Source organism: Meleagris gallopavo, chromosome 23 (assembly GCF_905368555.1).
Source record: "Meleagris gallopavo chromosome 23, MGAL_WU_HG_1.1, whole genome shotgun sequence".
NCBI lineage: Eukaryota > Metazoa > Chordata > Aves > Galliformes > Phasianidae > Meleagris > Meleagris gallopavo.
The window spans coordinates 27,015-98,437 of record NC_139426.1 but is presented as its reverse complement, the minus strand read 5'-3'; the positions used below and the strand labels follow the sequence as shown (position 1 = coordinate 98,437).

At 46.7% G+C, this 71,423-nt stretch overlaps 2 protein-coding genes across 2 annotated transcripts; both read left to right on the top strand.

Annotated features, from left to right (window-relative positions):
• The first annotated feature begins 14,074 nt into the window (after nucleotides 1-14,074).
• On the top strand, nucleotides 14,075-61,314 carry IGSF21 (immunoglobin superfamily member 21). The gene is made up of 11 exons (XM_031556617.2): nucleotides 14,075-14,354; nucleotides 33,413-33,525; nucleotides 39,204-39,325; nucleotides 43,065-43,183; nucleotides 43,625-43,740; nucleotides 44,350-44,791; nucleotides 45,809-45,894; nucleotides 46,052-46,244; nucleotides 46,327-46,365; nucleotides 46,583-47,660; nucleotides 58,584-61,314. Exons 1-10 carry the CDS (start codon nucleotides 14,288-14,290, stop codon nucleotides 46,654-46,656), a joined length of 1,371 nt encoding a protein of 456 aa, XP_031412477.1. The 5' UTR covers nucleotides 14,075-14,287; the 3' UTR covers nucleotides 46,657-47,660; nucleotides 58,584-61,314.
• On the top strand, nucleotides 50,311-53,536 carry KLHDC7A (kelch domain containing 7A). Its single transcript, XM_019622408.3, has one exon. The coding sequence runs from the start codon at nucleotides 50,465-50,467 to the stop codon at nucleotides 52,850-52,852; it is 2,388 nt and encodes a 795-aa protein (XP_019477953.1). The 5' UTR covers nucleotides 50,311-50,464; the 3' UTR covers nucleotides 52,853-53,536.
• Nucleotides 61,315-71,423: the final 10,109 nt, after the last annotated feature.

The window sequence follows — 71,423 nt, the reverse complement described above, 5'->3', positions numbered from 1 at the left end:
AGGATATGACTCTGGAGTCACTGTCCCTGGAGGTATTCAGTAAATGTGGAGATGTGGCACTGAGTGACATGGTTGGTGGGCATAGTGGGGATGGGTTGATAGTTGGACTGGATGATTGTTGCGGTCTAATAAAATACCTTTATGATCTATGGTAGATTGGATCAATGTGCCAAGGTAAACTGTGTGAGTTTCAGTAAGGCCAAATGTTGGGTCCTGCATTTTGGTCACAGCAATGGCAGGCAACCTGACAAGGGTTGGGGAGGAGAGGCTGGAAGCTGCCTGATGGAAAGGGACGTTGGTGTACTGGTGGACAGTTGGCTGAATATGAGCCAGCAGTGTGCCTGGGTGGCCAAGAAGGCCAATGGCATCCTGGCTTGTATCAGGAATGGTGTGGTGAGCAGGATTAGGGAAGTGATCCTGCCTCTGTACTTGCACTGGTGAGGCCTCACCTAGAGTACTGTGTTCAGTTTTGGCACCGCAATACAGAAAGGACATAGAGGTGTTGGAGCAGGTCCAAAGAAGGACAAACAAGGCTGGGGAAGGGCTTGGAGAATATTCCCTATGAGCAGAGACTGAAGGATCTGGGGTTGTTTGGTCTGGGGAAGAGGAGGCTGAGGGGAGAGTTGCTCTCTTCCAATATCTGAAAGGTGATTGCAGCAAGAGTGGGATTGGTCTCTTCTCACTAGTGACAGGACGAGGGGAAATGGCCTCAGGTTGCACCAGGGGAAGTTTAGGTTGGATATCAGGGAAAACTTCTTTACGGAAGGGGTTGTTAAGCACTGGAATAGGCTGCCCAGGGAGGCGGTTGAGTCACCATCCCTGAATGTGTTTAAAAACCGTTTGGATGTGGTGCTCAGAGACGTGATTTAGCAGTGGGTTGTTAGAGTTAGGGCAATATGGTTAGGTTGCGGTTGGACTTGGTGATCTTTAAAATCCTTTCCAAACTGAGCAGTTCTATGACTCTGTGATGTGCCTACATACTGACATTCTCATGGCACTGCTATGTTAAGCAATGCTGGCATGCTCATTACTCCTTTTGACCAAGTAGGAGTGGAGAATGCCAGAGGTGTGTCCCTCAGCTTGCCATTTCTTGACGCTGCGTGGTGTTGATGGGCTGCAGCCAAAATTTGATCCAGCTTGTTGAGAGGAGCTGGATTCACTACTCTCCCATCCAATGTTCTGTTTCCAAGGGCTCTCAAGATACTACCCCTCTACTTTCCTTGCCATAATTAAATTTTGCTTTGCAACTACAAAATAAAGCCTCCTGACAACCAGTGGAAAAATAATTAGTGGCACATTGTGTCATTAAACACTAGACTTTAATTAAATTGCATAGAGATAACTGCCTCTAACGACTGGAAGTCTGGAGCCTCGAGACAGCTGAGCACTCATCAGTATGGAGTAAAAGACAGAAGTCAGGTCCTTTCCTCTGGCTGATTAAGCACCTGTCTAAATAGGACATCACGTTGTGTCTTCCACATGAAAATAGCTTACTATCCCTTTTTCTCCCCTGCTTGTCATCTGGAGCTAAAGGACATTTGTCAGGGTTAAGCTCTTCCCTAGGAGGAGGTCCTGCTTCTCTCATGTCGGTGTCTCTATGGTGACTTTTTCACATCCCTGCTGAGAGGTTTCCCCCTGGCTATGTGCGGTTAGACCTGGACCTCCATGACTGGAGGTCACCCTTGAAATATCACCTCTGTCAACATGTGACGTGGACATGATCTTGATGAACTGGTTTCTTGGAGTGTGTAGGTCACTACATCTAGTTGCTTGCCTATGTACTCAGTAGTCTTGAGTTTCTCTCCTTAAGACTTCCAATCACTCCTGACCCATTTTCAAGACTGTTTTTGGTCACCCACATCTCAAAACCCTTTTCTGGCCATGCACCAGCTGCTTGTATCTGCTCAGGAGATGCTGGGATGAGCTGGCACCACCCTGCTCACAACATTTTTTGGGTTGTTTGTGCATGTTTAGTGCAGGGGGGAAAAGGGGAGAAATTGATTTTACATGGGGTAAGGAAGTTGCTCCCAGGCTTGAAATTGCTTTTTGGGCCAGAAAATATTACATTTTTCTAGGATTTCTGCCTTGCCTTGGATACAATTTAGATCCCCCTCCATTGCTGGCCCACCCCAGTGTTTTGTGCTGACTTCTCCAAATGCAGGCAAAAAGCACGAGCCTTCTTCTGTTGTGAAAATTTAATTACTGCTTTCTCGCATGTCGCTGCCAGACCTATAAAAAGAGGCTTATCAGGAGTGATAAGCTCGGCATCCTTGGGAACTGCACCGTAACTCATCCACAGAGCAGAAATGCAAAGGGGCAGCTCTTTTTGTGGCCTTTTTCCAATTGCCTTCCACTGGCAGTGTTACAGCAAGTCACTTTGTCAGGGTATAAAAGCTCTAGGTTTTCTTTTTCCTCTTAAATAGAATTAAAATTCAACTGCTTCTCCATGGGTTTTTGCTCCATTTTCCATCCTCTTCCCACTTAGGGGTGTAGTTCAGTGGACAGTATTGGTGATAGGTGGATGGTTGGACTAGATGATCTTAGAAATCTATTCCAACTTAATGATTCTATGATTTTTCTCCTTATTACTTCAGTTGTGAATCCAAAATTCCTTGAGAAAAGCTTTGTTTTTAAATGATCCTATTGCTGGTGCAAAAGAGCTGGAAGAGTCCAAGAGGGACATTGTTGGTATCTCCCTCACTCACCATCGTGTTGCAGCATCCCTGAAAGTTGACCCTTGACTTCACCAGAAAACAGATGTCTGTCCTAATCTCCAGAGAGCAAAAGTTGGCTAGGGCAGGTGACAGGGAAAGAGAGAGAGCTCTAAGACTTCATTTTCTGCATATTTCTCAGTGTTTTTCTTCCTTGTAAAACTGCATTATGGACTAAGGTTGTGTCTCTGAAGCAAACAGCCGTGTTCTGGGCAGGGCTTTCAGATGTGCCTGGAAGAAGGATGTCTGACAGCCCAGAGATGGATGTAAAGCAGCTTGAGGAGGGCAAGGTCTCCTCTGAAGGACTTGAAAACCCTTTGAGAAGCAGAAATCCCTCCTGGATATCGCTTTGCACTCAAGGCAAGGGGTCATGTGAAGCAGCTTGCTCATGACCACTCTTGGCTTTCTCTCCAGGTAGTCTGAATCTCTCCCTTTTGCCTGCACATTGCTTTGCAGTGGGTTTCACAGGCTCACTTTGATTTATCATTGCTGGTTTTTCTCAAATATGGTGCTCCTTTCTCAACTCCTGTTTGTCCTGTTGGGATCAGCAGCAGAGTGCAAATGTGAAGCAGTGCAATGCTTGCTGTTTATTGTTTTTCATTTGCAACTCTTTTAACGAAAAACATCATTTTCCTGTGGCTCTGAAAAAAAAACATCAAAACACATATGTATGCTGCTTGTTCTTCTGCTTGAAGTAGGGATGTGTACATGTTGGGGTACAAGCTGGACTTGGTGGTACTTGGCTGCCTTCCTACAGTGTTTAAGGTCAGCTCTGTATGAGTTTCCTTGCATAATTTGGCTGCTGGAACTGAAGCTGAGTTGTGCATCCAATTGGCCAAACACCTCCTGTCTCATTGTTTCTCTCTTGTATGATTTGGCTCTTTTTCAAGGTCGATTTTGGGTTCCTCAATGCAATGCTTGGCTGCACAACCTTTATCTCGTGTGGATTCTCCCAAAATTACTGCGAATCACATGTTGTGGCTCTGATGCATGGACAAATTTCCATCCCTGAGCAATGTAGGCTCATGCTAAGTGGTGTTTTTTGGAGGGATTTGCTCCCGTAGGAATGATCTGGCATGAATGTGGCTATTTCGGTGCTGGGATGCAGCACTGAGCCATCTGGCAGCCTTTTCACAAGCAGGTAGCTGACAAGGTCAGTGATTGGTGCTTTGAGAAAAAGGCACAATAAAAGACACTTGGACCAGGCTTACAAAGTTTGTGCTGCATGCTGGAAAGTCCTTTTTGACTGGTGTTGGTGCAAGTGCCTTCTTGCAACCTACAATCTTCTGCAGTGGGGACACAGGGCAAGAATGCCACATGTAGGAGCTGCTTTCAGCATTGCATAGGGATCAATGTGGAATCAAAACATCATGGAATGGTTGGAGTGGAATGGACCTTAAAGCCCATTCAGATCCAACCTCTTACCAAGAGCTGAGTGACACCACCAGATCAGGCTATCCAAAAGCTATCCAACCTGGCCTTGAGCACTTCTAGGATGGATGGAGGCATTCAGGTTGGAATTCCAGAAACTAGGGGTCTGGCTTCAAATCTGAGCTACGTGCCTATTCCTGCCCTCCATCTAGACATCACTGCGGAAGACAATTTTCCTTGATTTCATCAGTTTTTTGTGAAAACAGTATGTTTGTGAGAGAAATGTCACACTGGCTTGCCTGTCTGTATCTGTTAGCTTGGTGTTTTATACACTTCAGCTAACCCAGGGGGAAAAGGTGATTTGTTCCTTGGGGGAAACATTTATAAAGTCTTGCCTGCCTTGGAAAAACTAGTCTCTAAAGGGCGATTGCAAAGATTGGACTTATTTATCCAAGTCAAGAGCCTGGTAGAAAGGGCATGAGGAGCCTGTGAAATACAAAAAGAAGAGAAATCAGTTGCTGGCAGTCCTGGAAGATGAGAGGAGTCAGTGACTGAGAAACACTACAAAAACCCACTGGGAAAATGTGCATTGATAAATGTTCCTTTTTTCACATCTGGTCTATAATGAGACAGCATACTGCCCTGATGTGGTTCCCAATTCCCTCTTTCAGCTCCCTCAAATCCAGGCCAGTGCATGCTATGGTGCTGCACTGGTTGCAACAAAGGGGCTGCTCCCTGCTTTGAAATGAGAAAAGCATCTCCACCCCCCCCCCCCACCCCCCCCCCCCCGAGCTGCCAAAAGCATTTTGTTATCCTGTTTGCATCCAAACTTCAGCCAGAGTTTTTCTCTTTGCCAGGTACTCAGTGGTGAATGGATGTAGCACTTAACCACAGTCCATTCTCCACCTCACCTGCCTGAGGAGATGTGGGTAGTAATTTGCATATTTATTAAATATCTTTTCACAGGATATACAAACAGTGGCTCTGTGTCTTGCTCACAGTGCTGGCAGGGAAAGGTTGGAAAATGTGCTTAACAAACTACACTGAAGGCAACACAAGGCAGTGCTTGAGCAGACAGAATTTGGCTTTTTCTGTCCATTAAGGTACAGAGGTGTAAGTTCTTATCTCTCCTAGGTTTGATCACAGTTTTTATATTTTGGTGTAGTGGTGACAAAATGTGCAGTCCTCTTGGGTTTGGCCCAAACTCTTTATTTTTTGCAAGCAACGAGTTGTCCCATAAGGTGTTTAGCAGGGTTGATGGGTAACTTTCTTTTAGCGATTTCCCTTTAGGAAAACCTATTCTCTGCCATTGCTGATTGCCCCAAACCTGAAATTTGGGTTGGTTGTCTCAAAGACAGCACTTTGAGGCTCTTATGTCCAAAAGCATCCCATCTCTTTCCTTTGCCTATTTCTTAGTACTCACGTTAGGGAAGGCTCACGTTAAAAAGATCATGGAATCATTAAGGTTGGAAAAGACCTCTGTGATCCTCTTGTCCAACCACTGATCCATCCCCACTGTGCTCACTAACCATGTGCCTAAACAGTCATAGAATCATTAAAGTTGGAAAAGATCTCTAAGATTCCCAAATTCAACCACAACCCACCCCACAGATGTGACATAAATCCCATTTCCATGAGCTTGTGACATGCAAAAGTCATGTAAGATGCCGATGACAGCATTGACACAACAGTAGCAACCTCAGTTTCAAACAGATTGCTCCATCTCATAGCTGCTTTATCTTTGGTAGTCAGAACCAGGATGCTACAAACCCCATGTGTGGGCTTGCCTTGCTCACCTGGCTGTCAAACAGTTGACCTACATGTCCTCAATTTGGGTTTAAAAACAAGAGCTTTTTGCTCTCCTGCTAGCAGGAGAAATCACTAACCTAGCTGCTGGGAGAACTTGCATAATTCACCTTCCTTCCAAGGCATGCTGAGCAGAAAGCAAATAAGTTACTGCTGAGGATAAAGGAGAGTACACAAACAAGCAGCTCCCATTTGCAGCTTTGGGAAGGAGCCTTGGACGTGAGGAAATAAATGGAAAATGCATTTACAAACTTTACCTCAGACTGAATTTTGCCTGTTTGCATCAGCACGCATTGTAGTTAGTTGTGATTTCTTGCTGGGTGACGGACAGGGCTTGAAGTCAGCATCTAGAGCAGAAAACAAATGCTCTGAGATGGTTGCACGCCCCCTGCTCTATGAAACATATTACGTGCCCAAGGTGATACAGACATTGTAAGAGCTCCCCTGACAATATGTAAAAATTTATTGTTGCTTCAGACCTGCTCTTTGTATGCCACAGATTTATGGGCTGAGAGGTGAGGTTGTATGGAAGCGAAGTGGGTAATGGGAAGGTGTAAAGAGGAGACACAGTGATGGTGACTTGGAGCAGAAATATATATAAATTGTAGCAAAACAAACAAAATTTAATAAAATTATAAAATTCATTTTTTTTCTCTCTATTGAAGGCCAAGGGCAATCCTTGAGGCTGAGGAGTGATGCAGATGGAAGCAAACTTTGTAGAATGGAATGAGGAAGGAATTGAGGTGGTATGGCTGAGATGTGAAACAAGATGATAGAACAAGTCATGGTGAGATTGCTTTGCAGGAGGGTAAATACTGGGCTGTCTATGACAGCATCTCTGTTTGAAATCTCTGTTTGAACAGACCACAGCAGCTGTTTGCTCCTGTGATGAGAAGTACCGCAGTGCTCCCCAAAAGCTGCATGCCTCAGTGCTACCCAGGATTTCACCGGATGAGCTCTGGGCAATGCAAACCCTTTTGTGCTTTTCAGGGGGTATGCATTTACAAAAACACATGTTAACAGCATGCAACCTATGCTGAATAAGCTACAGATCGTGCGTGAAGCATACATGGGTGAAATGTGCAACTTATGGTAGGTGCACCCTAAATCAGGACCTGAAATTCAAGCTAACCCACAAAAGTTGGGCACAGCAGACCAGGATGTAAAAAAGACCTGACAGCCTTTTCACTTTGTGCAGCACAAGTGAGGAACAGTAGTGAGCACTGGTAAATAAATAACAGAGGTCTCTGCGCTGCCGACAGCAGCAGGGCCAGGTTCTGCTGACCCTGGCATTGTCACTACCTGAAGGGAAAAAGGCTCTATAAAATATTGAAGAAAAAAAAAAAGTAATAGAAAGTCAGGCAGCATGACTAATGGCGTGGGGAGGGAGGAAACCGCACTCTCCCAACGTTGTTTTGCAAAGGTTCAACTCTCAGCTGCAAAAGAACCATGAGAATGGATGTGATGGTCCCAAAATGTGTTTCAGCCAAATCCAAGTGGTTTGCCATCACTGTGGGAGTGAGTAGGGGGGAGCACCTTCAATGGGGACAGTCTCCAGGAGTGCACAAACAGCTCCCCAAAACCCCTTGCAAGACTGCAGGTTGCCATGACCCAGTGCCAGCTCCCTTCTTTACTCACTCAATTACACGATATTGCATGTTAAAACTACAAATTTCTTTATAGTCTCTATTTTTTTCCCCCTCAGCTTCACAATTTGTCTTACAGCTCATCAGCCGTAACAAATTCGGCTTCATGAAGTGAAGGCACGGGTTATTATTATGTTATGGAAATAAAATGGAAGCACCAGATCTTTATTCCTAGGCCTGGCATTTGTCTCCTTGAATGCTTAATGTGGTTTCGGCCGGCACTTCAAATTTGTTTCATTCTCTAAAGACAATGACAGGCTCAGCCTGGGGGGCTTAGGTCATACTTCCCCCCTCTGTTCACTCCTTGCAGTGGATATTGCTCCCAAACCCCATGTTATTTACTTACAAGGGATGCTCCATTGCAAACCCAATGTTATTTGCTTGCTGGAGAGATGCTTCATTGCAAACTCAACATTATTTGTTTTTTGGAGGGATGCTCCATTGCAAACCCAACGTTATTTGTTCACTAGAGTGATGTTCTGTTGCAAACCCTACACTATTTCTGTTGGAGGGATTCTTTGGGGATGTAAACTGCCTTTTTTTGCAAACCTCTGTAGTTCTGATATTGTTGATTTTGCAACTCTTTGTTGAGCTGAGGGTGCTGTTCTGGTTTTGCTTGGTGCAAGGGCAATTCAGCCTGCAGAGTCTGAGCTGGGAGAGAACTCGCCCCAAATCTGCATATGTTGGAAGGAGGAAAAGTCAGTGGGATGGCGTATGCGAACTGTTGCTATGGCCTGAGCCACTGATGGAGCACCTGGGGAAAGGAGCCAGTCAGCCCTGTGAATTGCCTTTACCTGTGCTCCCCTGCATGACCAGAAGGGATGGAGCCTGGCTGCACCTCACTTGGACCTCATTTAAGGGCTGACTGCCACTGGGGAAGGATATCTTTCGGAGATCCCTCCTTGGTGAAGCTTTCCTCTGTGAACCTAGAGTCTCCTGATATGGGTGAGCAATCTTCTTCCCATCCTCTCTATCATGCTGGTCCTTCTGTCGTCACACCTTTGTTGTAATGCCTTTCCCATTGTATTGATCTGTCCAACTGCTACAGATGGCCATGGTGGAGTTGAGATGACCAAGAAGTCAGCAGGGCTTTGGGCATAATCCCATGGCATGGTGTGGGGGTGAGCTGATATCTGCTGCCTGTGAACCTATTCTCACTTAGAACCCTGCTTTCCCCCTCCCATAGTGTTTTTCTTGTTTTCTACCCAAAACAAAAACTCAAAGTGAAAAGCTGAAGCAAGCATTTAGCATGGCTGCCAGCATTGCCAAGATCAGAGAAAGATCCTGAAGTTTTAAATCATTTTTAAGGTTGAGGAATGTATGAGAGGCCCTAATTTGGTACTACTGGGGTTTTATTTTGAATTGAAAGTATTGGAGGAAAAGGGAAAAACACAGCATTTTCACTTGCATCTAGCATAGATGATGATGATTCTTTTTGTGAGCCAAAAAGAGTTGGAAAGAGAGTGGAAAAGGAGTTTAAAATTAAGCCACGTGTCATCCTGAGTGTCAGGATGGAGGAGGGAGACAAGCCAGGGAAAATGATGTCTGCAACTTTTAATCTTATTTATATCAACCCCATGGCTGTCATCAATCTATTTATGCAGCTGCGAAGATGTTCTTCAGAACGCCTTCCGTGTATATATATCTGTGCATGTGCACTTGTGTATTTATACAGCTCCAGGGGGGACTCGTTTAGTAAATGATGGGAGATGTTTCACCAGCTGAGGCTGGGCTCCTTCCACAGTGTGCAAACTGCTTCTCCCTTTTGTGTGCTTTTAGGATTTTAAGGCTGCCCGGAGGGTTTTAACATTAGAGACTGGGCAAGGTGTGCTTGGGATGGACATGACATCAGGGTGCCCATCGCATTGGAAAAACAAAATGCTTTTGTTTATGTTAAATCAATTTGTTGTCCCCTTCCAGGCTGGACCTTGGTTTTCCTGTGAGCCTCAGATTAATGCCATGGGATAGATGCTCCTGGAGCCATGTAGCAGAAAGCATTGCCCTTGCTAAGTTTTAGAACTGATGGTAAATGGAAAGAAAATGTTAAGGGTTCCTGGCACAGCCTGGGCTTGGGGGAAAAATCTGAACACCTGGCAATGATTCATCTCCAAGGTGGCTGAAATGTTTTAATTTTGTTATGGGATTTTTATTTTTTTTAAGACAGAAGTGAGGGGATTTCTAAAATAGAATATTCTTTCCAGCTGAAAAACTGAAACTTGCCATTTGTGAGGAGGGGGGGAGAGGCCAAGCTTATCCTTCCAAAATACTCACCGTTTTTCTAAAAATGTGACTTTCAACTTAGAAAACCTCCCCAGGTGACTTATAGTCATGAAATACTGCAGTGTTTAAGAAGTCAGGAATTTTTTTTGCACTCCCCCAGATCTTTATTTTGGTGGAAAACAGCAAATCTGGCCTTAACATTGATTCATGGGCTCGGGGGAAGAGAAGGGGCTGAACAGATGGGGACATACATGCTGGATTTCATCTTATCAAATGGACATTTCTTCCTCTCCTATGAACATATAATGAGTGATAGGATTCGTTTTTGTTGCTTGTATGTAAGAAATTGCAATATAGCTGCAACCAGCATCCCAAACTGGTTTGCACTGGTGACTACTGGGAGGAACTCCTCCAAACAGATGGCCGCAGTGGGTTTTCTGTCCTTTAATTGGAGCAGGATCAGCCTCACTGAACACATCCCAATTGCCTTATTTATTTTTATTTTTTAGTATATTTTTTTCATGCAGTGTGTGTGCAAAACACATACGGCAAAAGAGCACATTGGGGAGAGAGATGTATATCAGAGCATTACCAAGAGCGATAATTTAATGAAAGCAAATACCTGTGCTTGTGATTACACCGGAGTGGGGAAATAAGGACTTCTTAACAGCATTAGCCGCAGGAACAGATTTATATGAATAATTACAGCCCAGACACCAATCTTGGGAATTATCCATAGTGCTGGAACCTGAATATTTTGGGGTCTGTAATATTGTAATATTTTGGGAATAATACCTGAATATTTTGGGTTATGAAATATATATCCCCTTAAAGATTTAGGGGTAAGAGCACTTTGATGTAATGTCTCCAAAATGTGCAAGAGCAGCTGTGGGTGTGGGTGCTTGGTGCTTTGCTCCTGCCCTTTTGCATCAACAGTGGAGTGTGTTAATTATAGCGTATTAATTATATGTAACAATTAAAACATGCATGCTGTGAAAAGCCCCTTGCTAACGTGATGCAGCCCTTTTGCTCTCGTTGTCAAGGGAAGAGAAAGGCATTGAGGAAATCGCTTTAATTCTCTTTTGGGACTTGGTGCTACCTGGCCAGAGCAGGATCAGTTGAGGGCATTTGGTGCTGCTAAATAAAATGCTAAAAATGAATGCAGTGGGAGGGCAGAGCTCCTTGAAACAGAAATAGCTGCTTGCAGGGTCAAGCTGAGCCCAAGGTGGGTTTGAACAAAGGAAACTTGAGGCTGGATGAGCTGTGATTTGGGAATGCTACTGTTTCATTTTACAGTGGTTTTTTATCGTTAAAAAAGGATGAAAATAGTGAGACCTTTTGCTATCGCAGCAAAGCAAAATATTTGGGGTTAAACGCAGTGTGTTGGTTATCCCTTGGTGATGTTTCTTTGCTTTTTGACTGCCTGAGTTTCTATTTTTGATGGAGAAATGCCAGCAAGGGTCATGAGCAAAGCAGCAGTTGGGACTGGAAAGAATGGGTGGATTCTCCTGCTGAGATATTTCTATTGAAAACAAGTTCCAGGTCCATAAATTGAGATAAATCTTCCTTTCTATGGAGCAAATTGGATTATTTGAAGATGGGTAAAGTCTGAGAAATTGGTGCCATGCTGCAACAACATCTGCAGCATTCCAATGCCTAAATCCTCTCCAATACATTTCTTCCCAATCGAAGCATCTCTTCCCACTGTCCTAACCTGAAATATAAGAAATCCCAATTCTTTCTCTCAGGGCAGGATTTCACCAGGACTTTTTCCCCCACTACACCCAAGTTTAAGGAAAATCATAGAACCACAGATTCATTAAGGTTGGAAAAGACCTCTAAGCTCCCCAAATCCAACCCCAACCCATCTGTTAAAATAGGAAAGATTAACACAGTGGAAGGGTGATAAAGGAGTGTAACAGCAAAGGGACCAGCATTCGTAGGATGGTATTTCAAAGGAAAAGTAAAGGTGCTCATCCATATCCGAACATCTTGGCTCACAGAAAGACTCTACAAGGGAGGGATCTCCAACCAGAGAGATCCTTCCCCAGCGGCAGTCAACCCTTAAATGGGATCTAAGAGAGATGCAGCCGGGCTCCAACCCTTCCTGTCCCACAGCTGAATTGTCTTCTCCTGTGCTCCCAGGGCTTGACTGGTCCTTTCCCCAGGTACTCAGTGGTTCAGGCTGTGACTCAGCAGTTACCGTAAACCATCCCACCGTGCCCACGATGTCCATCAGTGCTACATCTCCACACTGAACACCTGCAGCGATGGTGACCCCACCACCTCTCTGGGCAGCCTGTACCAATGCTTTGCTACTCTTTTGGAGAATAATTTTTTTCTAATACCCAACTGGAAAATCCATAGGGATTGAGAAGGGACTTGTAAGGAACAGGGATGCCTACAGCTTGAATAGGTGTTCAGAGCCTCTATCCAGCCTCACCAGAATTCCTTTATTTCACCTGCACAGGGGCATTTTCCATCAAGAGGGATGGTGCAAGATGGGAACCTGCTGAAGATCTTCAATGCACTTCATTGAGTTTTTCAGCCAACAGGGAAAAATCAGATCTTGTATAGACTCAATGAGGACTTGTTTTGGCAAGGAATATCCTCCCTAAAAAAGCCCGTTTTGGCGTCACCTGACTCCTGACAAAGGGTTGGGGAGGACGGGCAGTGCGGAGAGCTAGAGACACGTGCTGCTCTTTGCCAGTTTCCTCATTAATCTTGATTATGAAGCCCTCGTGCTGAAGTTAATTTTCTTGTAGATGCATATCAGTCATGTAGCTGGGAATTTTGTGTGCACTAATGAGGAATTGCAGCCTCGTCACATTATTGCTCTGCTAATTAGTACACAGACTTCTTCTGGAAAGGTCAGGAGAGAGGAGCTGAGAAACTTCACTCTTTTTTTTTTTTTTTTTTGTACCGAATTGGGGTCGCTTGGTGCAGACGGAGATCTGCCTATAGCTCTCTGCCCTGGATTTCTGCTGTTCCTAAAGGTGTTGAGGACAGTGCTTTGGATCTTGTTTCTGCATTGTCTCCATCCATCAAGGATGGGAAGGATGTTGACTTCATTCTCAAATAGGGATTTTCTGTTGCAATGGGATAAAGCAATGGGAAAGTCCTTATTTCAGAAAAGAAAAGAAAAAAAGAAACAGCTAAATCAGCTCATTTTGTGCTTTTCCAGCCTCCGGGGTTGTCAGCAGAGTACCTTAACCAGCCTTTAAATTCACAGGAAATTAAAACCCAGGCAAAACCCAATGAAGCCAGACACCCAATACAAACGGCAATATCTTCATCCAACAATTTACATCACTTACTGTCTCCTCCAATGTCCTGGGATTCAGTTGACAGCCTGCATGCTTCTCTTGTGTTCCACTACTAAATCTGGAGGCTGTCAAAGGTGTTTTGCTGGGGAAAGATGATGACTACTTCTCCAAGCACTTTGAGATGCTCCTCCCAGCTCACTCGGGGGTGGTTGTGCATGCAAAAGGCAGTTGCAGAATGAAAAAAAAAAAATGGACAAAATTGAGGTTGGAAAGGCTTTGCAAGGAGAGATTACCCAGGGAAGCAGTCACTGACCCTGGAGGTGTTTAAGGAAAAGGTAGATGTAGTACTTAGGGACACTGGTTAGTAAGCAACACTGGTGGTGGTGGGTGGTTGGACTGGATGATCTTAGACGTCTTTTCCAAACTTACTGATTCTATGATATCTTCCTGCTAAACATCCCTCTTCTCTACACTGCTTTGAGCTGGGTGACCCTTTTGAACTTTGAGCCTCATCTTTTTGCCCCATAAGTGTTTCTCCTATGAGTTGCATCATCCAATGGATGGAAAAAAATCACTGTCTCTCTCTCCCTTGGGCATGGTTAAGCTAGCAACGCTATTTCTGCTGCTCAGGCATTGAGAGAGCAGAGAGAAAACCCAGCCCTGTGCAGAGGAATTTCAGCAATTAATTGATTTTGATTTGATTTGATTTTGCAGTGACCTATGCAGAGCCTGATTTCTTTCATTGGGGGCTGGCTGGTGAAGAAGCAAGCCACAAGCCAGCAGATTCCCTCAGTCTGGTGCTGCTGGTTGTATTGGTTTGGAAGCTGTAACCCCAAGGACAATGCTGGGGAGCGTTTGCACGAGGCTGGCTTAAAATGAGGGGAGATCCTGCAATTTTGGGGAATGGCAGAGTGAAGCTGGGATTCAGGGCACAGCCTCCCCTCATAAACCACGCCAACCCACACACTCATACAAATCACAGCCCCGCCCCGCACCCCTCGTCCCATCCATCCCCACCCCCTCCCTGCAGCCCCGCCCTGGGGCCGGACCGGGGCGGGTTTAGCCGGGAGGTGGGTGCCGAGTGTTGAGCGGTGACATCGCGTGCCGGAGCTGCGAGCGGTTGGCTCAGCTCGTTGGGACCGGCAAAGGGGGGCATTGAGCCCAGCCCGGCACCGCCGCGATGCCTTCCGGACCCCCCCATACTACAGCCACTGGTTCGGGGCACCGGTGAGCCCTATGGGGCTCCCCTTCCCCCCCCGCGGACGCTATGCGGACCATGAGCCCCCTGCCCCTCTTTTTACTGCTGCTTTGGGATCTCCTGGACCTGGCGCTGGGTGAGTTCCATCACTCCCTCACGACGGGATCAGCCCTATGCCCTGACCCCAAATAACGGGAAAATGCTGTGCTGCGAGTGTGCGGGGGCTCTAGGCGCTGTGCCCCCCCCCTCGCGGCTTGGGAAGGGCACTCTGTAATGGAAAGTGGTTCTGGACCCGGTAATAGGATGGTGGTTTTGGATGTGGAAATAGGGCACCCTTGATAGTGCAGTGTCTTGCACTCTATAATAGGGTGCTCAGGAATAGGGGACCTGATAATAGGGCAATGGTTTTGGAACCGGTAATAAGGCACCGTGTAATAGGGCAGTGGTTTTGGACCTGGTGATAGGGAGCCTGGTCATAGAGCATCAATTTTGGACCTGAGATTAGAGCACCTGTTAATAGGTCTTTAATTTTGGATCTGATAATAGGGTACTAGTTTTGGATCTGGGCATGGGGTACCCAGTAACAGAGTAGTGGTTTTGGACCACTGGTAATAGGAGAAACCACTAATAGGATGACTAGTTTGGATTTGATAATGGTGTATCAGACACTGACCTGTTAATAGGATGTCTGCTAATAGGATGCTGGATTTGAACCTGTTAATAGGGCACTTGTTAACTGAATGCTAGGTTTGCATCTCTTGATAAGGTGTTTGCATGCAGAGCGCCTGGTTTGGACTTGATAATAGGGTAATTCAGTAATAAGGCAACCCATTTGGACCCAGTAACAGGGCATCTGTTAACAGGGTACTAGTTTTGGACCTGGTATTAGGTCACCCGTTAGTAGGATACTTGGCTTGGACCTGGTAATAAATGAACCGGCTGATACGGCAATAGGTTTAGCCCCTTTAATAGTGTACCAAATTTGGACCTGCTAATAAGGCAGGCATTAATAGGACACCAGTTTTAGACCCATTAGTAGGGCACTTGCAAATAGAACACCCAGTTTTTACCTTTTAATAGGGTTCCCCCCAACAGGACATTGTTTTTGAACCCATTAACAGGGTGTTAACATTGTCCTCATTAAGAGGGACCTGCTAATAGGGTACGCAGGGATACCCCATAGCCCATTTCCTGTATAGTGCATCAAAGCCCTGCCTGCTCTACACAGCTCTGAGCACTGGGAGGTGAGTGGCACTGATTGGGCAACTGTTGGGATTTTGCTATTTCTAACACACATTTTCTTGCACAGAATGCAGCCATCAGCTGCTGCAGGGCACAGGGAGGGGGGAGCGGTGGACGCGCTCTGTAGGATTGGCATGAAGGGGCCAATTCTTCCCCAGTTTGAGGTGGAGTACACAATATTATCCTTTGGGGATTGCACAGATCCATCTGCTAAGTTCCTCTTTTAATGTGCTCTTCTGCTGATGAGAGAGTGGGGATGGGTAAGGCTGTGTTTGTGGTGTGTATTTCGGGGGGAGAAAGAGGTCAAAGCATTTGTTCTGCGGGTCAGTGTGGGGCTGTGGGGTGAGAAGCGATATGATAGGATCTGATCATGGCTCATGGATCTGGATTAGTGCTGCCATGAGCTCAGTGTTCAGCTCCTAAAACCCCACTGGAACTTCTCAGTGTTGCCATATCTTGAGGTTGAGCTGCCTGAAGCATTTCCTTAGCGCTGTCCCAAAACCCAGCACTTCCCAAGCAAAAAAGAAATATATCATTGCAAAAAGCTCATCCTGATGCTCTGGTGGTGGATGGCAGTTCCCGAGGTTCAGCGTTGGGCAGATGGCTTTTCCTTGGCTGAGAACATTCTTGGCTGGGGATGCTGCACCCAGGGATCTCCAGCCTTGTTCTTGCCAGGGATGCAGCAGGATCCATCCCTACGAAAGGGATGCTAAGTCCCGTTACTTTTTCCCCCACAATGCCTCTCTGAAGTGGTAAATTTTGTTCTTTTTTTCTTTATATGCACTGTCTATAATGCATGGTGCGTGCTCTATGTTCTCCCTGTGATTTCCCCTATTGCTGCCCCATTTCTGGGGGTGTGATTGAACATCCTATCAGCAGTGCGCACATTCAAGCAAAGCATTCATAGGAGCATCTGTGAGTGCATTTTGGGGCTTTCCACCCATCACTACCGAATGAAAAGCCCTTTTATTCCCTAAATGATGCTCCCTGCTTTCTGGATGTGTGTTAGGCCAGCTGTGCCCTTCCCAATACAGCTTTTCCCATTAAAACAAGTTCAATCTCTCCCCTTGGCTGGGAAAAGCAACCTGGGCATGGCTAAGTGGGTTGAGAGAGCATCAAAATGGAAAAATGAGGGCATATGCGGGAGGTGAGTGGTCAGACGGTGGCTGGCAGTGGCCCTATAGCCTTGCGGTGGTGGTTTTTGGAAAGGCACAAAGTCTCATCTGCAGGCAGGGTGATGGCTCCTTGGCAGCCCCAAGCTGTTTGCTGGCACTCCACTCGTTGCCTGAAATATGTTCCCATCACATGCTCATCAGGTTTCTTTTAATGGGCGGGGAAAATCAGAGCTGTGTTTTGCAAACATGAAAGGAGAGTTAAATATGTCCAAGTCTGATCTCTGTGAGGTATTGATATTGCTGTCATCTGAGAAGGTTTGGGGTAGAAAGGGAGAAAATTCAGTGTTCAGGTGTCTGGGAGTTTGCACGATGCAGAGAGAGGAGGAGCATCCTTGTACCACGTGCAGCACAACCTGCTCTAATTCACCTACGAGCACGCAGCATTGACCTGGAAAAGCAGAACGTGTTCCATCAGCCTTCCTGCTCCTGCTTTCCCATCTCGTATTCAGCTCAGGGCCACCTTCTTTTTATCCTTTCCTCCCCATTTCCATGAATTTCTGCTTCCTGCAAAGCCTCACGCTGCCTGAGTAAATCCATAAAGTCCTTCTGACAATCCTCCTCACCCTGCTAATTGCCCTTCCCCTCTCCCAATTAGGCCAATTTTGCTATTCCTTTCTCTTTCTCTCCCAGCTGCATTTTGCAACCCTTTAGAGCTGCCAGCTTCAATCTAGAGTGTTCTTACAAAGCAAGCTTCCTCCCCTCACCCTGCACCTTCCCAAGTTAATAGGCAGCTTTGGGGCACAGAGTTATCCCATGCTTCATTTTCCTGCAAAACCCCCCAGTATTATAAATTCTATTTCTGTGTTCCTCCAGGTGCTGGAGCTCAGTTTTGGGGCAAATCCTTCAAATTCCCCATTCCTTGTTGCAACGAGCAAGTTCTTAGTGTTGATGGTGCTGCAGCATTTAACTTTAGGTCTGGCTGATTTCCTCTTTTTTTTTTTACCAAATTTTGGCTTCTCTAGACTCACAAAGGTCACAGAGCCAGGGGGGAATGTGTGTTGCATGTCCTGGTTTTGCTTTCGAGACCCATGAGCTAAGCAGCCCTTGCTATATGCAAGGTGCTAAATCCTATCTGCAAGGTGGTAAATGATCTTATATGCAACATGCTAAACATTATATATATGATCATAGGATCATTAAGGTTGGATAAGACCACTAAGGTCATCTAGTCCAACCGTCAACCCATCTCCACTAATAATGTCCCTCAACGCACAAAATTCTCTATTCTGTATGCAACATGCAAATGCTATATGCAATACACTATCTGCAGAGTGCAAATGTTATATGCAGAGCACTGCATACTGTATCCATCACAGCCCTCTTGTGTGCACTATGGGCTATCTCTGGTACCTTCACACCCTTGCAGAGGTCTACCCTCAGGTTGCATCCAGGTTTCAGCAGCATACAGGTGCAATTCAGTTCCAGCATTGATTGATGCAGTGGGTTTTTATGGAGCATCTGATATGCACAGGGAGGATGGGCATCGCTTGGCGCCTACTGTTGTTTTAGTTACTGCTTTCATTCGCTGCCCCATTTGCTTGATTTCATTGACTGCAAGTCAGACATTGGGGAAAAGTCCATTGAAAGAGCCCCCAAACCTTGTTGTTTTTTGTTGTTGTTGTTGGTTTTTTTTTGGAAAACTTCCCAGCATGGAAATCAGCCTGCATCGAGCTGAGCAGGGAGGATGCAGCTGATGTGCTGTGTTTGCTCCGTGCCAAGCTGTTCTCTTTGCCCTTTTGTTTGCTTGCTGCTGAGGCACTTGGTGTACTGATGGGCTTGTTTGTAACTAATGGCTGGTGCTCACATTATCTCTCTGGCATTATCTCCTTCCCTCTTTTCCCCATCTCCTTCCTAAAATAAACAGTCAATCACAGCTTGTTTTCAGTGCAGGGCTCCTACCGACTTTGGGACAGATTCATGCTGCAAGTGCCAAAGGCAGGCAGGCTCTTAGCGAAGTGCAGGACCGTGACCCACATCACACTGTGCAGTCACCATCACTGCCAGCTCTATATTTTCCATGGCACGAAGTCTATAATAAACAGAAGATTGGGTACCAAGCAAAACCAAATGCTGGAGAAAAGCAGTAGAAATGGGTGAATGAATAATCCTTGTTAATAGGGTCCTGACAACCCCTTGACTCTCCATCCATCCATAGAATCATAGAATGGATTGTTGGAAGAGACCTCAAGGATCATCATGTTCCTACCCCTCTGTCACAGGCAGGGCCACCAACCTACGTATCTGGTACTAGACCAGGTTGCCCTGGGTCCCATCCATCCTGGTCTTGAGCACCTCCAGGGACAGAGCATCCACAACCTCTCTGGGCAGCCTGTTCCAGCACCTCACCTCTCTCTTTGTAAAGAATTGCTCCCTGACATCCAATCTAAACCTTCCCTCCTTGAGCTTAAAACCTTTCCCCCTTGTCCTATCACTGTCTACCCTTGTAAAAAGTTGATTCCCCTCCTGTTTATAAGCCCCTTTTAAATCCTGGAAAGCCACAGTGAGGCCTCATCACAACCTTCTCTTATCCAAACCTAACAAGTTCAGCTACCTCAGCCCCTCTTCATAGCGGAGGTGCACCCATCCATTCCCGTGTCCAGTCATCCCTATGTCCATCCATGCTCACATCTGCCCGTCCCCAAGCCCATACCTCCCCATGTCTGTCCATCCCTTCTCACAGCCATCATTCCCTATATTTGTCCATCCCCACCCATCCCTACATCCAAGCAAGGGAGGTTAGGAGTGGGGAAGGAGGCTTTGCAGCTCTTGGCTGGATCCACAGCAAAGCCAAGGGACTTCTGGCTACCCTTGGCTCCCAGGAGGTTTGGGGAATATCAGGATAAAGATAAATTTCCCATCTGAAGGATGCTGTGAGCAAGAGGCCCTTCCCAGCCTCTGGACCACACATTTTGTCTGTTCTGCTGCCGGGAGCAAATCTCCAACTGCAAAACCCTTTTTAGTTGAAAGACAGGATCCCGGAGGGCTGGAGCAGGGATTTTGCTCCTCTCTGCCCAAACCTCTGTATAATTTCCTTTTATGTAATGCCTTCAACAATATACAGAGAGGAGGGTGAAGGGATTAGCAGCTGTTATTCCAGCCCTGCTCCACCTCTCTGTGCTTGCAGATAAATCCTGTGGCTACATCCTGTCTGCTCAGGCTGGGGAAATAGGAGCTGGAGCTTCATCTGCTGGGATGCACCCACTTTTCATATACACTGATACATTTCTTTGCAAAATGACTGGAGTAACTTCAGCGGCAGGGATGGACAGGAGTGATCTGGGAATGCCTCTTGATGGGAGTTTGCTTTTTCCTGTAGGACCAAAGCAATAGTTGAGATGTGGGACCAAAGAGATGGGAGGGATGCAGGGTGATTGGAGATATGGAGGGGTACTCCTTTTGGCTCCTGGGTGTGCTGTCATCAATGGAAATGCTTTTGGGGGGGATGGATTGCATGGATAACATGGGATTTGCTGGTGGCAGTGTAGCTTTCTGTAGTACACAGACTGATCCCCAAAAGGAGGTTGGATCTTGATGTTGTCAATACTTGAAAAGAGGAAAATTATGGAAAGGGCAGTGGCTCAGGAGCTGCTGGCTCTCTGCAGGGAGGGCAAGATGGGCTAAAAAAGCAGGAGTGGGGGGAAAAGGCTCCAGCTTATCAGGTATTGAAATTGCTCTGATGTGGGGGTGCGTTGAGGGGGGTGTTTTGCTCCATGCTGGATAACCAACAGCCTGGATCTGATCGAGCCGATACGACTGTTCGACTGTTCTAGTTACAACTTACATGCACGTAGAGATGAAATATTTTCATGAGTGCCAGCGGAGGTGGCTCTTTTAAAGCTATATTTACATCTCACTGCACTGTTATTGCTGGGATTGGCTTTTTTTTTTTTTTTTTTTTCCTGTCTTTTTAAGGAAATCTTAGGAAAGATATGATATATGCAAGCTGGCTGGAGATGGTTGGGTTTCCTTCTGACGGAGAGAGAATTTACTCTGCTGTAATTATAGCAGCAGCGTGGGAACACAGAGGCGCTGAAGGAAGCCTGGTTGCCAAATTTAAGCCCTTTGCTTGCAAAAATGTGTCTTGTTAATTTTTTCTTGCAGCAGGAAAACACATCTGGGTGACTTTGGAGTAGGAGATGTCTTTGCAGGGGCAGGATTTGATCACTGGGATGGTATTCTGGGATTTCTCTTTGCAGTGGGGCTGCATTTGTCATTTGTTTGCCCAGATCTCCCCTCTTCTCCTATCTTCTGATCCGCTAAAAGCTTCCTACTTTGTGAGAAAACAACCCAACTCTTTAAAATTTAAAAGGCTTATTTAAACAATGCTATCTCTCTTGGAAGGGAGAGAGTATTCTGAATGGTTATATTTAGTGCTTGGTGTAGGACAAAGCAGATGCAGAGAGATTTTTAACATGAAGATGTTAATCACTTATACCACCTTGCCTGGGAGGTGTGGATATACGGATTTGTGTATGGATATGTGCAGCACATCCATGAGCATGAGGATGAGAGAAGCAGGGGCAAGAAGCAGCCAGGCAAGAGCTGAGCATCCCTTCTTGATCACTTATTTCCACCCTAAATGCTGGCTGGCTGTAGCCCGGAAAGGTGCAGGAGCATGGGGATGCCCTGGCTAGATAGGACATACATGGGATATAGCATAGATGGCTATTTGATGCTATATTTCACCTTTTTCTACCCAACAGTTGACTGGATGGTACCCCAAAAGGTGTGACAGGATGGGGATGCTCTAGTTGTATGGGATATATGGGAGATATAGCATAGATGGCTAGATAGGGCTGACTTGCAGCATGAATAGCCGAGCTCCTCTGCCCCAAAATAAGGCTGGGATGGGAAGGAGAGCATTTACAGCTTGTAAATGGCCTGTTTCACAAATCCTGCTTTCCTCTCCCTGCTGGCAAACTGTGAGGAAATCCTACCGCATTACCGAGCCTCTTTACCCACCCTCGTGGGAGCACTGAATTAAAGGAAATATTTTATGATCCTACGCTTCGTTATGTTTTATTAAAAGCAGAGCATTGGCCTCCCCTGCCACATTCATCAGATCAGAGACTCTGTTTTTATTATTATTATTTTTTTTCCACCTCCTGTCCCGAGGTCTTGCTGCTGTTGCTGTTGTTTCTGATGTCACTGGTTTGTGCTCTCCTGGTAGACGAAGTGGGGAGGAAAATGGGGTAATTTAGGTTTTTTAGGATGCCCCAAACAGGCTTCGGGATATGGAGTCGTGATGCAGAAACAAAACAGTTGGTTTTTTTGGGGGGTGTCTAATTTCCAGACTGCCTTGGGGGTGCAAAGTCATGATGCAGAAATAGGGATGGATGTGGGAAAGTGGAGAAAAATGAATGAATATGGTGGAGGCCTATGGATGGGGGCCAGTACATCCTCGTGAGCCTTTAGGATACCCCATGGAAAAGGAGCTTGGAAAACCCAGCTCTGCTCTATCTCAGTGCAGTCAAGCTTGTGCTAGGAGGACCAATGGGATGTCACAAATTTGGGGGGAAAAAAACCCCAAAATAAACAGAGTTGCTTAGCAGAGCTGAAGGAAATAGGATGCCCTATCAGTCCTGCAGATTGATGGCAAAAAGCTGTCCAAATAATGGTAGTCAGGCATATCTGGAAGCAGTCAGGAGACAGAAAGGTATTAATTAGCAGTTATTTCTCAATGGAGCAGAGATGGATAGGGATTAAGGTAACAGCCATGTGCATCCTCTCCACAGCAGTGGCAACATAACGGTAAATCAGTGTTATGAATCGGTGCTGTAAGAGGGTGATATGTTTTAATCTTATTAGCAGTACGGCATTACTGGGAGAGCAAAGGGATTATTAATCACGGAGTGTAAATTGGGGAGAAGAGGGTGGCTTCGAATTAGCAATCTGGCTTTGTGTGGCAGGCGTCGGAGATGGAGAAGAAAAGAGGCAGATAGAGGATGGGAGAATGGGAGGATGCCAGGGGATGAGTGTGATGCTTAGGCTGTCGGAATTGAAGAAATAAAGCAGCCCAGCTCAAGGCTTGGAAGGGTTGGAGCATTGCTGTTCCTTGTACTGGTGTTGGGTCTGGGATATCGAGATCGGCCCCTGAGCAGGAAGGCAGTAGGAAAAGGGCTTGGTTGTGTGGGGCTGGGCAGGTGGTGAAGGGATTCCATGGGGTTGTGTATGTAATAATCTAGAATATGCAGGTATCTGTCCTGCCCAGTCCCATCCACTCTACCTTTCTCTGTCCTGTCCAAACCTCCACTCCTTCCTCCCTTTCTATGCTCCTCCATATTCACATTCTTCTCTCCATCCTTCCCTTCATTCCTCCCTCCCTCCATTCCTCTCTCCTTCAATCCCTCCCACTACTTCTTCCTCCCTTACTCTGCCCCTCTGTCCTTTGATCCATCCATCTGTCTCTCCGTGCCTCTCTCCATCCCTCCCTGTTGCTCCCTTCTTTCTTCCATCCATTCATCCCTACATTCCTCTCTCCCTCTCTCCTTTCCTCCCTCCCCCTACTGCAGTGGCTTTGCCTTGCTTTTGGGCTTTTGAAGCACTTCTGCCTGCTACCAGGTTTTATTTCCCTCGTTTCTCTGCTCGAGGTCATGCCCTTGGTGTATAAATTCAGAACATGGAAAAAAGAGAATAATAATAATCCCGTCCTGTTTAGAGTGCGCAGAACCAATGGCAAAAGCAGAGATTACAGGCAGTTGGGGAGAACAGTGGGAGCAGACAGCTCCCATTTATCACCAATCACTAGTCTGGGCTAGTTGCATTTGCCTGCAAATAAAGAAAGAAAGAAGCGAATTCTTCATCATAGCTTGTGGTCACCTCCTCCTGCTCAGTGCTAACAGCCCCTCGCTGGGACTTTTAACATGGTGGGAAACCCATGAGCAGCACCCAGACCTAAATCCTCATCCTTGCTCTTCAGGAAAATTAATTTTTATTTTCCTCTTCTGTCCACCCCATGCTTGTATTTCTCTCAGCTAGAGCTGGAGGAGTAGAAGGTTTTACAAGGGATTGTGGTGTTTTTGATGTTAACATTCAATATTGCACTTATTTTTGAGGAATAGTGCTTGTATCTAATGATCCTTTGCTGGTGCTCATGTTTCGCTCTTCTTTTGCTAGATCTCAGGTGTTTTTGTAAAATGGTAGATCTTGCTGTCCCCCTTGCAAACAGGGAAACTGAGGCACGGGTTGGACTTCCTGCAAACACACTCTTCACACTGCTTCCGTCTCCACTAATTAACACAGGCTGGGATTATGCTCAAGCCTAGATTAATGAAGTGAGCTATGGTTTCAAATAATTAGCTCCTGGTGTGGTAATCCTCACCCCGGTGCAGGGCAGAGACCTTCCGCTTTAGCAAGAGCAACCCTAATTTGCACCCAGAAAAGAGGTAAGGTCCACAGGGGATGCAGCAACTTTATTCCTAAGTTTCAGCATCTTCATGTAGTATATCAGCTTCAGAGTGAGGCTCTAACAAATGGAGCTGCTTGCAAATAATTTGCTTTTTTTTTTTTTTTTTTTCCTATAATGTTGATGGTGTTTCTCAATGCATTGCATTCAGAATTTGGTTGGGGGATTTTGGTAGCAGGATCCTGATCCCTGTCCAGCCCTGGGGGATGCTTGGAGCAGTGACTGCATCCAGGTGCTGCATTTTTCTGCTCCAAAATGAGGGAGATACAGAAGTGCAAGAGGTTGGCTGATGGAATCTTGTATTGATACATAAAGTAGAGCTTTTTGCTCTACTTTAACGGAAAAAAAGGTAAAAAACAAAAAAACTTTTCAGTCCTTTGCAGAGGACTCCAGGATCTCAATACAGTTTCTCCTGCTCTAGTTACAGTTAATATCGAATTAAACCCCACATCTGCGCTGAGGAGGGGTTTGCTCTACAGTAAATGGGGGTTAGCAGATTCTACCAGCCTCAGTGCAATATTGAATAACTAAAAAGCAAAAGGGGTGTAAAGTTTTAGCAAGCACAACGGGAAGGATGCTTATGTTTGCAGGGCGTCCTGCTCCTGAGCATCAGCCAACATCGTGCCCAGGGTGTTGAGGAGGCACCATGCGTTACTGCAAAGGGATTTGGTTGGGGTTTTGGGGTGCTTTCAACATGTGGTACTCCATCAGCGGTTGGTCAGGGTGATGCCCTGTTCTCTCAAGGGGTTAGACTGGAAATGCTGCATGGAAATAAATGCATTCACAACTGGTGCAGTGTGCCCAGAAAGCCAACATCAAGGCAGGTGACATCTCTCACCCATTGCATCCCCTCCAATTTTGCAAAAATTGAGTATCTTTAGCTCGCGTTGGAAAAAAGTTGGGGTGCAAGCAAGCTGGCTTTGGTTTGAAGGAATGTACCCTAAATTGCTCATTTGTGGTTTTTCAAACAGTATGAATGGCAGGTTGCTCCACAAGTAATCAGCCCCAATTTGCATATATACATACATGCAAATGAAGAGCGTGATCTCCATTTAAAAATCAGGGCATCTGGGGTCCTGGCTGACCCATGAGTGCTTTAGGTTTCGGTTTTGGCAATGAAGGCATGCATCGTTTGCTGGTGGCTTTAGGGCAATGTACTGAGCACGCAGGGGGAGAAACGATAAATAAACTTTTAGTGTGCTGGAGTAAATGCTGCTAAATATACTTCACATCTGCGCAGTTGTAAGAGATAAATATTCTATCTATAATTTATGGGCATGGCTTCCTAGATTGTGCAGAGGGGTCTAGTAGTAGCTAATAAAATACATCGAGAGGACTTACCAATGCAGCAAACACAGCCCTGCTTCTATTTTGCATGGGGTGGAAAGACCCATCTACTCCATACTGTTTGATCTCTTTTTATATGATTCATGGGTTTTGGGGCTTGGTGGGTATTTCCAAGTGATTTTGGTTGATTATCTGTCTTTCTCTATGGGTGTGCGTGTGCAGGAAAAACTGCTCACTTATGAGTAACGTCAGGTTGTATCATCACAGCTAGTTCTCGTCTTCAACTTTGAGGATATTGAAATATTTCCTATATGGTTGATATTTCCCATTCGTTTGAGTATGATAACCTCAAAGTCTTGCTGCTCCCACTTATCCCCTGCCTATTTCTCTTTTCCAAGCCTTATTTTTTTCGTGTTTTCACTCCCAACATCGGAAGTTTTCCACTATCTGGAGTTTCTCTCATTTTGTAATGGGTGCATTTATCTTTGCTGTGATTTTCTTCTTTCCAAGTATGCTGTTGGGTTGAGGTGGGCAGGAGGTGGCCCTTGGTTTTGTGACTGCAGGATTTCCACCATCAATGTCATGTTTTGGAGTTTCTCTCCCACAGAGTGCCTAATTTTATCTAGGGATCTACGAAGCACCCAAATGAAGCATGTAAGGTTATCCTGGATGTTGTAGCAAGGCATGGGCTTGCTCCAGAAAAATGCCACAGCCGTTTTACAAACTTACTCAAAACTTTCATTTTCTTTTTTTCCTCTTTGTTTTGTTGCTGTCACACTGTGGGTTGCGTTGCACAAGCTGACCATGCATTCCACTGTCTACGGAGTAAAAAAAAAAACCCATAACCTACTCCCAGAAGCGACCAATTTCCCGAGGCTTTCACACAAACATTTTGCTTGACGGACATGTGCTACAAGCACTAACTCAATGCCAGCAGTGAAAGGAGCTTTCTCATATTGTGCTCCGGTGAGTTGGAACAGCACTGCTGTCATGCCTTGGCTGGAAAAGGCATGACAAAAGACGCTAAAACAGGTTTTGTTTCCCGTGCATGGGGTGTGTAGCCACTTGGATGGCTCTGTGCGTTGCAAAGTTGTCTGTTGATGACGCACTGGAGGTGACAATAGGCTTGTGCAAAGCAGGGCTTTGCATTTGTTTTATTAACTCATGCTTGGTGATGGATAGATGAGTGGAGAGAGTCACTAGGATGGGAAAGGGGAGAAAAAACTGAAAATGCTGGAAGGAGTTGGAGAAGGCAGGAGATGGGCACTGGGAAGGGAGAAGGTGGCTCTGCATCTTCCTGAGCTTCCCAAGTCCTGATTTGCTCATTGTATTTGTGTGATCCATTGCCAAATGGCACAACCCAAAGGCTCCAGGGTAGTGCTGAAGTAGATGGGATGACATTGAGTCCTCGTTTATAACTTCACACTGAGAAAGATAGGGGGTCTAGCATTGCTTTGTGGCTGCTACAAGTTGTTTTTCTGGCAGTAAGGTTGCAGTAGAGAGGCTGCTCCATGTTTGCAATGGGAGAAGCACTCTGGCTATGTCTGGAGCTGTCTGCAGAAATCCAAACCCTTGAGAGACAAGTGGCTTTTTGTTCAGACCCTTCCTCAAATGTCCTTGCCTATACCAAGGTTGTGCTGATGTGGATAAAAATCCACCCAAAGCATTTGCAATGTATTTTGGGTATTTTTTTGAAGAACATAATCCATTTTAAGCCTCAATCTTCATTTTTCTGCAGCCTGTGCTATTGTCACACCGCACTGGAGCATGGCTATGGGCACTGGTTGGATCCAGTAAGAATGTAAGGCGTAAAAATTTAAAAATGGTCTAGTATTCATGATGATGACAAAACTAAAGTCTAAAAATATGGTGGTGGTGTAGTTTTTTGAGAAGCCCTTGTGTGATGTGTAGTGCTGGAAATGCACTGCAGTGATGTTTGGGTACCAAGGCACATGACATTAGGCTTTACTCGGTGGGGGATTTTAGTTGGCTGGGATATTATGGGGGGAAAGAAGCCCAGGATTTAAGAAAGAAAGAAAGAAAGAAGAAAAAAAAAAAAAAAAAAAAAGAAGCTGTGGGTGGTATTTAGAAATCCTGTCTCAGTTGGGTTTTAGAAATTGTTGGAAGTTAGTGTTGTAGTTTGGCCTTACACACCAGTTGGACTATGACACTGTTTTAAAATCTGACTGGCAAGGCTTAAAAAGAGGACACTGGTTTGAAGAGTTTGTAAAGATTTTTATCACAAAATTCAAATTGAAACAGACCCCTTAGGGCCCGCCTGTCTCTATTAAAGGACCCTATTGAAGGGTCCCTCTATAACTGTTGATGCCAGTGCCCTGCTTTTAGTGGTTTTCTCAGTTAATCTTGATTTAAAAGGGTCAAAAGGCCAAGCCAACCACGCTCAATCAATGTATTGATTAAAATTATTGATTAAAATGGCAAAGAGCTAGCAAGATATGAGACACATCCATAGGTGTATGGTTCGTTGTGCCTATTGCAACCTATTTCATTTGAGAAAAATACTCTATACTATGGATTCTATATGTCTTTTCCCTACAGTGCCATAGGATTTAGGTGCTGGTGAGGTCCAGCAGCCCCCATATAATATATGATATAATATAATCAGAGATACAGCTGCACATTGCTTCCTCCCTCTTATGCAAATGGATGAGGTAAGAGGCATCTAATTAAATGTTTGTACTTTAATTTGCCATGGTGTGTAGGAAGATGAATTTTAATTACTGGCTCTTTAATTGTTTGGTTGGCCTGTTAATATCCTATTTACACAGCATTAATACAATTTGCTCTCTGTCAGCAGGGCTCTTCCTCGCAGCGGGAGCGAGATTCTCCTTCTGCTCCAGGTGGCCTGGCGACGCCGGGTCTTATGGCTTTATTACGTGAATAGAAAAAGAAATATAGCATGAAGAATGAACAAAAAATCACAAAACCCAGCACAAATTTTGGGTGGGTTTTGGAGGCATTCTGCCCTATTGATACTCAGCTTTTGTTTTTCTTTAAGGAAAAAGTGGGAAGCCAGGCAAAACTCATGCACCTTCGTGCCTTTAAGAACACAAAGGCACTCCCCCACACTTTTTTCATTTGCAGAAGGACCATCTCCTTTGGATGCCTGACGCTGCCTCTGTCCGTCACATTCGATTTCACTTGTGAATGCTAAACCTGTATTAAAATACTTTTTTCCTCCATTTTGGAGGGAGGAAAAAAAAAAAAAATCAGTGCAGCAGCTTGCCACGGGAAAAAGCTCCAGATTCAGCAAAATATGGCCACTCTGTGTTGGGACAGATGGGAGTCCTTTGCTGCTTCTTGCCCCTTGTAGCCCTCCTGGATTAGTAGGAGAGGCAGCAGCCCATTATAATTGTAAATTGCCTGGGAAGATCATAAATAAGGCATTGCTGGAGCCGGGAATATAGCCGGGGAGAGAGGGAAAAAGTATTTAGCTGTGCTCACAGGAATGGGAGCAACTGCTGGTATTTAATCTTTAATGAACAAAATGTTGCCAAGTGCTACAAGTCAGAGCACGTTTGCTTAATGCTCCTCAGCCTTGGAGTTTGACATCTGTGGCCACAGAGAATGCAGCCTCACCTTGTGCCCTGATGACCTCCTGTATACCTCTCATCATCTTCCTCCGTTCTTTCGGGGAATGCAATTTTTTAGAATCATTAAGGTTGGATAAGACTGCTAAGTTCATCAAGTCCAACCATCAACCTATCCCCCCTATGTCCACTAACCGTATCCCTCATAGCTTTAGCATCCCAAGTGGCTCTTCTGCAAGGGGCAGAGTGCCTCCTCCATCAGTAAAATCCTGAAGTCCTTTCAAACCCTTTGCAAAGAACGGCTGTGCACTTGGAGGATTTCCCTGTGCTTGCTGCTGTGTGCCAGCAGAAGGAACCCAGGAGGGCAAAATTGCAGAGAAAAATGAAAAGGCAGAGAGAGACAGCAGGAGCCAGCTGGGCTGGCCTCATGTTAAAAGTCAGCAAGAGGAGAGGTGGGGGGGGACAAAAGACTGGAAGACACAGGAAAGGCCAAGCCTTGAATGGAGGAAGGGAGACATCAGAGCCAAAGGAAAGGAAGAAAGAGCAGGAGGAAGGAAAAGGGGGGAAAATGATGCAAAGCACCCATTAAGTTGCTTTTCCTGAGTGCTTCTGGAGGACCTAGGGACAGGAGGTGGTGAAGGAAATGGTGTGAATAATGTATAAGCTCTGCTAATCACGGGCTGATTAAAGTGGGGATGTGTTCGTATCACCCATGTTGGCACCTGGAGGGTGTTCCTGCTTGGCTGCCCGTCCCAACAAAGCACCAGAAACAGCACTGCCACCCCAAAGTGACCATCCCATCCCAAGGGGCAGGTGAAATGTGGGGACATGTCCCAGAGACTTATCTCAACCCATTGTTGGTTTGGCATTGGCTTCTTGGGGAACACTGAGATTTGAGGAATCGGTGAGCATACAGGGAAGGCAAGCACCAACTAGCGTCAGTAAATTCACATTTTCCTTGGATGTAGTTTAAAAGTAATTGTACACGCGATGAAGGGTTTTCTCGACGGGGGGGAGCACCGTGGGACACACCAGAATGCAACAACTTCTGCACGCATTGGTGTTTGCACCTCCTCCTTTGCAGCCGTTCTGTAATTGAAAGCGCAGAGCATGTTACAATGTGCTGCTTTTATTAATGTGTCACTCCTGATTTAAAAGGACATTTCACTTATCTCTCCCTTCCCCCTTCCTTTCATAATTTTTTTAAGCGAATGTTGCAAGAATTCCCACCGCTCGCTATCAAAAATACCTTTTTTTCTTTTTTTTTCCCCAGGGATGAAATCTAATCAGAGGACTGCATTTCTATAGGTCAGAATCTAATCAGAAGGTGGCATGGCACATCTTTGGCTATGAAATATGTTTTATTTTATAAGAGTGGAGGGGAAGGAGAGGAGCATAGGGCTAGGAGCTGTTTTGGGGCTATGGAGGTGCTGGCTGGCCAGACATAAATCCAGTGCTCAGCCCTTTGTAAAACGGTTACAAAAGACTTTCAGGTTGAGCAGTATCTGACATTACTGTTTTCTTCTCCCATATAAATAAAAAAAGGTCCCAAAGAACAACCAGACCAGGACTTTCTGCGCCATTTCCATAGGGGGTGAGTTATGCTCTGCTTCTGAGGAGGAAAGGGAAAGATGCAGGTTCTGTGTTGAAGCCTGGCAACCTTGTGAGTATGGAAAATGCACAATGCTTCCTTTTTCAGGAAAAAAAGGCAAATTTTGGACTTAAAATGGTTTAGACCATACACTTATTTTAGCCCATTTGTTTTTTCGGTGCACCCCTTTCTGCCCTGCTCTTCCAACTGATTTAAAAGAAAAAATGAAGTAGAGGCTTGAAAGTGAGGCCAAACCTTGGAATTTGCTTAAAAGCATTCAAGTCGGGGAGAGTATTCCCTGCATTGCAAATTTACCTTGGATTTAGCCTGGGGGAGTCCCTGTGAACCCAAGCAGGAGGCTGCTGCCTTGGAAGCCCTCCTGTTGTAGAATATCGAGATGCCTTCGTCAGAGAGGCGTTCATCAGACCTGCATAAAGAAGACTCAATTTGCTTTAATTAAAGCAAAAATGTTTGGGTGGGAGCTTGCTGCAAGACTTGGGGGATGGCGCAGCAGGATGAGAACATCACCCTCCCCACAATCACATTCTGGGGAGCAGAAATGCGGAGCAGAGCCCCTCTAGCAAATGGTTGGGCTGAGCATGGGAAGCAAGCAAATGACCACAATTTTGACTGCAAAAGACCCTTTTCCAGCATTTCTCTGCTCTGACAAAACATTGGCTGTGACATCTTAGAAAGCTGAATTGTGGCTTGGAGGGATTTTATTGACACAGTCCCAAAATCCTACAGACCTGCACTCAGCTCTTTTCTGCATCTCCTGCACACTCATCCTTCTGGGAAATCAGAAGTAGGTTTGGGGGTGTGCGTCTTGGAGGATGGTGACGCATGGCAGTTCTCCACACTTGGAAGGAAAGAAGGAGAGATGAGTGCTGAGATTCATAAGCATCACCGCCAATGACGATTGCACCACTAAGAAACCCAATTAGCAGCTAACAGGGATATGCCAGCATGGCAGAAGCCCATATCAAGAGCTTATTTCTCTGTCAGCAACAGGTGCAAGAGAGGGAATGAGCAAGTCCAAATCCAAGCTGGCAGCAGCATCACAGCATTGCTCTCTCACCAAGAAGTGGCTGGGATGTTGCATAAGAGATTTCTGTGGGGATGTGCTCCAGACCAGCAAGTTTTGGATGAGTCCATCTGGATTTCTGCCTTTTTTTTTTTTTTTTTTTCTTCTTATCAGTGACTGGCTTTATTTTCCCTGCACATGTACCTGGCATTTTGGTGGCTGGCTCCTCTAGGGGACCAAGCTGCTTCTCCTTGCTTCATGCCCTTTCCCTCTTTCACCATTTTCCTTCTGGTGAGATTTCACTCTGAAATGGGCATCTGATGCTGGTTAGCATGGGGGATTCTGGCCCCTATAGCACAGATATAAGAAATTGAGAGGTTGCAACGAAATAAGACCATTGGTTTTGCAAAGCACAGAATATCTCATAGCTATGCTTTGTTGTTTGTAAGAAGTAGATATCCTCTTAGCACTGCCAAACCTGAATTATCTGCTTTGATGCTTGGATGCTGTTGGTCCAACCCGGAAGGAGCAACTCTGCAGTGGCCCAGTTTGGATTTGAGGCTTGGTTTTGAGCAAGGATTGAGGTGGGAGCTGGGTGGCTGAAGCCTGTAGCTATTGGACTTTTGCAACATATAGAGGGAAACAGCAAAAGAATAATAATTTTGGATTTTTGAAGCCATTTGGGAGATGGAGTTCAGAGATGTGTGTACAGGGATTTGGATGTGGATGCTCTGGCTTTGCACTACCCCATGCAAGAATGGGGCTGAAGCCAGTGCAGAGCACTTGGCAATGCATTTTCACCCTCTGTGCCTCAGTTTACCCACTGAAAAAAAAAACAACTACAGGGGCTGCCTTCAAGCCAGGCTGGGGCTGATGCAGTTTAATAACTTGCAGGTGCAAGAGAGAATGCAATCTCAACTCTGTCACTTGTCACTTGTGCTGCTGCTGCCAGCCTTATTTAATTGGATGCTTGATCCACGCTGGGGACAGGAGAGAGATGAGATCTTGCCTGGGGGCTGCCCACTTCTACTGGCAAGCAGAGCTCTGCCATGCGCAAAGCATTGCTTTGGTGTTTGTTGCTTTTTGTGCCTGATCTTTTGCAAATGTCAAAGGTGAAGCAGCAAAAATGGGGATACGCTCACAAAGAACTTGTGTGACCCCTGCATCCTTCCTCTTCTCCCATCTCTGCCAACCCCAACTGCCTTCTCTGCAAAGGAATCTCAGTTCCTCCACCACTCCAGGCTATTTGCAAACCTACTCCTATTTATTCTGCACTGCTTTTCCATCCAATGCAAGCAGCTGTTAAAACAAAATGGATTTTTGCAGTGGAATTTGGGGTGTGCTGTTTGGAAACAGTGCCAAATGGTACTCAGTAAGAGCTCAGATCTGCCGGGCTGTCAATCCACAGCTGGAGGAGGTACAGCAAACCAAACATGAAATGCAGTCGCCTGCCCTCTTGACCCCAGCTCTGTGCTCCTGCAATGGGTTTGCAGCAAACCAAGGGAGAGAGATGGGGAAAGGAAATGAGGAGAACGAGGCTGCAAGTTTCAACTGCGATCTCAAATTGGTCTTTCGGTTTGGGGTTTGTGCACAGGTCAGTTTTGAGCCTCCAGAGACACGTGAGATTTGGGTACCTGCGGGCAAGTTGGGTGATTTTGCAAAGTAAAAGAGAGAGAGAAAAGCAGCAAAAGGGTTTTTCCTTGCATTTTAGTGCTGGTAAATATATGCTAAATAATATTAGAAGAGTTTTCCCTGGTACTTTTTTTATGCGTTTGGTACATACGATGATGATATCCACATATGTAGGGTGTAATCAACTTCTAGTCTTTGAACAGAGCCACTGAACGCCCCCAAAACCACTTCAACAAATTTTCGGCATCCTATCCAGCTCTTACGTCCTTTTTTCCCCTCTGTTGCAGCCTACCTGACAGTCAGCATCGAGCCACTGCCGCCTGTGGTGGTGGGCGACGCTGTGACGCTGAAATGCAACTTCAAGACGGATGGAAAGATGCGGGAGATCGTCTGGTACCGGGTGAGCTGGCACCCAGCCTCTGTCCTTGGGGATGGGGACATGGAGGCAGCCATGACATGAGGTCAGGGATGATGGGGAGGAATGTGGCCATCCGGTGCGACGGTGGAAATATCATTTGTGCTGCTGTCCTTGCACAAAGCCAACAAGGAGGGAGCTGGGCTCTTAAAGCAGGGAGGAGAGGGGGGGAAATGGGTTGTCAGTCATCTTAAGGTTTTTTCTTTTTTGTATGTTTTACTGTTTGGGTTTTTTGGGGGGTGTTTTTTAGGCTGGTTTTGGTGGTGAGGGCTGTGGGTGCAAGGGGTTGGTTGGCACCATCCAAGAATTTGGGGTTGGCACCATTTGGGATTTTGAAGTTGCAGGTGGCACCATACGGATTTCTGAGTTGGGACAGGGTGCCATTTGGAATTTCTGAGTTAGGATCAGCGCCGCTGATTTTTTTAATTTTTTTTTTTTCATGTTGGATGGGAAATGGTGCAAAACTGGGGGGTGTTTTGTGCTTTCCTGGGCTTTTCTGCGCTCTGCCTTGCCCCAGAGAAACAACTGCAGAGAAAAAAAAAAAAAAGTAACTTATACAGAAAAAAAAGTAAAAAGTTGCAGGAGGTGAAGATTCAGCTCTTTGGTTTGCTTGCAGAGCAGGAGCTAATAGAGCTGGTGGCTTCAGATGAAAGGGCTGTCCTTTGCTGTAGGAGGTTTTTTCTTGTTCCTGCTGTGTTGTTTTTGCCCCTCAAATGATGAACTGCTGTGCCTTAAAGCTATTCTGCACAGCTGGCAGGGTTTATAAATACAGAATAGTGTTCATGGTGCCGATGGATATTCTCTTGCATGAGTGTGCTGTGTGCATTCCCATTGCATCCTGCTGTAAATATCTGTGGTTAGGTGTATCAACAGAAATATATTGAATTACAAAACAAAAATTGTTCCAGACTCCTTTTTAATGACTTGCTCTGGGGCTTTGCCCCCCTTCCAGTTTGGGAAGGAGGAGGCTTTTTTGCACGTGCAATCTTCACCAGGTTTTTGCTTTCCTTTTCCACTCAGTAATATTGGATTAACCCACTTTCCTGCAAGCTGGGTCTGGATTTGCCTAATCCCCCTGCGTGGAGGCATGCTCGAGCCCTTGCTGAGGGGATAGCACATGGGGTGGCTGAGCAAACCACATTGTGGGATGCCATGGAGAGAGTGGGAGGGGAAAAAATAACCCAGCTTTTATTTTTATCTCCCCAAATCCTCCTATCTTCCAGTTGTTTGGTTTTGTTTTGTTTTTGCCTTCCTTTTTTTCTTCCTTTCGCAGTGTGCTTCCTGCATTTGTAAATCATTCTGGCAGTGCTTTTGTGCTCTGTGCACTGGAGCAGCCCAGTGGAGCAGTGCAGATAATCGTGGGGCTTTGTTTTAGAGGACGCAAAGAGCTCATTGGCTTTAAGGCGCAATACATCTGTGGAGGTGCAAGTGGGGTGCATAGGAAGGAGTCAAAAGAGGTGGACTGTGGTGGCAAACTCAATGGCAGCAGTTGGATGTAAGGCGTTGGAGTGTGTGCGGAATGCATACAGAGCGCGTGTAGAGACCGTGAGATGCATACGTAGACCATGGGATGCATGCCTATGTCAACAGGGTGTGTTTGTGTAGACCATCAGATGCATGTGTGGTTCATGAGGAGCATGATAACCCATCAGGGCATATGTGTAGCCCATGAGGTTTGTACATAACCCATTGTTTGCGTGTGCAAGCCATGGGGAGCATGCATAGTTCATGGGATGCACACATGGACTGTGAGGTGTGTGCATAATCTATCCTGTGTGTCTGTGGTTTATCAGAAGCATGCATAACCAATCAGAGTATGTGCATAGCCCATGAAACACGCACGTGGATCAGAGGGTGTGTACATAACCCATTGTGTGTATGCATAAGCCACAGGGAGGGTGCATAGCCCATGGGGTGCATGCTTAGACATGGTATGCGTGCACAACACATTGTGTGTATGCATAGCCCATGGGGTGTGTGCGTGACCCATAGGGAGCGTGCATAACCCATGGGATGTGCAAACCAGATGGTTGGTGGCACCTGGGACAAGCAAAGGACATGATGCATAGGGGAAGGAGTGTGGAGCCAGGCATCTTCTCTGTGGAAAACCAGCAATGTGTGCTGTCTGCAGAGGTGTTAATTAACATCCAAACACCCCCACGAATCCTCCACAGTAAATCCATCTCCAGCGGGTGTAATTTGCCTGAGAACATGTGCAAACATGGGTTGGAACCTCTGGCTGCTGTCTCGAATGCCCTAAGACCTTTCAGGAGGCGAGGATGGTGGCGTCCTTGCAAATGAGCTTGTAATGAGCACTGGAAGACACGGAGCTGTTAAACTGTTGGCTGCCTCTGATCGCAGCGTCTCGGGGGTCGCACTGGAGACTTGATTAGTGTGGCCACTGCCATGCTGCAGCGAGTGATGGGGAGGGAGAAAATTACTTTTTGCAGCAGTGCAGAGCTCTTAAAGAAAAAAAAAAAAGACACAGCAAAGAGAGGGAAGAAAATCCTCTTGGTTGTGTGTTGGCTCTGGGCAGGTTGCACACAGCCAGGGGCTCAGATGAGGAGAGGCCAATGGCATGGGATATTTTCGTGATTTTGGCATGGTTTTGGTGGTGGATGAGTCGTGGGCATGCTGCTTTGATGGAGCAGTGCAGCTCCTGACTGGTGTTTGTCCTGGGGACATGCAGCACTCAGCACCGGGGTGTCCCTGGGTCCAGTGCAGGTGGCTTTCCCCCATTTCATTTCCCCCATTAATTTGGTGCTCAGGGTAATTAGCAAGAAAGAAAACAGCAGGAAGACAGGGATTGGTATTGTAGTGTCCCTACTCAGGCATTGTTCTCCATAGCACACGTGGTGCATGGGCATTGCTTCCCATGGCATCCATGGTGCATGAACACTGCTTTCCATAGCACTCACAGTGCGTGGGCATTGCTTTCTATGGCAGGCAGAGGCCGATGTATTCCAGATATTGGCAGCACCTGATCAACGGTGACACTGCGTGGTCCCCGTAGGGGCTACCACTGCCGCTGACCATTACAAGCAATGTGATGCCATGGCCCTACCCCAGCGTCTCCCAGTGACAGCAATACAACCACCATGGACTCTAGGAGAAGGTGGATGGCGAGATGCTAAAAACACCGCAAATTTTTGGGGTGTTGCACTCCAAATTTTTCAGCTGAAGCAAATTTATTGCAATTTATAAGCCTGCTCCTGTTCTGGGACAAGCCACTGGTTTTATAGCTGCAGAGAAATGCTCTGAATTACGAGCACAGTGCTGATGGAGAGATCTTGGGACAGTAAGTGAGCATGGGCTGACTCGTGCCATTCATCTCCATGCCGGCTGGGTTGGTTCTGCCTCTCGGAGATGATAATTTAAATGTCAGCATGGGTAACAATTTTAATTCCTCAAACTCAGGCAGGGAGACAAGGTCACACGCAGCAGCATGCCAGATTGAGAGCCAGCAGCATGCTCTCTATTATGGCTCCGGCTTCAAAGAGCATCCCAAAACTGCACGTGATCCTTCTGCAATGTGTGTGATGCTCATCTGTCTGTATATGTGTATGGAGCATCCCAATATCATTGCTTTCCTTTGGGGTGCATGGGGGATGGAGATGTTCTTTTGGGAATCAACCCAAAAAAAGAACTCAAAGATGCAAAGAACTCAACCACTCAATTTATTTTCCTCCAGTAGTGCTTTTGGGTAGTCTTGAGCAAAAAGCAAGGCAAGGACCAAAGGGTGAGAGCTTGGGATGTATAGCAACTCCCATCCTTTTGTAATCCAGCTTTTCCTCCAAAGTGCCTCCCTCCATTCCTTAGTCCCCATCCATCACAGTGGGATGCTTATCGAGCATCCCGACGAGCAGCTCCAGCAATATTAATGGGGTGGCTGTGTTTTGGGGGCAGTAAGCAGCTGGGTCACCACAGAGGTGAGAGCAAACGAGGGAGAAGCAGGAGGGAGCAGAAGGTTAATGTCTCTCAGCACAGTGGCAATTGTTGAGTTTTTGTCAGGAATAAGATCTTTGCTGGGGTTTATAAATAATGCAGCAGGCAGCCTGCAGCCTCAGGCTGAGCTCTATGCCGGTGCTGTAAATGCACTTTTTCCTCTCCCTGCACCCCTTTTCCTTCTGCAGGGGGGGGCTTCTTGCAGCCGGGGCTTGCAATTTAGGGTGATCACCACTCAATGCTGCCAAATCCCCCTCACCCTATCCTAAATCTACTGCTTTTACCCCCTGTAGATTCTCCAGCGATTTTTCTTCTGTAGCTCCTCTCAGAAAAAGCAAACCTGACCCTAGGGTGCAGATAAAAGGCTGTAAGTAGGTCTAATCCCCGGAGAGAGACTGTTTTGTGTGCGCCTTTTCAGAGGAGCCTGTTAGCTGCCTGTAATCCTCAGGGACCCACAGGGCTGCAGTGCCATCCATCTTCAGGGAACGTGGGGGCTCCCAAGGGCAGCGATGCCTCTGCCTCCCTGGTACACTGCTCTGCTCCATTCGCTTTACGCGCATCTGGCCAGATGTGGAATCCATCCCTCTTGCAATGCAGCTTGGCCATAGCATGGGGGTAGCATCAGAACCCAGAAGGCCTTTGCAAAGCCAGTATTAAAAAAAAAAAACACCTTGACTCAGAGTATCCTTCATTTGGCAGTGACCAGGCTCAGAAGCAACGTAAAATAGGGGAAAAAAGTGCAGCTTAGACATCTGGAGTGCAGCATTTCAGCTGGTCTAGCACCATGCAACGATTGCATCTTGCGATTGCAGCTGCGGGATTGGTGCAGCAAATGGAGGATAGCACATTTATGGCATGGCAGCTGTTTCAAAAAATAGAATGGATTTTGCTAAATCCTTTATTTATTCATTTGATTTCTTCTTTCATTCATTTATTTTCTGAGATGCTTTTTTATCTCCAAAATAATGCCTGGAAAACCCCCGCAGACATTACACTAACAGCTATGGTACACTGAGATCCAAGTGTGGTGCTGAGATTTTTTCTAGTCCAGGGCATAAATAAGATTTGGGGCAAATGGGATCTCTCCTTGAAAACTACCCCTTGCTCCGAAGTGGTCAGAGATTTATGACTCCAGTAATTCTTTGTGTTGCTCTTTATCCCACGTCCATAGGATAGTGTGTTTTCTTTGTAATAAAAGCCTCAGCAAATAAATCTATGGAGACAGTTTTACTGACAGCATTTTTTCCCTCCTATATATGATAAAAAGGGGGGAGAGATAAAATCTGGAACGAAAGTTGTTTTTTTTTCCCAAGCAGGGAGGAAAGCACAGGGCAGGAGAGCATGAAGATGCTGCTCTGGGGTTTGTCACTACACTTCTGTGCTTGATGCCTATTTTATTTCAAAAAGGACTATTTTTTTTAACTTTCTAATGTCTTGATCTGAGCTGCTACAGCCCTCCAAATCTCCATGGCCAAGATGCATTGCTTTCTTCTGCTTTTCTTGCTTTTTCTTTTGTACTAAAACATTACAAGTGGCAGCGGAGGGTAATATACCTCCTCTGGTCCCCTCAAAAAGCTTTTTTCCAATTAGAAATGCCAATCCTAGAGAGCAGCGGGGGAGATGGGTGATGCCATAGCCTTCCAACTGCTGCAGTGATAACCAGACAGAAACCAGAGGATTTTGCTTAATGAGATTTATAGCTGGGGTTTTGTTTGTAGGTTACTGATGGCGGCACAATCAAGCAGAAGATCTTCACCTTTGATGCCATGTTCTCCACCAATTTCTCACACATGGAGAACTACAGGAAGAGGGAGGACCTGGTCTACCAGTCCACAGTGCGGTAAGTTGTTCTGATGCTGCTGTCCAGCTCCAGTATCACATCCTCCAACATGCTGGCTGCTTTTTAATACCTTTTTTAGGAATTTTTCCCATATTGGGGTGCTTGAGGGTATTAAGTGAGGTGCTGGGACAGTCTGTCCAGAGAGGTGGTGGAGTCACCATCCCTGGAGGTTTTCAAGATGTGTGGAGATGGGACATGGGTAGTGGGCATGATAGAGGTGGGTTGGAGTTGGGCTGGATGATCTTAGAAGTCTTTTTCAACATTAGTGATTCAGTGATTCTGTAAGTCAGTACTTTTCTTCATTCATCCGTGGGGATTTGGTGACCCCAGGAATCTTGCTAATGAGATAATTGCACGTGCTGGGAAATCACCTCTTTTTTTTGCTGCCTTTCCTGTGTTGCAACTACTCCAAGGAAATGGTCATGTTGCAAAGCATTGTCACCAAAGAGCCAAAAGGGTTTGTCCTCAAGTTCTTGCGTGTCCCTGGGGGAATGGGTATTGTTGGTGGAGATTTCAAAGTTTGAAATAAGCTGGAGAAAAAAACAATTATATATATATAATTATATATAAAAATAATTTATATATATATATATATATAATTATATATACAAATTTTTTATAAAAATATATATTTTTTATATTTTTTATATTTTTTATTTTTTATATTTATATATATATAAAACAGTCAGCGTAAGAGCTCATCTTTGTGTTTCTTCCAAGTAAAAATCACTTCCAAGAGTGTCAGCTTTATTACTAATTACACACTTGTTTTATTGCTGATGTTGTAAAAACAAAACTGAAGCCCAAAAAAAACATCAGGGGGAGACTTAATTTAAGCCAAAAATGCTGAAGCAAAGTATTTATTTTCATGAGGTTTTTTTACTTTGTTTTCCTTTTAAATTAGAATTTCCTAATCGTATTTCAAAGCTTCTTTTTCTAAGTGCCAGATAATAAAGTTCCTATGTGTGGCAAGGAAAATACAGTCAATTTCTTGAGGCAGCACAGTGCTTCATGCCTGCAAATGTCCAGAATACAGAAAGGGCTTGGCATGGTTTATCCCTTAGATAAGCATCCATGCCTAGCTGTATGCAAGCACGATATTCTAATCAATTTTTTGGTATGAATTTTGTTGGGGTTTTGGATGTTTTTTTCTATTGTATTTGGCTTTGTGTTTTGTTATAAGCGAGAACAAGTGCATGGCTTGAACTCATGGCATAACATGGTTTGAATTTTGGTTAGTCTTGTGTGGAGTCCATTGTTGGCCTGGGTAATCATTATGGATCCCCTGCAACTTGGTATATTCTATGATTTTGTGATGGATAAATGTGAATATAGAGTGGACAGTAAATAGGAAAATGGGTCTGGAGGGGAGATGCTCAGACGGTGATTAGGAGGCCTAGAGGATAATACTTGGGGATTGCTCATGAGGATGTTCAGAAGATGCAAATGAATTGCTCAGGATGCTTGGATGTTTGCTTAGGGGATGCTCAGGAGATGCTCCGTGGATGTTCAGGAGATGCCCAGAGGATGCTCAGTTGTTACACAGGGGATGCCCTTAGAGGATGCTCAGGAGTTGCTCAGAGGATGCCCAGGGAATGTCAGGAGGATAATTCCCTCTTTGAGTTTTGCTGCTCTGTGTAGCTCAGGCTCCGCTGAGCCACTCACTTTGGTTGTCTTGCAAATTTCTGACATGACTAATTACTGTTTGGAGGATGTTTTGGAGGCTTTGCTAATGGATTACACGTTCCTTAACTTGACAACCTTGTTTTCCTGCCGTAACACCAGTGTTTCTGCTCAGCGTGGATTTAACCATTGGTCTTCAGCAGGCAGCACCAGCAATTTTAATCAGAATAAAACATTCCTCATGCCCAGAGCAAGACCGCAATCATGGGCAATCCTTGAGCCATCCGATGGGGATGAAGATGTACCAAACCCACCCTCTTCAAGGCACAGTGACCCTAACAGTATTTTGTCTCAGAAACCTCCTTTTTTTTTTTTTTTTTTGTGGATTTTTTTTCTTTCTTTTTATGCGTGTTGTAGAACTAATACAATTTGAGAGCAGAAAATTCTGCTGCCCTAGAATTGAGCACTTAAAAGCATCAGTAATTGTCAGTGCATCGCCTACAAATCATCTGAATTACCATGCAGTCCAGGATGTTTGCGCTAGAAATATTTGTACGCAGTTGCCTTTTTGCAGCGGAAAGCAGCAACATGCCTTGAACTCTGAGAAAGGAGCTGTTTCTCAAAGGGTATGAAAAGAACCCATTTTCTGAATCACTGGCTTGATACTTTTTGGGGGGTGGGGAGGTCTATCCTTGCGTCTTTCTGTTTTGGTGGCTGCTTCAGTAGCTCGTAAAGTTGCTTTTTGAATCTATTGAGTGGTATTTCAGTGGATTTTGGCCAAAGAAAAAATAAAAAAAATCAGCTCAAGGAGGAGAGAGGTGTGTTATAGGGCATCCTGCTCACCCTACATTGAGCATTTGCATGGGATCCCAGCCTGGATGCAAGGTACAAAGGGTGCAATGGGGCATCACTGGGGCTTGACAGTTCTATCCTGTCCTGTCTTCCATCCTGTCCTCTCTGTTCTAGCCTATCTTATATTCAGTGATCTTTGTAGGTCCCTTCCAACCATCCCATCCCTCTGTCTAGCAGGGCTGGATCCTTGTCCAGCTGCAGAAACCTCAACGTGGTCCAGTTGGGACCATTTTTCCCCCCAAATCTAGATCTCCAAGCAAGCTTAAAGAGCTCAAGCCACTGCAATAGGACAGGCTGAAATGGAGCAGAGACCAAAATCATTCCAACTGCTTCTCCCTTCCCTCTTCTCTGCTAACAAAGCATGCGTGCATGGGTAATTAGAGGCTGCAACAGATGGCGGAGGCCCAGTTGAGAGCAACACGGCCGTTAAAAGGCACTGCCAAGCGACTGCTCACGTCAGCGGGGGCTTGTTTACGCTAGCAGGGCTTTTGCATGGTAGTAGACATGGGAAGGCAGCCAGGGGCTTCCAGCGAGGAGCCGCTGAGTCCTGCTTGCCACTCTGTTTCCCCCATAAGCTGAGGAAACCCTGCAAGGTGCGTGCCTGAGTGCTGCAGAAAATCCATTTTGGAGGCTGGAAATTTTCTTTTGTTCAGACTAGCCAGATGATACTCTTGCTTGGATGTCCCAATGGGAGGCTGTGTGGTGGCCCCATCCCAATTTTTGCAGTGGGATGCTGCACTGGTAGGTGGCTCTTTGCAGCTGGTTGGGGTATTTCCTCCTGCATTGCATTCCTCTACTGTTTCTAAATATATATAAAAATCTAGATGGCATGTAGATCAAAGCATGCCCAGCATAGGGAATATGCTTTCTCTGAATTTGTGCTTTTGATGCTTCTATCCATTGCACTTTTCCATAGCTGTGGCACTGCCCAGCTGGAAACGGGTCCATAGCATCTGAGCCTTTCCCATAAGCATTTTGTAGACATTTAATGTCTGCGGTTTGCAGTTTTTTGCTCTCAGCAGTGCCTTTACTTCCTGTGAGGAGCTTCTTTCATTAATGCCATTACTTACCTTCCTGAGGAGCTGCCAGTGCCGGTAAACTCCAGCTGCTAAACCGCATTACACAGCTCACTCCTGAAGCCTTTGCAGTTATTAATAGTTATTGATCCATGGCTCATTTCCATCACTGTTAGCGGGATGTTCCTTGCTATGGATGAGGGAAGCTGGAGTGGGGGCTGGCAGTGAGTTCCCTCTGTCCTTTCCAGCCTCCCTGAGGTTCGCATTTCGGACAATGGCCCCTATGAGTGTCACGTCGGGATTTATGACCGAGCCACACGGGAGAAGGTGGTCCTGGCGTCCAGTAATATATTCCTCAATGTGATGGGTGAGTGCAGCAATGATGTGATGGTGACAGTGGTGTGATGGTGGGGATGATGAGTTGGTGACAACGTGGTGGTGGAAATGGTGTTGAGGTGGTGGGGATGATGAGGTAGTGATGACAGGGTGGTGGGGACAATGAAGTAGTGACAACATGGTGGTGGTGATGATGTGGTGGCAGTCATGACTAAATAATGATGTGATGGTGACGATGGGGAGTGATGGGTGAGCGAGCAGTTGGGTGGGGATAGAGGGGGAACCATTAGGAGGGTCAGACCCCATGCTCAAACCACCACCAAGACATTATGGTGTGATGGTTCAGGAAGTGACCTCCAGCTCATATCTTCCCAGTTTGCAACCCCAGTAAATTGCAGGAAGTCAGAGGGATGATGCTGGGGATGGGATGGGGACACCGTACTCACTCCCCAGCTCTTCATCCCCAATGCAGCTCCGCCAACATCTATCTCAGTGATCGCTGCTGACACACCAGCGCCCTTCAGCCGCTACCAGGCACAGAACTTCACCTTGGTGTGTGTAGTGTCCGGTGGCAAGCCTGCCCCACTGGTGAGAATTTGTTTCTGAAAAGATCTATAGGTTGGGTCCCTGCAATCCTTTGGCAGAGAACAGGGGATTGGAGAGAGAGTTGCTTTGTGTATGTACTCTCACTATGACCTGGCAGTTAGACTCAAAGATCTTTGTAAGTCCCTTCCAGTTGAAATTATTCTATTCCATTCTAGCCTATCCTGCCCTATTCTCTGTTCAGTGATCTTTGTAGATCTCTTCCAACTATCGTATCCTCTATTCTATCCTACTCTCTATTCAGTTGTCTTTGTAGATCCCTCCCAGTCATTCGATCCTCTACTCTTTTCTGTTCTGTTTTCTCCTATCCTGTGACCAAAATGATCTCTGACCTATCTTAAATTGTACTTGTGTTATTACACACATGTTGTCCCTAGATGTCCAACAGGAAATTCTGCTATTTAACTTTTAATATATGGATTTTTACATGTATTTGAATAGATTCAGTGTCAAAGCAAAGTAAATTCCTGCCCATTAGCACCATAGCATGTTTCTGCAGAGCTCTGGGGACTCACAGCTGTCCAAAGGAATGGCCCAGCAGGTAGCCAAGTGCCACGGCCATGTGCTCCCTATCCCTTCTGCCCCCCTCCACAGGTGTACTTCAAGCGTGATGGGGAGCCCATTGAGGCCACCCCGCTGCCAGAGCCACCAGCTGCCACCAGGAACTGGGCACCTCGCAACCTCCTACACCGTGACCTGGATGACACCAAGGTGCCCCAATCGCTGGCCGAGGGAGAAATGGGGGGCGGGCCCCCCAACACCGCAGAACCCCCACGGGGGCTGACAGCTGAGCGGGGTCCCACCGCTGAAGCCATCCCCGAAACTGTGGTGAGCCGGGAGTTCCCACGCTGGGTGCATGTGGCGGAGCCCATTTACTATTTCCGCCACACACACGTGCCCATCAGTGATGGCACAGTGGAGGCACGGGCCACCCTCACCTGGACACTCAACCCCCAAATCGACAACGAGGCACTTTTCAGCTGTGAGGTGAAGCATCCAGCGCTCTCCATGCCCATGCAGTCAGAGGTGACTCTCGGTAAGGACAGGAGTTGTGGGTGGGTGAACTTCTTGGTTTTCTTCACAAATGTATTGCAATTTGATGGGGGGGGGAAGGTATATTTTTGCTTTTTCTCCAGTTATTGCATAAACTGCATGTTTTTTCCTTTCTTTCTTTCTTTTTTGCATTTATTTGCCTTTATTGCCTGTTTTTGCATCTCTCTTTTTTTTTTTTTTTTTTTTTTTTGTTTATTGCAACGGTACCTGTGTCACTTTTTTGGTCTTTGCTGCAATGTTGTATTTATTGCCTTTTTTTTTTCTTCAATTTTGCATTTATCACTTTTTTTTTGCCTTATTGCTTTTTTTTCATTTATTGCAATTTTGTATTTTTTTTTAATTTTTTTTTTTTGCTTTTCTGCATGCATTCAATTTTGCACTTGCTGCTCATTTTTGCTTTTTCACATTTATTACATTTTTGTATTTGTTACTTGTTTTGCTTTAGCTTTTTTTTTGGGGGGGAGAAGTTTTTTGTTGTTTGTTTTTTGCATTTCTTGCTTTCCCCCCTCCCTCTCCCATTTATTCCATTTTTTTAAATTTCTTGCCTTTTTATCTCTTTACACCTTTTTGCTTTTCTTTTCCAGAGGGTGGGGGGTGGGTTCTTCATACATCCAAGAATCAAAACAGGTGATGTATAGAGCTGCATGATTACATGAGGAGGTGATACCAGGGCTCCCTAGAAGCAGAGGCACCTTAAGGGAAGGACTGCAGTTTTTCTGGGGAAGTCTGTCAACTGCAGAGATATTTTGTTGTGTGCCATAGAGGAAACAGAGAATGGGGTAAGATGCATTTTGGCTAGGAAATGACCTGGGCTGTGAATGCATCCCATAGCAGCTGTCTATCAATCTCATCAACCCACTACCTGTCCATTTGGCCGTCTATCATCTGTCCATCAATTACCCAAGAGTTTGCCTCCCCAGCTGGCCAGCACCACATCAAACCCTCGTTCAGCCCAACCGAGGGCTGATGACCCTTTTCTCCCCATCCTTCTTTGTTGCAGTTGCTCCCAAGGGCCCTAAAATCATCATGACCCCAGTGAGAGCCCGGGTTGGAGACACTGTTCGGATCTTGGTGCAGGGCTTTCAGGTCAGTGTCCCCATGTGGTGTTGTCCATGTTGCCATGCGGTGATGCTGTCCCTGCATCCATCCCAGCACTTCAAGGTTGCCATGTCGCCATAAAGCCGGGACAGTGGAGGCCAGGCTTGAGGGTCACGAAACCTATCCTGCTGTCCTCTCCATGCAGAATGAAGTCTTCCCTGAGCCCCTCTTCACATGGACCCGTGTGGGAAGCCGGCTCCTGGATGGCAGTGCCGAGCACGCTGGGAAGGAGCTGGTGCTGGAGCGAGTGCCAGCTGAGCTCAATGGCTCCATGTACCGCTGCACTGCGCAGAACCCACTGGGTTCCACTGACACCCACACCCGCCTCATTGTCTTTGGTACGGCATCGCCCCTCCCCCACATGTCCCCTTTCCTTTTTCCTCCCTCTTAACCCATTTCTCTGCTGGTTCTTTTCCTTAGAAAATCCAAATATTCCCCGAGGAACAGAGGACTCCAATGGTAAGTGGTGGCTGGAGGTGAGGTGAGTCTAAAAGGTGGGGGCCCATGAGGCTGGAAGGGGCTCTGGGCACCGGATCGAGCTGTAGGTGGTCCTGTTAATTGCAATAGAGTTGGACAAGATGGCCTTCAAGTGTCCCTTCCAACTCAACTGATAGTATGATTCTGTGATCAAGATGGAAATTCCTGAACACTCCATCCCTTTTCTCCTCCTGCCTAGGTTCAATTACCAGCCACCGCAACTTCAGACTAGTTTTGGCACTCACCCTAACAGTGATCCTGGAGCTAACGTGAAGCTTCACTTGCCTCTTCCTCTGTACAGCTCTACCTATCGTTTACACTTCTGCCAATCGGTTCTCTTTTTTTCTTTTTTTCTATGCTATTTACAGTCTCAGTCTCTTTCTGTCTGTGTCTTGGCTTCCTTGGACAATTTAATTAAAAGAAAAAAATCCTGCCTCTGTAGAAGGCTGCACTGAATGTTTTGTCCTCCTGTGTGGAGAGGGCTTGGGTTGGGAACTGAAGGAAAATCTGGGGACTGGCCTGGGGTACTTAAGACCGCCATGGGGAACCCAGTGGCTTTCCAAGGTCTGGGAGAGGGGCACAGTTATGCTGTGATGCCAGGGCCCGATGTCCATTGGAAAGGAAGCAGTAGGGACCATGTCCCTCCATTTATACCAACCCTGCACGCCCAGGCTGGTAGAAGGGATGATCCCAACCCCAGTGCACTACTGTATCAGGACTCAGCTCCATGGCATAAGCCGCACGCATGACCAGCATGAGTGCCATTGGGGATGTAGACCCTAAAATCACTGTGCCCCACACCACTCTTCTGGTGCTAAGCCAGCTCTATGCAGGCATTCACTCCCCTACCTTTTCCTCCAGGAACTTAATTCTGAAGGATTAGCCAGCAGCCATGCAGTGCTTCAGCTTCCCAAAGCCCTGTACTAGTACTAAGTATTATTACTGTTATTACTATTATGATTAATTATTATTAAGCAGATTCACTTCCTACCACTCACCATTGCCAGCAATTTTCAGACCTCAAAGGAACTGAATAAACACACAGTGGCTCAGGAGTTGCTACTGATGTACAAAACCATTCAGCACTGTAATTTCGGCTGGAAGCTATGCAGGGACAAGTTTGCTCCAGAGGCCCCGGATGGATGGGAATTAGGAGGATTAGCAGCTCTGCTTTCATCCTGAAGCAAAAAGAACCAAGCATCCGAATCCCTGCCGGCAAGAAAGGATGCCAGCTGCTCAATCCCCAGCGCTACAAACCGGCTGCCCTCTGCTCCAAAGTAGGTTACAAACACTTTCTGTATCTGTTTAAGATGAGAACCTTTCTTTTCAGGGAAATCCATGCTATTTGGATTACCCGCCTGCTATAGATCACGCAGCACAGTTCCCGATGGCACAGATATTTCTTGCTAGGTCAGAAATGCAGCAACCCCAGGTTGCACTCTGGGGCTGTCACCCAAATGCAATTAAACAACCATTATGCCTGCTCACGGTGAAAATGGGGATTTACAGACCCCCAGATCTCTGTTTAAATGCAATGTTATCACCTAGAAACAAAGAAGCATAAGGAAGGCAGTGCCAGCACCCCCTTTATTGCACCAGCTTCAGAGCAATGCCACCACTAGGAGAGGATCGATGAGCTGATGGGCTCAGCATCCCAAATCTGCTATCCATATGGGACACTTGGATCTTTCTTGTTGATTATGATTATAGAATCATAGAATCGTTAAGATTGGAAAGGACTTCTAAGATCATCAGTTCCAACTGTAGATCATCTAGTTAAATCATCAACCCACAACCCCCCCATTATGGCAGTATATCTATCAATGTGCAGAGAGAATGAAGATTGAGACCACCTTGTTACTAGTACAGCCCAAATGATGACACAAGGTACGCATAAAGCTCTCACTTTGGGCAGAGATGCCCGAGTTCATTTTGTCTCACCAAGTGTTAGAGCAGCTGTATCACTTGATCTACCATATGAGCAGTCATGATGGAATTATAGAATTATTAAGGATGGAAAAGATCACTATGATCATCAAGTCCAAACATCAATGTGTTAGAGGGTGACACAGAATGGTATCGCCTCACCAAAAGCTCCACACATAACCTGGGCCCAGCCATCACCTCCTGCACCCTTATCCTTCACCTGTTGCAATTCTACATGGAATTATGAAGGACATCGATTAAATCCCATCTCTCTCCCCACCACACTCCTGTTGTTGAGGATCTGACAGTGAATAATGCAGGAGAGTGCGAGGTTACGGAGCTGCTCTGCTTGGTACATTATTGATGAGAGCTGACAGATCCTCCACTGACAGTCTGCCTAAGAGATACGATTAGCTTGTGAAAAATTAATCACACTTCTTAGGGATGACGCAAGCTGAAAACCCCAAGGAGTGGCATTATCAATGTTCCCTAATTTCGGTGGACTTTGAAAAGGTTTTAGCAAAATTTGGAGGCAGCAATTACATTCAATTAGGGTGACAATTGCTAAGACATCACCTCAGTTTGCAATGGCTGTTCCCTGTTCTGGCACAATCCCTGCAAGGTTCTTAGTCCTTCTAAGCCCTACAGAAGCACGTGTTGATGAGAGAAACCACACGCTGCAGTATGCCCCAGGCTGAGGCTTTGGCAGCCTTTGTGTCAAGGATGCAGCACATCCAACACTGGGAAGCCCCCAGGTTTGGGGGATACGGGATGGGGACACAGAGGCAGGGATGTGTCGTGTGGGAGCGATAACAGGTTTTACTCAGTGCCCTCCTGCCTCTGTTCTGTCATTACTGGACACAGCTCCTTGGCTGGGTTCATAGGGCTGCTTACAAAGGCATACGTAATTCATGTTCCCTGCATAAGGAGCCCTCTATGCAGATCTTAGTGCTGATTAACAGCCACAGCAGCAAGAGATGAGAAACCCCAGGGTCACATCTGTATACAGGTGGATGGACTCTGAATGACACATAGAGCCAATTAGCCAATCCCCAAAATGCACCTGGCCTCAATGCACACACAAATACAGAACAGCCCTGAAAAACAGAGTACTGCACAAAGCGGAGCGGTACTGCAGCCTTGAGCTCATGAGCAATGAAACCTGGTTCCACCAGACTCCAATGGTGCCTCGGTTTCCCCATCTCTCTGGTAAGAAGTGCCCCTGGGGGAAAAGGAAGTTCATGATTTCCCTTTGAATTCAGCCCACTCAGCAAAGGCTGCAGGGGGATGCCATGCCTAGGATGGCCCAATAGCCCTTCTTTCCTCTCCATGGGGATGCACAATTCCCCAGATTTTTCAGAATTCAGATGGGAACTGCTCACACTCATGACATTTTGCATGAGGAGTAGGAAAATATGTGATGTCTGTGCCTCAGTTCCACCTCCAGCAACTCCCATCCTCGTGTGCATCCTGATAAGCCCTGATGCAGCACTCATCCCTTCAAAATGATGGCTCATACCTCTCTAGTTTCTCCCTATACCATTTTTCTTCTCTTAGCCCAATGATTTTGCTTTCTGGAGCACATCCTCCTGCCATGCACCATAACTTCAGTCTGCAGTTCCCTTTCCATCTCCACCCCAGCTTTATTTGCAGCAGTTTGCCCTCCCCAAGATCCCAGCCCCTCTCCCCATGGCTCGTTATCCCTCACTTTCAGGCTCACCACCAAATGAGTTCACACAGTGGCTGTTGGGATACTTCCTGTCACCCTTTGTTAGTGAGTGTGCTGCCACATTATTCATCTGGTAGCACAGAGCAGCTGCTCTGCGTTGGACCAAAGGTCTGCCCAGCTGCAGGCTGTCTCCTCCCTTCTTTTCCTGTGCTCAGCTTTCACCTGACTTCGCCCCTCAGGGAGATAGAACAGGGAAATAAAACCTTTCTTGGGTCAAACAAGTTATTTTCCCCTTCCAGCACTATTACATAGTAAAAAGCAATGGAGCGAAGCAGAATTGGCAGGATGCATGGAGGATATACATTCCCTCCCATCAGGTCTGTGCTTCCTTAAGTTCTCCCAGAGTCTCTTTGTTTGCCAAGCTCTGTGTCACTGTTCCCTGCTAGTGACACTTGAGCCCTCCCTGTCCCGCCTTGCTCAAATACGATGAGCTCCCATGCAAAACTCCTGTGTGCTCAAAGTCACCTTGCCCAAAACTCCTGGCCGGTTCCGCTGGGGGCTCAGCAATCATTAATCGGATTCTTCACATTCTCAAGTGCTTGGCACAGAAAAATGAACCAGTGGGTAACTGTGCTCTGGCAGTCCGACATGCAGCTGACTGGCAAGCTGGTCCTTTCTGCCGCCTCTCTGCTCCTGCTGACTTTGGCATACAGATTTTACAAGTCCCGCTCAGCACCTGGAGGCAACAACCCAACATCTGATGCTTGCAAAGAGAAGGGGAGAAGGGAAAATGCAGTCCCGGATGGACAGAATGTGGAGGGTCTGCGGCACAGGTGGGTGTTTGGTGCACGGAGTGGTGGTGATGCCCAAGCGAGCGTCCCAGATCCATGGCGAAAGAGAGAGAACATTCTGCCAGCGAGTGAGGAGGAAGACGGAGGGGAGGCAGAATCTCATGACATCAGGGATCTGAATGAAATGCTGAACGGGAATGAGGGTGGTGGGAATGGACACAGTGTGCTTGTCCCACACATCGTACTTCCTAACCAGGTGGCAGGGGATGGAGGTGCACAAAGCACCGAACAGGATTTGGCCAGAGGAATCACCAGCCAGGAGGGGGGCAGTGGGACAATCCAGACCCTTAGTGTCACCTCGGAGCTGGGGGTAAAGATAACAGCAAGCCACAGGGAAGCAGATACCTCCTACTCTTTCTCCTCGATTGCAAAGATCCAGGTGGAGGAGAGCTACATTGCTGAGAAGACAAAGGATGGAGATGGGCGGCTGTCTCCTGGCCTCAAAGGTAAAGTCTATGACTACTATGTCCAGTCCATCTCCCATTCAGTATCAACAAAAAAGTCTCTCCCATCTGCCTCTGTGGGGACAGCCTTGAGCTCTAGCTCAGAGTGTGTCAGGGAAGAACTGCAGTGCTTGGAGTGGGTCAGCACAGAGCAACAAAGATTGGAGCGGGTCAGCGAAGAGCTGCAGAGATCAGAGGGGGTCAACAAAAAGCTGCAGAGCTTTGCCACTCCGCTCGCTGAGACTCACTCCCAAGAAACAACCGTGGCATTGCAGGACTCTACCATCTCTCTTACTGTCCCATCGAATGCGGAGAGCTTAGAGAAGGACCCCAAGCCCCCAGCTCCCACTCGCAGCATCAGCCGTAAGAACAGTGTCCTCCAGATTGCAGAGAACTCTCACCTCCAGATGCCCATGGATGGGTTCTGTGTCACACCAGCCAGCGTGCCACCAGCAAGCCCTCAGCCAGATCTGGTGGGCAAAGCCAACTTCTTCCAAACATCACCCTCCTCCCTAGACACCCATTTGGACCTGGGCAACTGCTTTGATGTCCTCTGTAGGGCCAAGGCAGAGAAGCTAGGCTTCCTCCAGGAGGCTGCCTACAAGGTCATGAGTGACAACTACCTACAGGTGCTGAAGACGCCCTCTATATATTGCCGCCTCAACGCCAGTGAGCGGGACCTCATCCTTCGGCGCAGAATGAAGGGGAAGATGTGTGTTGTTGTGGCAGACATCAGCACACATGAGCTTGGCCTCTATGCTAGCCGACTCTGCAGCTATGATGACAAAGGGGACCGCTGGCATCACCTTTGCCACATGCCACCAGAGGTGGTCTCCCAGGGGTGTGCCATGTGCAGCATGTTCAACTACCTCTTTGTGGTAGCAGGCTGCGAAGGCTTGGGCCGCACACCTTCCAACCGTGTCTTCTGCTACAACCCACTGACCAATATCTGGAGGGAGATCTGCCCCTTGAACCAAGCACGTCCTCACTGCAAGCTGGTGGCCTTGGATGGCTGCCTCTATGCCATCGGTGGAGAGTGCCTCTACACAGTGGAGCGGTATGACCCACGGTATGACCGCTGGGTCTTTGTTGCTCCACTGCCTCATGACACCTTTGCTGTAGCCCACACGGCCACAGTGTGTGACGGGGAGATCTACGTGACAGGGGGCACCTTGCGCTATGTGCTACTGCGCTACATAGCCCGTGAGGACATCTGGACAGTCAGCCCAGCTGGAGGCGGCAAGGACAGGACAGTGGAGATGGTGAGCGTCAACGGTTTCATCTACCGCTTCGACCTCAATTGCAACATGGGTATTGGTGTCTATCGCTGTAGAGCCAAGGCCAAGCTGTGGTATGAGTGTGCCACCCACGCCAAAGCCTACCCAGCCTGTTTCCAATGTGCCGTGGTGGGCAGCCTGGTGCATTGCATTGGTCGCCACTTCCACATCCGTTTCTTGGCTGACCCCATCTCACCGCGCTTTGGGATCAAGGAGCTGCAGCCTTTCCCTTCACCCCGGGGTAGCCTGATCCCAGTTGTCCTGGTGCTGCCATGGGCAGGGATGGAGCAGACACAGGTCTGAGATATGATGAGATTGTGACAACCAGGTAACAGAAGTCAGCAACCTTCATTTACAGCTTTCTATTGGACTAACGCTATTGGGACAATGTCACATTCACTTACCTTCCACTGACGGACCAATGCCATCAGGACGAGGCACCACCTCATCTTCCCGTTCCCTGTAAGTGGAAAAGAAGAAAACAGACTGCACTTGAACACACACAAATGCAGCACTGGGGACACAAGAAAGAGCAAAGCTGGAGCTGGGTGGACTTGTTTGCCTCCAGGTATTTAAATGCAGGTGTGTCTGCTTGAATGCAAATAAACTCAGGCTCCCAGCTACCTCCAAAGATTGCTGTTTTGCAGACAGCAGGTTTTTAATACTGGCCCACATGCCCAACATATGGGGGGCTTTAGGGCATAGAAAGACAGCAGTGAAATTTGGTCCATAAGAGGCATCTCCAGAGCACGTCCCCATCAGTATCAAGCTGTCATTGAGCCTTCATGTCACCCTAGAGTGGGAGACTAGGGACCAAAGCATCCCATCAAGGTATCGCTCCTTCTATTGCCTTGTTACCCATTGCCTTATCCTCAGCCCAGAATAATATATAAATAAATATTTATACAAATGCAATGTAAATTACTGCTATAGATTTATAGACAGCTGGTCTTAAATAAAATTAATGTGAACGTTTGGTAAAATTAACCACAGGCAACTGTTGCACATTGTTTAAAGACTAATGGGAACAAAGAGGCCGGTGTGTGTTTTATATTGCTAATTACTGCACAAGCAGTGTCTCCAAGGAAGAGTCCAAAAGCAAAGCAGAGCTCTCACTGTGAGCAGCTGGTTTGGCATTGGGGCCCCTCATCTCTTTTTCCTGGGGTTGTACTGTCCTCGCTCTATTTACATCCTAGTGTCCTGCCAACAGCCCACTTTGGGTAATTGCATTTTCTTCCCCTAGCTCCTTGAGCAGCTAGAAAAATGGATTGTCATCTGTCATGTCCATCGCTGCACACTGCTGCGGTTCCTGTACCCATATCCTTGATCAAGCACAAAGTGCATTCAAAGCACTCAGAGATAAGGGATGGCTCTGGGTGCCACACTGTGTGTCAGTATGATGTGGGAGAGTGTAGGTTCATGTTTGTCCAGGGTAAATTTTCTGGGTGTGAGCAGGGAAATATCCTCAGTTTGTTTGGTTTGTTTTTCTCCCAGTTATTATTGCCACTTCATCTCATTCTTTCTGCCATCGCAATGAATAGCCCAAATGGCACAATTAGAGCACGTGAACATTCATGGGTTTTATGGCTACGTGTTTTCATGTAGCCATAAAACCTGGCACCATAAGTCATTAGCTCAAAGCTCGAAGTCCACAGCCCCGCAGTACTACTTCTCTCTGCATGGCCTAAAGTAGATTTCAGGTCCCTTCCAACACAAGTTGTTCCAGGAAAAAGCCTTGAAGATCTTCCCATAACATTTGGTGGTATCAGTGGGGACCTTCCTACCAGTGCTAGGAGACCTTGGGAGGAGGCAAAGCCATGCTAATTAACCCTTGTTAATTACATTAATTGTACACTTCTGCTGACGGAGGAGGGCAATGCAACTCTCCCATGCTAGAAAATGTAATGGTCCTGGTCCTTCATCCTACCCCACCAAGGATGTGCAATATCTTTCTGATATGATGCCTTATGAGTCAAAAAACTTCATTATTATTAATATTAAGCTCCTAATTATTTGGTTACCTGCATAGCCATTCTCAGAGCAGCTGTCCCAAAACTTTGGGTATCCCCAGGAAGGTGGGTGGGACAGATGCAACTGGACCCCTTTCAGCTGACAGCTCTTATTTCAAGCTTTGTAGGGATCCTGCCCTTCTCATGGTGACTATTTGCTTCTGCATGAGGTTTCACCTGAGATTTAACTCCTCGTTCTCAGGACCATGCAGGCAAGGATGAACACACTGCAATAATTAAGCCTTTTCTCATTCCTCAGCATGATGACCAATGAATAGCACTCTTGCACCCTCCAATATTAACACAATTCTCCTGGGGTGGCATTCTGGAGGTTGAAGGTGCCGAGGATGTCCTGTGTCATTGTGCAGGCAAAGCAAATTTCAGGCACAAAGCACACAGTGATCCTACACTCAAGGACGAAATGAGTTTTGGCTGAGGTAGGGGAGAGCAGCACAGAGGAAAGGACAAATGTAAGGCAATACACTAACCTGGATGATGTTTTTTTCTTGTGACATTGAGGCATTATTTTTGTAAGTGGATTGGTGAGGAACTTTTGTTCATCCTTTCAGCACTTACCCCTGGCCCATAGCACCAGCTCTGCTCAGCTCCCAGAAGAAGAGATGATCCCTAGGTGTAACTGCTCAACCACACTGCTTTACAGACTCAACCAAATACAGCCCTTGCACTAAATTTGGCATTTTCTTCTAATCAGGAAGCTCCATTATGCACCCCACCACATTTACTCAGGCAATTACATAGTTTAATGTACATTGATTCAGATTTCTAATTTTTACATTTTTGATTATGGCAGAAAACAGTGAATGACGCATTTCTTATTTACCAGATACTCTTTTCCCCTTTACTATATGCCAGGCAGCATCCAAATGGAAATTGGAAGTCAATTAAAGAAGTACAAAACTAGCATTTTAAAATCCTTTTCTTTATTAGTTAAACACTGCTACCTTCAATGTGTCGGCTACATCACAGGGGAAAAAAAAAGCAAAAACTGAAAAAGTGAGCTTATCCAGACATGTTTTGCATTTAAAACTGATGTGATACATGAAAGAAATATTAAGCACAGCAAGCTGCCAAATTAAGCAACTCTTTCATGACAAGAAGGAGCAAGCTTGTATCGGTACCTGAGGTTGTTCAGAGGAGACCAGTGGGAATTTAAGAGCAGAGAAAAAGAAAAAAGAAAAATCTTGGTGCCTGAAGTAACCATCAGCCCCTGGCTATGGCTTCTCATGGATGCTGATTATGGATACTACATGATTTTGGGACATCATGCTATTACAGGATGGATTGCCAAGGGGGAGCCTCCATGAGACATTTGGAGGTGGAGAAATGTCCTCTCATCTCCCGCTTATGGGTTGGTGGTTGGACTTGATGATCTTGTTGTGGTCTTTTCCAACCTTAATGATTCTGTGAGTGAGAGTAGAGATGATGGTTTGATGACCGTACTTGGTGATCTTAGAGGTCTTTTCCAGTCTCAGTGATACTATGATTTATTTCTTTGACCCTTCCACCAAATTGCCCAAGCACTGCTTAGTGGAGAAGATGCTGGAGGCACCAACATGAGCCTGGTTTGCAACCAGGAAGGTGATGAGGAGCTGCACCCAGACTGCTCAACCATTTGTAAGCAGACGTAGATGCAACCACTATGGTTTGGTCCAAACACATCCTACTGCACAGTGCCCAAGAGCTGCTTGGTAGCATCTTGCTCACCCCAATGGGCCTAGAGGCTGCGTCTTGCTCCAATGAGGACACAGAGAAACCAGGGAAAGTGAGCATCCCAGGGATGTGGGATCTCAGTGGGATCAACCACCCTCTACACAAAGACCTCACCTCAAATTTATGCCAAAAGGTTGAAAAGATGGGAATCAGAACCTCGTGTGCAGAAGTGGGGCTCCTAGCACACCAGGGACACCCACCAGCACTGATAGGTCAGCAGTAATGAAAGAAGCTATCAGGAGAGCAGGCGGCCAGCCAGCCAAATGTAATTAGTGGCATTTGTGGAGAACAAACCTCAGCAAGCATGGGGAGGGAACGGAGCTGGGGGAAGGGAGCACATCCCCTCGCCTTCATTCTGGGAAGAAAACATGGCCATTTGGAGGCTGTCCAAGCTGGAATAACAGGCTGGTGAAGGACTATTTAATTAAAATCCACACGGCGTTTGAAGGGAAAAGGGCTCAAAATGAATAAGCATGGTGATAAAATATGCATAGGCTCCAGCAGAAGTTCTCCCTCCCCAGCACAAGCTTTTGCTTAAAGCGTTGATGGCTTTTGATTCACAAGCTTCAGTGAGGAGGGAATACTTGCCAGCCACTATTTCAATCCAGCAGGGAGTTTTTTTCCGGGGGTTATAGCAATGCTATAGTTTAGGATGTGTCAGCATCACCATCATAAACACAGATTAGAAATGCTATAAAAGGGGAATAAATAAATAAATAAATAAATAAATAAATACAACCTACTCTCCTGGCTGGAGTTTACCATCCTGCTAGCTTGGGCCAAAGGGAAATTTTTTCTCCATTACTAAAATAAAACCAATAAGGCTACTTTCTATTCAGAGTCAAGAAAGTCAGAGTGGGGGAGAAGGGAAAACTAAAGCTGTAGAAGGAAGAAAGGGACGGTTGTGATGAGAAAGGGGACTGGGGTGACCAGATGACACTTAGAGACATCAACCATGGGGTGACTGGAGAAGAATCTGGGGAAATGCTCTCTCACAAAGCTAATATCTAGCTAACCAATACTAGATTTAGTGTTATTCCAGTTCTTTGGGTTCATCACCCCCTACAGTGCCTGAGATGGATAAAAGAACATGGTGAAGGTGCACATGAAGCACAGATGCAAATTCTGTCAAACCAGAAAGCAATAAACATTCATGCTGCTACTTCAGCTCTCACCCCATCCTGAGAGCTTTCATCACCTCCTTGAGCTTTTTCTATCAGCTCTCCTTGGGCAGTGTATTGCAATTTGCTTCTCACCTTATGGTCGCCCTTTTACAGTCCAAGACCCAGCTGGATCCCACTGCTGCCCCTTTCCCCTGCTGACCTCAGGCATTATAGAACCACGTAATCATTAAAGTTAGAAAAGACCTCTAAGGTCCTTAAGTCCAATCCCAGCCCATCCCCACTAATCGCATCTCCATGTTTCTTGAACACCTCGAGGAATGGTGATTCCACCACTTCAGATTTGTCGGAGCCAAGAATCCATCCCCAGAGTGCTCCAGGGTGGCTCAAAGCTGCCCACAAAGGATAAGCAGCAGCTCCTGGACCTGTCCCGGGCTATCATTCCCAATACAATCCCATTTAACACCTCTGCCAAGGAATAGAGACTGCAGGTCCAGCCCCAGGGCAAGCATCCACCTATGTACAGACACTGGTTGCATTTCCCTTCCCCACATCATTATCCTAAGGCTTCTCTAACATATGGATGGAGCAGACAAGAGGAGACCAAGCAAGCGTCATCCAAAGGTCCAAGAGACCTTGCAAAACCTCTTGGAATAGATAGCCTAGTCAATGCTATGAGGATGCTGTGCTCTCATCCTTGCCTCCTTTCACATGTAAGGGTTTTTGAGGCTCCCCAGAGCTGTGCAAAATCTCCCTTGGGAATTCTGTGGCTCCCGCATTGGCTCTTTCAGGTCAGCTCTTGACTCGCTGGGATTTTTGCCTCCTCCATCCCTTTCCCACTGCCATTATGGGCTGGCAGTGCAGCACAGCCAAGCCCCAGCATAGGCAGAGTGGCCACCACTGATAAAGGGCTTAGGGCCTGTATCAAGAGTGAGACAGGCTCTGTGAAGTGTCCCAAGGGTGCCAAGCTGGCTCCAACCCAACTCCCTTTCCCCTTTGCATGAGCACATTCAACGAATTCCATATTAATCAGCACTGCAGGCAGCATGTTCCTGTATGCCACCAGCAAAGGACTGGGTGAGGGGAAACACAATTGTTCCACCATCAACATATAAAGCTCCCTCCATGCCTAAAACCCTTCCTAGGGGTCAGCTTCTTTGCTTTACTCCTCAGCACTGGACCAGAGCCTCTGCATCATCATGCCAAGGACTGTGCCCCACCACTACCCGTGCAGCTCGCAGAATCCACCCTGCAGTGTGCTGAGAGCATTTTCCCACCCAAGACTGTAGGATTTATTCCTACTCAACATAACATCATGAGCAGCAGAGCAGTTGCAATTAGCTGGGAAATTGCTGGGAATGGGAAGGATGGCACAGGAATGGATGCCCATCAATACCAACATTTGCTAAGCAAACAGCTGGAGACCTTGGTGATGAGACCTCCCTCCCCCGAAAAAAAGTAAAAAAGAAGGATTTAATATCTTGCTGAACCAACATGGCCCTCGGAATGCAACTGGGCACTCAGGACTGGGGAGGGCAGAAATCGCAGCTGGTACTGCCCACATCCCATCGCATCACAAAGGCTCTTGGAGTGACTTTCTATAAAGGTGAAATCATTTTCAGGATAGGGATCAACTTCCCTACCTGTATACCTATTTTTTAGGACTCAAGCATGGAGCATCCCCAAAAATTCTGCAGCATCACAGGAAGTTCATCTCAACCCTGATTTGGCAGCAAAGGCGTTAACTCCCAGCATAGATGGATTTTCCCTGCCCTTTGTCGATAAACAGAGCAGCAATTACGCCACATTTCTCTGATGGCTACAGGTCTTTAGAAAATAAACACAATAGCACTTCACTGAATATCAATGACACACAAACACAATCCATAATTTCACTGGCAGCTGAGGCTTCCTAACTCCGGAGCTCTTTTTGTTGTTGCTGTTGTTTAAACCTTAAACAAAAAAGAATCAGATCCTTTCATGTTTTACAACATTTTCACCCTTTCATTTTAATGGATGGTGACTGCATTGACATCTGACCAACTGGCTTTTTTTTTTTTTTTTTTCCTCCGGTGTTTTCTTTGTTTTTAAAGCTTGTGGCCACAAAACAATCGCTCAAGCAAAATATTCATAGGGAGAATTGAAATCCTCAAGGGGAAACAGGTTTGCTCTTGGTTGCTGTTTGGTCACAAGAGGACCTCTTCTCTTCCCCCCCCCCCCCCCAGTAAGAAGAAATTTTTGCAAAAGTGTTTTTTCTATCATAAATGAGTACTGCTTACACTCCCTAGGGCACTGAGGCCATTGCAAACACTCCAACACACTCGTACAGCTTCCAAGTCTGTTTTACCACATTTTGCATTAAAACTGGTGGAAAATAACAGATTTTCCCCTTTTTCTCTCTTTTTTTTCCCCATTCCCAGCCTGCAAATCAATACCAAGCCCAAAATTCAGCGGGGCTGCAGCACAGATCATCTGATCATTTTCTGAATTTTACGTGGGTTATGTTTGCAGAACATTCACCATGCACAGTTTGGGGTTGATTCTCAATGCAAGCTCTCTGCTCCCCATTGATTCACATCCGCAAAGCCTTTGGCCCAGGATTTCCAGATGCTCACTTTGATGGGCTTGTTGGAGCCCCAGCACCTCAGTTATGTATGCTACTCATCCCTTACGAATTATTGCATGCAAAATCAGCCCCAAAATCCCTACTAGCAAGGATGGATGCAGGAAGTTCCACACCACCCTCCATATTGTGGTACCCACAGCATACTCATGCTCCTTCCTTATATCCCTTTGCTTGAATGCATGTTTTTTGACCAAGACAATCGTAAGGTCCCCTAAAAAAACACAAAACTTAACAGAAATCTGGAGTGGGACCCATAACGGGAATGGGAAGTGCAGATTTTCCCCCTCTCTGATTTTTCTCTTTGCACATATTTTGGATTGGAGCAGACAAGGGAAGGATTCCATGCAAAGCACCAAATAAGAGGAAAATACTATATGGGAATTGCTAAGTCACAGCCTGAACCAATGATAGAGCACCTGGTGAAGGGACATAGCCAGCCCTGGGAGCACAACTCACCCACGCAATCAGAATGGTGGTACCAGGTTCCCTAAGCCTCATTTAAGGGCTAGCTGCCACAAGAAAAGTTTCTCTCTCTAGAGATCCTTTCTTTTGGTGTATTTGGTGAGCCCTGATCCCTGGGATGGGTAAGCAAATCTTTATTTCTTTAACTGGATTTTGACCATCACCAGTTTTGGGGGAATTTAGAACTTGTTTATCTGCCATTGCCACATTTCCACAGCTGAATGCCCTTTTCACTGTTGCATCTGTATTTTTTTCTCTTTCATTTGTAGCTTGCACCCTTCCCAACTTTTCTTCTTTTGATCTTGCACTATTTGGTGTTCTTCTATATATTATTACTACCATAGCAGAAGCTGACATGTTTCTGCAGAGAAACCCAGAAGGAGCAGAATAACAGATTCCAAGGTCAGACTGGGCCATATGTTTCTTCTCAGCATTACAGACACACCACTCAGTAATTCCGGTGGAAATGGAGGGCTCACGTCTCACCTCCACTCCCAAACCCTTGATCTTGCACTAAGACCCTCATTCTTCTTACACCCCAATGGAGAAGAGGAACACTCATTCCTTGACACTGTTCACTTCCTACATGAAGAAAAGGGAAGAGCAAAAACAATCATTTCAGTGAATTTCATCCAATTTACAGTCTGGCACTTAGTTCTAGCAAGCCAAGATTGATGTAGAGGACCTTGAGACTGTGGGGAAATGCGGGCGGGTATAGGGCTTGTGGGAGGTGGGTCGTGGGTGGAACGGATGTACATGGGTTTCCGGGGCGTTCGGGTGTACGGGTATAAAAAGCTTTGTTGCGCAGCATTAAATTGGCATTTGGCGCTTGGCACTACGTGTCCGACCCCTTTGTCCCTGGGCTGGGGATGTCCAGAACAGAAGGGTTGTATGGGGCTGCTGAATCACAGCCTGAACTTTTGATTGATCACCTGAGGCGAGCAATGAGTCAGCCACAGGAGCACAGGTGAAGGCAATTCACCTGTGCTACAGGAAGGGTGGAGCCTGGCTCCACCTCTCCTAGAGCCATTTAAGAGCTGACTTCCAGTGAGGAAGGATCTCTCTGGAGATCCGCTCCATCAGGAGTTCATCTCGCGAGCCCAGGACAGGGTGAGTGACTTTCTCTCATTTCTCCAGTATAAATTATATTAGCCAAGCTCTGGATATATATATGCCATCTATATATCCATTGATTAAACAAGGGTCATAGGTTTAGTGTTGCCTTGCGAGTAGCCAAGCCAGAGGCAACAGACTTATAGCACGTGGTCTTATATGGTTTCATCCCTTCCAAGTGCCCCAAAATTGTCAGAAAGAGCACTTCACGTCACAGCAATGGGTATTTTCACAGGCAATAGCTTGCCTGAGTCTGCCATTGTGTAGCTTATACTGCAAATCACTACTAGACAAGGCTCAGTGCTTATACAGTTGCATACTCTTCCTATCAACCACTCAAAACCACTGGATTTTGAACTCTTTAGGGAACTGTTTGGCAGGGTGGCATGGGAGAAAGCCCTGGAGGGACAAGAGGCCCATGGAAGCTGGTCAGTATTCAAGGACCATCTCCTCCAAGCCCAAAAGCAGTGCGTCTTGTGAGAAAGAAAGGCTGGCAAAAATGCTGGGAGGCCTCAACGAAAGGGCTCCTGGACTTACCTAAGCTCAAAAAGGAAACTCATAGGGAGTGGAAGCAAGAACAGATAACCTGAGAGGACTACAGAGAAGTTGTCTGAGCAGACGGGGATCAGGTAGCTAAAACCCAGACAGAATTAAATCTAGCCAGAGACATAAAGGGGAACAAGAAGAAATTCTACGGGAATATCATACGGGAATAGGCATGCAACTGCTCTGTACTTAGAGATTTTTTTTTTAGAGTGTTTGGTGAACCCTTAGAAAGGGGTGAGTGATTCTTTTTTATTCCTAGGTTATGATCTCTACCTTTCTTGGGTGATCTGAAACTGTTTGAAAGCAGCTGTATTTACCGTTGCCTATCCTTACAATGCCCTTCAATTCTTATCTATGGGAGATGAATGAATTATATCCACTTGATGCTTCAGACCTCTCTCTGGGGTTGTAGAGCATAGATGCAGATGGTACTGGGGGACCTGATTGGCTGGGAGTCAGCATTAACTTGAAGACTGACCTGAACCCTGAGCTTAATAGGAGCTCCAAAGATAATCGTACAAACCTACAGTGCAACTCTAAACCTAAACCTTAACTTGATGCTAAAAATATCTCTAACGCTAAATGTAGCAATAAAAGTAGTGCTAAAAGTTTACTGTAAAAGTAACCTTAACACTAATCACTGTGGGGGAAAAAAAAAAAGGTTAAAATAACCATCGTCTGAAAACTAAAAGTTACATTACTCAGAATTCTAATGACCCTAACAGTAATCATTAGACTCGTACCCTAAAAATGTGCTACAATAAATTGAGAAAATTCACAGTAGAAGTAACGCTAACAGTAATCCAAATCCTAAAGATAACCCTAACCTCAACACTGACATAACACTACTCTTTATTCTAATTACCTTAAAATTTAGTGTGTTAACCCTATTTAAAAAAACAACCAAACAAACCCCAACCCTAATAGTAACAGCCCAAATCTCTAATAACCACGCCAGCCACTCTAACTGCCGTAACAGAATCCAAATGGCTATTTGGAAGTCTGACCCCAGACTACAATTCAAAGCACGCGCTGAGATACTGCGCATCCAGACCCCACAGAGACACTGTAAAGCTGCCACCCCTCTCCCTCCCATGTCCTGGGCACCGTTTCAAACCTAGCTCTGCAGCTGTGGGGGACTCAACAGCTCAAAGAAGGTAGGCCCTTGCACAGCTGAATGGTCTGGGACTGATACAGAGTGGCTCTGTGACTGGTGTGATAGAGGCAGGGGATCATCCTGACCAGAGCTCTTGAATTGTTTTGCTACAGCTGGCTCGGGGGGAGGGGGAGGGGGTCTGCGTGCACCATACCCTCATGCAGAGTCTCTCTCTGCAGTCGCAGCAAGGACCGGAAGAGGGCAGACACAAAGCTGTAGCTGAGCCTGATGGACCTGCACAACTTTCGGGCTGTCTTGTGAGAGGCAGCTGTGAGGGATCAATTCTTTCTGTGCAGGTGAATTCAGATTTTCCATCTGCAAATTTAGGTGGAAAACTGCTGTTTTCATTAATCTTTGTGGAAACAACATAATGGTCTATGTGAAACTCAAAACTACAGCTTTGTGTGTTGGCAGCCTGTAGATTTGCTAGGGCCTAAAACTGCCATTTAATTGCATTAAAAAAAAAAAAGCCAAGAATAAGTGTGGAATGCATAAAAGGCATTTGTAAACAAATACATTAAAATAGGAATGTGACAAAGACCGAGAGGTCACTAATGTGGCCCTGAGCTTCCAGCTATTGCCCTTTCATTTCATTATTAAATTTTGCTTGGTAGTTAAGTTTTGGCGTGTGAATATTTAAAAACAATCTAACGGATGCTAACAAAAGCAAGAGAGTGTGACATGGATTTGATGATACTTTACAGATATTCAATAAGCACTTAGTGCAAGTTTGGGTTTGGAGAAGCTTCCGTTGTTTTTTCGTCTATTTCTTTTTCCTCCTCCCCCTCCGAAATTTGTGGTTTTTTTCGGTCATCAAAAGAGAAAATGCAGTTGGAAAAGTTGTTTCCGCGGTCTCTGGTGCCACCTCGTGGTCAATCGCCAAAACTGCAGAGATGTTTCCGCGGTCTATGGTGCCACCTCGTGGTCAATCGCCAAAACTGCAGAGATGTTTCCGCTGTCTCTGGTGCCACCGCGTGGCCAATCCGCGGAATTGCGGCCGTGTATGTTATTGCGTGCCGCAGGCAGCGGTGGCGTACGTTGTTCTCGTCCCTCTGCGCAGCGAGTCCGCTGATCTCTGTTCTGCTTAGTTCTCCAGGCAATGGTGCGCATGCGCCCACATACTTATAGATAGCTCCTTTTCTGTGAAGCACTAAGGTGCGGGCGAGCAGTCAATTCTTTCACGGCCGGCTTACCTATCTTTTCCCCTCCTTTAATCGAGGATGCACCCTATTTCTTCAGGTGGTTTTATGCCCGGGAACAGACCGTTTTTCCTCCCAGCGGCCCCTGCGCCCGCCGCTGCACCCGATTGGTTCAGCGTTGCACAGGGCCGTCGACTGCCTCCCCACCTCGGGACCGCGCATGCACAGTAGTGCAGCACTGCTTGCTGCCGCCGCCCACGGGAGAGACCTTGGTACTGCAGGCACTGCTGAGATTGGCAGGCAGCACAATGCATGTGCATAGATGAAGAAGTGGCACGTCTGAGTTTTGACGGCTCTGTGCAGTCATGCACAGATGATGAGGGACCAAAAGAGGGGCCCGTTCATCAGCCCAGACAAACCTGGGGGTGAGTGGGGAGATCGGGTGGATTGAGCATACAACTGGCAGGGGGTGGGGAATGGTCAGCGATAATAAGGGACACGGTTTTAGAAGGCTAATGGGAGCATCTTTGGGTCACTATCCCAAGGGGCATTCCCTGTGATTCATCAACCCGGAGAGGGTCCAGATCAGCAGGCGCGATACACGCAACTCAATTGGAAATTGTTACAGCAGCTTTGCAGCACAGTTGTGGACTACGGGCTGCACTCAGAAGCGGCCAGGCAAATGTTACAATGGTTATGGTGCACGAATATAATGCTGCCATTTAATAAGGAATACCTGAGTTAGTACTTGCTCCAAAATAATTATCTCTCAGATTCTCTTGTAAATGTTTTTGGGGGAGGTGCGTTGTGAGATTCCCCCTACCCCTGCACTGCAGTGGGTGCTGCATTGTACATGGGCTCGAAAGCCGCTGGGAAGGAAGGTACCCATTCAAGCAGCCAGGATGATATTTACTGACGCAGGGTGATGGTTAAAGAAAGTGGCCCTAGTATGGAAGGAAGATGGGTGTTGGGTTAGTGAATTATTGGTAGGGGATGAGAAGGACTCACTACAAGTGTTGGAACTGCGAGTGGTTATCCGAGCTTTTTCACATTGGAACATGGAGGCATCAGTGTAGTGACAGATTCTCTATATGTTGCTGAATTGGCCATCAGGATTGAAGATAGTGAGATTAGACGGGTAAATAATGAACGACTATTTAAACTGCTGTTAAACTGGCGAGGGCTCCTGCGTCTGAGAGCACCCTTACTGTGTATTACATATTCTAAGTCACAAATGTGCACTGGGTTTGGGAGAGGGGAACCAACTGGTGGACTCTCAGTTCTCTCCCCCATCCCCCTGCAGAAGGTACACACTCAGCCATGCCACACGATCCCTCTGCCACAGTAGAAGGCAAACCCCGAGACCAGTGCTGAGGTGCTGTTCCAGCACGAGCAGCCGGTGCTGGCACTGTACCCTCAGACCACCTGCTTCTACCAAGCCCTCATCCGTGTGCTGCTGCAGCAGGTACGGCCCCAAATTCACCCCTTCCCAGCCCAGAAATAGGTACTGCCTCCTTCCCAGCACTGCCCACTCCCTGCCTTTGCCCCTAAGCTTTCCTTTCCCCCCCACCGCCACCCTGGAGGTCCTCCCTCAAACACCGGTACCCAGACCATGTGTGGTATCCCCAGAAAAGCTATGGGAGTGCCCTTGTGTCACTTCAAATTGCAATGGCACTAAAATCTGTTTTCTCACTAAATGTTTGCCCTGATGCCCCTGTGTCTGGCTTCAAAAGCCAGCTCCAAAACTCATTGTTTCACCCCATACTCCAACCCCCAATGATCACTATTTCACCCCAGACTCCTGGCTCGTATCCTTGCTATTTCACCCTAAGTTCAACTCCCAAAACTTCATTGTTTCATCCCAAATGGCATCCCAAATCCTTACTTTTTCCCCAGACTCTAGTCCCAAGCCCTCCCTATTTCACCCAAAGCATCAGCCCTAACACGCCCTGATGTCACCCCCCAGTGATGCCCCAAAATCTCTCCCCTAAAATTACTGCCTTAATATCACTTCAGTGTCATCCCATCACCCCGCAACATCACCGTGTCTCTCCCTCATGTCTCCTCTCCCCTGCTGATACCCCAACATTGCTTCCTAGTGTCACTCCCCAGCATCCCCACCCAGCATCACCTGTATAATCAGTGGATATACAGATAGCATATAGTCAATAGATATACAGATGGTGTGTATATATATCCAGGAGCTTGGCTAATATAATTAATATTGGAGTAATGAGAGAAAGTCACTCACCCTGTCCTGGGCTCACAAGGTGAACTCCCGATGGAGCGGATCTCCAGAGAGATCCTTCCCCACTGGCAGTCAGCTTTTAAATGGCTCTAGGAGAGGTGGAGCTAGGCTCCACCCCTTCCTGTAGCACAGGTGAATTGCCTTCACCTGTGCTTCTGTGGCTGACTCATTGCTTGCCTCAGGTGATCAATCAGAGGTTCAGGCCGTGATTCAGCAGCCCCATACAATCACCCTAACAATGTCACCCTTGTGTTACTCCTGATCTCACCCCGAAGTGATACCCCAACATCAGCCCACAGAATCATTACTCACATCACTCTGGCATCACCCCATGTCACCCTCCTCACAACATCATCCCAGTATCATTTCGTGATGTCTACCCCAAGAGATACCCCAACATCACCCCAGTGTCAAACCAACATCACGCACCCAACAACGTCACTCCTTGATGTCATCCCCCAGTGATTCCCGAATGTCACCCCAAACATTAGCAGTCTCACCCCAATGGAGACATACTTGGTCAGTGGAAGATGTGACTATGTGAGCCTAGGCTAAGGCCTACATGCTGTGGTGTGCGCTATACTGAAAATGGTAAGTCACAGTCCTTGACAGAGTCAGCAAGAACAGGGAGATGTACAAGCAGAAAAGGAGCTGCATTATCAAAAGAGCAAAAAGTTACCTTTAGGGTGAGGTAAGAAGTTACTTACTGCCCATGAATCAGGGTAGAAAATTAGGTGCGTGATTGCCTCGTGCCATCCACATAATAACCAATTGATTATGGAGGTGTTATACGTGATTCATGCCTGCATCCAATCAGAAGCATGCTATGTATTATTTAAGGGTTATATTTTTTCCAATAAATGGTCTCTGTTATCATTTTTATAAAGCGCCAGAGTCTGTTCTTTGTCTCCCAACACACCCCCAACAATGTCACTCCTCGATGTCATTTCCCAGAGATACCGCAATGTCACCCCCTAACAACATCACCCTGCAGTATTACTGCCCAACATCAACCCAGTATCGCTTCAGTGTCACTCCAGCGTTCCTCTCCCACCATCACTCCAACAGTCACTCTGGCATCACTCCAGTGATTCCTTTACATCACCCCCCAACATCACCCCAGTGTCACCCCCAGCAATGTCACCCCAACAACGCCACCACCCGTTATCGTTTCCTGATGTCACCCCCGCAATGATACCCCAATATTGCCTCCAGCATCACTCCCTGATGTCACCCTCCTAGTGATGACCCAACAACATCACCCCCTGGCATCACTCCACAGTATTACCCCCCAGTTTCAGCCCAGTATCAGCCCCCTGTGCCGTCCCACAAGGGTGCTCCAGCACCACTCCCTGATATCATCCCGTAGTGATACCCTAACAACATCAGCCCCCAACAGCACTGTGGGGCTGATACAGTTTGATATTAAAGTTCAGTGACACCCCAACGTCACTCCGCAATTCCACTCTTGTTTCAGGGTATGTTTGAATCTGAGAGACAGGATGTCCCACGAGCCAAAGGCAAGCAAGCTATGCACTTAGAGCAGCACAGAGGGTTCCGAGTTCCATTCAGTATACTCGGACACACATTCACAATCATCCATTTTAGATGATCCAGTAAGCGGGAAGCAGAATTTCCCTAAGCAAGTGCGCAAGCTCTCTCCTGCTTTCATTCTCCCCAGGGTCTGCAGGGCTTGTTCCACTTGCATGCTGTACCCGTGTGGCCAGGATACGATACAGAGCCCAAGTGAAACACCTGCTTGCAAAACAAGTCTTTGCAAAACAAGACCGACTACCAAGGACAGCTCTGTCAAAATATCCTGTTCTGTTCCAGAATCATTCTTCAGTCAGGGGCTTTTATGTCCTCAACACAACACCCCGACAATGTCACCACGACAATGTCACTGCCCAGCATTCATTCCCTGATGTCAGTCCCCCCCAGTTGTACTCCAACATCATTCCCCAGTGTCACTCTGGGACATCACCACACTATCGCCCCAATGTCAGCCCTCATTATTATCCCCCTAGTGTTACCCCACTGCCCCCCCCCCAGCATCACCACATCATCACTCTCCTTCTGCCACACCCATTGTCCCCTTGTCCCTCCCTCCTCTCAATCCTCTGCTGTATACCACCCGTGTCCTCCCATGCCCACCTGCTGGTGCTGGCCCCCAGCAGCAGCGTGGTGCCCCACGAGCAGTTCTGTGCCACCTTCAGTGTCATCTCCACGAGCACGTGTGGAGACAGTCCAGTGCCATGTCCTCCCTGTCTCCCACATCACAATGTGCCCTCCATGTCCCCCGTGCCCTCTGTGTCCCCTCTGTGTCCCCCCGTGTCCTCTCCATGTCTCTGTGCTCCCTCTGTGTCATCATGTGCCACCCATGTCTCTTTGTCCTCTCCGTGTCCTCTCCTGGTGTCCCTTCTGCGTCTCCTCCCCATGTCACCTTCATGTCCCCATGTCCTCTCCATGTCTCCGCATCCCTGTGTATCGCCACATCCCCATGACCCCACCACAGTGTTGGAGCACAGCACAGGGTAGCCTATGTGGCACACCAATGCCCCCACTGCCATCCCCGCTGTCATCAATGCTGTCCCTGTCATTGTCCCTGCTGTCACCGGCTGTTACTGCCACCTCCCGGCAGTTGATGGACATGAGGACATCAGGGAATACTGAGGACACTGTGGGGACATTGAGGGGACAGGTGCCCTCACCGAGGTAACTCTGGCCCTGCGGAGCCTTGGCTCTGCGGTACCCTGGCCCTGGAGGGTGCTGGATGGTAACGATGCCCCTCGTATCTATGGTAATAGGTCTTCCGGGCTCTAACATGCACACATTCAGAATCCCAGAAGGGGCGACTCTTCACTCTGACCGCTCTGCACGGTCCCGATCGGAAATTGTTGGAGCTGTGCGTTTCTCGTGCTAGGGGACACAGATGATGCAAGTTGTAACGATTCCATTGATCTTGCTAGTGTTTGTCGACGGATACCCCTGCCCTGCAATTCCTTTAGATAACAGAAAGAGTCGCATCTCTGAACCAGAGATAAGGGAGCGGTGCTGAGTCTTTGTACTAAGGAAACAAGAGGTCTTGCTTGGAATCGGCCAGTGAACACGTAACACACTTTGGGAAACTTCCGCATATGTAACATAGCTCTGAGAAACATCTGCATATGTCACACAACTTATGTATATAAGCTGAAGATCTTTTGTGCATATGAGGTGTGACAGGAGATTACCCTCACACATCCAACACTGTTATGAAAGAATGTCTGCTTTCTAACTCTCCCACATATGTCAAAGAGACTTTCCTGGTTGACCATCTCACAATATCACAGACAGGCATCCCATTTGTGTGCTCTCAAATACATGGGATGACCCAGGGGCACCTCCGTGGTGCACTGCATATCCGCAGGAGCTCTGGTCATCTGGTCCAGCGTACTGGAACACACCGGGGGGGTTTTCGGAGTCCAGTAGGGTACACTGGGAAAGGGGTGAAGAACCCCAGAGCACGCTGAGGAGCTGGGATAGGGCTCGGGGGGGTCATGGCATGCTCCATAGCTCTGGGACACACCTGGGTGTCTCTAGAGCTCATCACGGGGCCCTGAGAGACTTCTGGGGCATATGGGGGGGCACTGCGTTCCACAGGAGTGAACTGACATGTGGCTGCTTGCCAAGTAGCTGTTAAGTCAGGAAGGTTTAGGACAGCAGCTCCCAGAGGGATAAGCATTCAGACACCGATAATCGATAGTCAGTCGCCACCTTCCCTCTGGTCTCCGAAATAGCCAAGCAGGCGTGTCGTATGGGGACTGTGTTCTGGAAATGATTTGTCTCTTCTCCAAATCTGCTATGACTTCAGAAACTCCACATCACGTTGCAGCAGAAATGGGGTACTGCGGTACGTTAGCGATCTCTGATTCGGGGAGCATGGGGGCTGCGTGAAGTACACACGCTGCAGCCTCTGTATTTCTTTGGGGTTTGGGATTGATACTTGAGCCAAAAGGCCACACTGCCATACAGGCAGGTGCCAGGTTCATCCATTGAGGATTGCAAGTCCTAAAATGTTTTCACGACGGTCTTTAATTGCAAAGCGAGTAGGTAACACATGTTTCTCACTGGGGAGTCATAAGCAGTTTGGCAAACAGCACTCACTCCGTTCACACCGGTAATCTCTACTCTTTGCCATCCAGGCTGCACATGCAGCTTCTCAGCATCTTGCTGTGTTATTATTGAATTTTGTGCTCCCCTATCTATTAGAAATTTTACAAATTGTCTTTGAGGACAGACAGGAATCAAAATATTGTGCCATCATTTCTCATCCATTGATAAACCTCCCCTTACCAAACAGGCAGATCCAATTGCCTGTTGGTTATTACTCTTCTTTTTTTTTTTTTTTTTTTTTTTTTTTCTTCAGGTCTGTATAGGAACCGTTACGTCACAGTCTGAAGCAGTGATTGAGCACCTGGTGAGGGGTGTAGCCAGCCCTGCGAGCACAGGTGGAAGCAATTCACCCAAGAGACCGGATAGGGCTGAGCCTGGCTCCACCCCTCCCTGATCACATTTAAGGGCTGGGAACCGTAAGGGCAGTACTTCTACCTGGGGGCTGCCTCTTTGGGAGTGCTGGAGTGAGCTCTTGTCTTTGGAATGGGGTGAGTGATTCCTGCTTTATTGCATATTGCAGGGCTGTGTTCTTTTTCTTCTGGGGGTTCCTGACCACTTTTAAGGGCTG

Bases quoted from the DNA above. Each gene is read 5' to 3' on its own strand.
- KLHDC7A (XM_019622408.3), top strand. From the start codon at position 50,465: ATGAGCTCCCATGCAAAACTCCTGTGTGCTCAAAGTCACCTTGCCCAA.
- IGSF21 (XM_031556617.2), top strand. From the start codon at position 14,288: ATGCGGACCATGAGCCCCCTGCCCCTCTTTTTACTGCTGCTTTGGGAT. The intron at 33,526-39,203 runs GTGAGCTGGCAC...TTTTGTTTGTAG, and splicing joins GGGAGATCGTCTGGTACCGG to GTTACTGATGGCGGCACAAT. The intron at 46,245-46,326 runs GTACGGCATCGC...TCTTTTCCTTAG, and splicing joins CACCCGCCTCATTGTCTTTG to AAAATCCAAATATTCCCCGA.